Here is a 72,089-nt window from a genome sequence, read left to right as displayed (position 1 = left end):
TAGAAGCAACTACTCTCTATTTTTCCATTTTTGCCAGTTGGGAAAAGACTTGTGGGTTTGGCCCCAAATTGACATCCAGGCAAACCAGTGCCACTTAAATCTGAAAAGCTGAAATCAAGGGGGAGAGTAATCCAAGGGGAGAACACGCTACTTCCTCCTATGGGTTCTTGTGGTTCTCCACTCTTTTTGCTAAATTTTTCCTGTTTTTAAATTTTTAAAATCCTTGTCATCCAAACACTCTAATTGGAAGCCCTCTGAAGGACCACTCAGATCTTATACATAAGTAACAGCCACAAAAATGTGGTTTAAGAACTTCAGGATCTGGATTATCAGAGCAACAGCTATTAATACCTCATTCAAGGCCTGGAAATTTCCATTTAGACAATGAATCTGCCTTAAGAGAGATTTCCTCATGACAGGGAAAAAAGGTCACGATAAGAAAAGATCTAGAACACACAGGGTAAGCTTGAACCAGTGTAACTTAACTGGGTGCCAAAGCCTTCTTGCAGACGAACGAACTCCAGATTTCCCTGTTTATGTCCTTCCTATCCAGGAGACTTGGCAGCAGTGACAGACAGAAGAAGGCTTATCCAGGAAGGGACTTTCTTTCACCTTTTGTTTTCCTTTCTATACCTTTAGTCACTTACTTGGACAACATGTCCTGGAGCTAAACAGGAGCAAACTCTAAACTTCAAAAGCCTCAACAAAAAATTACTTGCCTAAGGGAACTGTATGTACCACATAAAGTAGATCATCTTTCTATCCCCTCCTCCACTTGTTTCTTCCAAACCAGACATCTGAAAAGCCAGGAAGCCAACAAAAGAACAAATAAACAAACATAAATCACCAGTAAAACCAGCAGTCTTAATAAAAAATCTCTCTCAGTCTCTAGCTCCTTGTATTTGATAAACACCTTAAAATATGTTTGGCTATGACTTTTAATTATTCTGCCTTTGATGTCATTTATTTTAGATCATAAATCTGAAGTCTAGGGCCCCACGTTTGCTCAGGGGCAGTCTGAGTGATGTTGTAGCATGGACTTTGGAGTCAGGCAGAAATAGGCTAGAATTAGGCTCCATGTTCACCAGCTGTCTAAACTGGACAAGTGACTTAGACTTTGTAATCTTCATCTGTAAAATTGGGATAATAAAAATTGTCTTAGATTTGCTGTATATAAATGAGGACATAATCTAGAATAATGCCAATCCTGTCCCTATCTACACCCTTCTCTCTAGATAACCAATAACCAATTTTGTTTCTTATCCCTCCAGAGTTTCTTAATGCAAATATAAGCAACTTAAATCTCTCTCTCTCTCTCTCTGTATATATCTTCTTTGGCCTCCTTGCTTACATAAAAGGAACATACAACTGCTCTGTGCCTTATTTCTTTTACTTAATCTATTTTGGAAATCTTTCCATAGCAGTGCAAGGAGAGCTTCCTCATTCTTTTTTTTTTTTTTTTTTAACAGCAGCATGAGATTCCATTGTGTGGCTGTAGCACAGTTTATTTAACTATCCTTTATTGGAAGACACTTGGATTATTTCCAGACTTTTCCTATAACAAATAAAGCTGCAGTGAATATTCTTATACACAGTGTCATTTTACATGTGCGTGAGTGTATCTAAAGGGTTTATGCATTTGAAATGTTTAAGAACAAATTTGTTGACACAAAACTCATTGCACTGCAATTTGATAGTTTTTGCCAAATTGCCCTCCACAGGAGTTGTACCATTTTGCACTCCCCAGCAATGTGGGAGGGTGTGCACTAAACTATTAGAAGTGGGTACTTACAGAAGGTAGGGTAGGAGGGCCCAGCAAGCATTTTGACTTTTTCTCTTTAAAACTATTATATGTTAAAAAATTTACATGTAGGTGTATATTTTTATGGTAAACATTTCAAGCAGTGGAAATATATGTAAGAATTTAGATTCTCCTTGGCCAACATTCTTTTCTTCCAAGCAATCCCAGCCCTCCCATGTTGTGAACTGTTTGGTGTGTCAATTAACCACTGTCAAATCCAACAGGCCATTTCTCAGTTCTCATCCTCCTTGAGATCTCTCAAGATCTATTCTCAAGACTCTCTCTTCCTTGGGCGTCTGTGACACAAATATTCTTCCTGTTCTCTCGTGTTTCTCTGACCCTTTATCATTTTCTCTGGCTTCTTTGTCTTTTCTTGCCTTGAAAAACAGACCTAATAAAAGGCAGTATTCATTGAATGGTGATGATACACAAGAACAACAGAACACCAAACCACTTAAGCAAGGTCTTAGGGACATGGCAGATGGTTTGCAAAGGTGGCTGCAACAATTCTTCCCATCTCTGTAAGTGTATTAGTTTGCTAAGGCTGCCATGATCAAACACCACAAACTGGGTGACTTAAACAACAGAGACTTGTTTTCTCATAATTCTGGAAATGAAAAGTCTGAGATCAAGGTGTTGGCAGGGTAGGTTTCTTCTTAAGCCTCTTTCCTTGGCTTATAGATGGCCATCCTCTCCCTATGTTTTCACATGGTCTTCCCTCTGTACATGTCAGCATCCTAATCTCCTCTTCTTAATATAAGGATACCAGTCATATTGGATTAGCAGCCACCCTAATGAGATCATTTTAACCTAATTACTTCTTTAAAGATTCTATCTTCAAATACAGTCACATCCTGAGGTCCTGAAGGTTAGGACTTTAACCTATGAATGGGGAGCGGGGGATGCACAATTCAACCCACAACAGTGAGCATGCCCTTTACAGTGTGACTTTTCTGTCCTTCTCATCAAGGGGTGTAATCTCTGTCAATACTTTCTAAAGCAAGGCTGGCCTTGTGATCTGACCGATAGAATGTGGCTGGAGGGACGGTGTACAACTTCCAAGACCAGGCTGTAAGAAGCTTTGTAGTTTCTACGTCTACTGTCTTATAATGTGGCCACGAGCCCCTCACATAAGGATGTTAGGTTAGCCTCCTAGGATAAGTGGGCGTGTGGAGGAGAACCGACGCAACCCAGCCATCAGTCAGCACTAACTACCAGTCACGTGAGTGAGTTCCCCTTGGGTGATCCAGCTGTTCCTGCCGTCATCTGACTGCAATTGTTTGCGTGAGCCCAGGTAAGACCAACTGAAGAAGTGCCCATCCAGCCCACAGAATGATGAGAAATAATACATGGTGGTTGTTTTAAGCCATTAGAACCTGGTTATTGTTATAAGCCACTATTTTTACACAGCAACAGTTCACTGATACTGGAGGAGATAAGTTAAATAAACAATTAGAAATGTAGTAAGTTTCATAAAAGGAAAAAGACAGGTTGAGGCAAGTAGTGGGAACCAAATTAGTGTGGGAAGAAGAGATTCAAGAAGGCCTCCTGGGAGAGGGATGTTTACGTCAAGATGTTTATGATGAATAGAAGGAGTGAGGCAGAGCTGGGAAAGTGGAGGGTGGAAGGGGAATGTGTAGATCAGATTCTATTCCGATACTTATTCTCTCCCCTTGCCCTGCCCTCTAGGGGAAGGGTGATGTTTTCCTGCCTAGTTGATGTTGGGCTTGGCCATGTGGTTTGCTTTAACCAATGGCAGATGGGTAGAAGTAGCCGTGTGCAGGGCCAACCCTAGGCCTTAAGAGGCAGTATGTGGTTCTGCTGGCTCCTCTGGGAGCTTCCAACTTCTGTCACAAGAAGAACATTCCCCAGGTAGCCCGCTGGTCCCAGAAGAATGGAAGGTACATGGAAGAGAGCTGAACCAAATCCACAGTGTGAAGCTGGGCCTGGATTAGCCGAACCCCACCTGACCCATAGACACATGAGCAAGAATACTTATTGTTGTATGCCACTGAGATTTGTGGTTGTTTGTTATGCAGCAATAGCTGACTAATAGGATCACTGGCATTTTAGACAGAGGGAACAACTAGTGCAAAAGTGCCGAGGCAAGAGACAATGGTATGTTTGAGTGATAAAAACTGACCAGCATGGCAGGAACCTAATGAGAAGTGGAGAGACTGGCTCATGCAGAGACTAGAAAGGGTCAGCAGAGGCACCTCATTAGGGTATAGTGGGCCTTGTTAAAAGCAATGGGCTTTATTCTGTATGAAATAGTGCAGCTGCTATGGAAAACAGTATGGAAGTTCCTCAAAAAATTAAAAAGTAGCACTACCACATGATCCAGCAATGCCACTTCTGTATATATATTCAGAAGAATTCAAATCAGGATCTCAAAGAGATATTTGCATACCCATGTTCATCACAATACCATCATTCACAATAGTCAAGAGGTAGAAACAACCCAACTATCCACTGACAGATGAATAGATAAAGAAAACATGATACATACATACAGTGGGATATTATGCAGCCTTAAAAAAGAGATCCTGTTGCCTGGGTGCAGTGGCTTATGCCTGTAATCCCAGCACCTTGGGAGGCTGATGTGGGAGGATGGCTTTAGACCAAGAGTTCTAGACAAGCCTGGGCAACACAGCAAGATCCCGTCTCTACAAAAAATAAAAAATGAGTCGGGCATGGTGGGACATGCCTATAGGCCTAGCTACTCGGGAGGCTAAGGCAGGAGGATTGCTTGAACTCAGGAGTTTGAGGTTACAGTAAGTTATGATTGCACCACTACGCTCCAGACTGGGTAAGAGAGCAAGACCCTATCTCTTAAAGAAAAAAATAGAGCTCCTATCACATGCTACAACATGGATAAACCTTGGGGACATTGTGCTAAGTAAAATAAACCATTCACAAAAGGACAAATACTATGATTCCACTTATATGGGATACCTAAAGTAGTCAAAATCATAGGAAATAAAAAGGTGATTGCTAAGGGCTAGGAGGAGGGAGGGGAAATTAGTGTTTAATGGGCATAGAGTTTCAGCTTCGCAAAATGAAAAAACTCTACAGATCAGTGGCACAATAATGTGAATATACTTAACACTCCTGAACTGTACACTTAAAAATGGTTAAGATGCTAAACTTAATGTTATGTGTTTGTAACCACAATTAAAAAAAAAAAGAACGTCAGACTTTATTCTAAAAGCACTGAGAAACCATTTCAGGGTTTTAAACAGGGCAGTGACCTGCTCAATATACCCTTGCCTTCAAGAACTCACCCACCCTTCGAGTTCAGCTGTCACCTCTACTCTTGAATTTGGATTTTTGGCCTTGACTTCTCTCCAGTGTTCCAGGCTATATTGCTAACTCCCTTTGAATTGTTTCTTCCTAGATGGTCAGAACAATGCATGTCCTTCCTGTATCACATTAAATGAAAATGACCCTGGGCCAGGCACTGTGGATTCAATGCAATAATCCCAACCATCCAGGGGGTCTCCCAACAAACACAACAAGCAGCCGGAATACAGTGGAACAAATGCCCTCTCTCCTTCAGTCCTCCTATGTCCAGAACCAGGCCAGGAGTCACCTAACTGCTCTAAGATGCTCTCCTTGGTTCTCCCACAGTTATGAGGGAGTCCACAACTCACACCTGAGTCTGTTATTGCTATTGGATTGTCTGTAAGGATATTTTCATGTATTCCACTAATTTATAAGTATTGAAATGGGACATTTGGATGATAATTCATTTCTTTTTGTAAACTAGGGATAATCATTATTGCCTCTTATCTAACTAGAATCAGATAATTGGACAGTTGGCTACTTTAACTTTCCCAAGAAAGCTTTCCTGATGGAGCCTGTGTTCCAGAGGACCGTGTGGTGCTAAAGACGATGTGTGGGGTGGCTCACAGTGCAAAGGAAGTAGAAAGGGTGCTTTGGGCTGAATTGTGTCCCCCTAAAATTCAATATGTTGAAGTCTTAATCCCTAGTACCTCATGATGTGACTGTAAATGGAAACACAGTCTTCAAAGAGGTAATTGGGTTAAGAGTTGTTTGGGGTGCGCCCTAATGCAGCATGACTGGTGTCATCATAAGAAGAGGAGATTAGGGCACTGACAGGTACACAGGGAAGAACATGTGAAGACTCAGGGAGAAGACGGCTCTCAGAAAGATAAGGAGAAAGTCTTCAGGAGAAACCAATCTTGGCAATACCTTGATCTTGGACTTCCCAGCCTCTGGAACTGTGAGGAAAGAAGTTTCTGTCGTTTACGCCACCCAGTCTGTGGTGCCTTGTTATGGCAGCCCTAGCAAACCGATACAAGGAGTTATGCCACTTGCTTTACAGTAAGTCAAGGAAAGAACTATTAATAATTTTGGAAAAGAACTTATGTTCAGAAAACATGAATCAGAAAGGCCCTATCTCAGGGCCCTCCTGTTGGGAGTTTATGCTGCATCCTGAGGAGAGGAGTGTGACAGACACAGCAGAAGGGAGGGGCTCCCTGTGGTCGCACACACGCCTGCTCCTGCAGCCATCGTGCAGGCGCTGGCCTGGGGCCAAGCCCGCCCCGCCAGGATTTCGGTAGATACCTAAGTGACAGATTTGAGTATTTAATGTAAAAAAGAAAAAAAACATCCTTTCTTCCACTAACAGATATGCTTGCAATATCATGACATTCCTAAAGTAGCCATGAACATATTTTTGACTCAATCATTTCTGTGACTTTGACAGAGAACATTTTAAAAAGTCTGAAGAATTCCGCAGCCATTCTTGCTCCAACACGTAGAAATAGCTGGTTCTCCATTAGTGGTCTTATTAAAAGGATTCACAGGGCTCCCTATTATTAGTGTATATTATTTTTCTCAATGCTTCAGATACTTTGGCTTTTATTTTACTGTTGCCATAGGAACCTAGGTCTGTACTAAGCAGCTCTTTTAGTTCTGACAATTAGGCTTATAGAAAAGAATATTTTAATGAGGTAACGAATTTGGAGAGCCCAGCCAGAGGTCTGGTGGAAGAAGAACCCTGTTCTCCAAACAGTTAAAAAATTAGCTTAGGTTGTCCTTTGTTACAATTGCCAAGCATTCATTAGTCAGACCTCCTTAAGGATCTGTGGTTTTCCATAAAGATTGGAGATTTGCCTATGTCTTAGAAAATGAAATTCTGCCCCCGCCCTGTCTTCCTGCTCTCTAGTTAGAGGGACATGAAACTTCTCCTTTTTGCGGTTAATCAGAGAAAAATGAGGTTTACCTTTATGCTTCACCGGCAATAAAGGCCCTTTCTTTTAATCAGTCAAGGAAGATAATTATGCCTTTCTATATTATGAAATATTTGGAAACCATAAATCTTGTCTTATATTCACTGTCCATAAAAATATTTTAGAGGAATATTTATAATATTAATATAATTAATTTTAATGATAGATAACCTATGCACATAGCACAAAAATCAAGAGGCATCCAGTGAAGTATCAGTCTCCCTTCTATCCCTGTCCCCAGGTGGCAACCAATTGTTAACAGTGTCTTTGTGCAAAGATATTATCTGCAATCAAATGCACAGACGTGTACACATACACACAAAAAATGGTAGCATATCATGCATACTAATTTGAAACAAAACTTCGTCCCTACTCTCATAGAACCAAAAATTGGTGCCCTGGATGAATTATTTGCAATATTTTAAAAATGCATATTTTAATCTAAAAGTAAAATATGTTTATTGTAAAACAATATCAAACTATGTAAAAGTGTGTAACATAGTAAGCAAGAAAAAAAAATCCCCTCACCTCTTATGTGCATAAAGTTTCTGTATTTATTTCGTTAGAATAGAAGGACTAAATTTCTGACCCCTTGGGAAGTGTTTTGGGGGAATATGAGTCAGTTTCCCAGAGCTTGACCACCCCTATCTTAAGATAGCTAGTCTAATCAAGTTTCTGATCCAGACAAGTTGAGGACCAGGCCCTGAACCTTTGGTGCCTCACCTTGAATATGCCACATTTGGACAACATCCCACTGAGAAGCCAACCAACTGGCCATATCTTAGCTACAACAGGAAAGCTTCCAGGTGACCGAGGACAATGAACAATGCTATTAATGTTGAGATGACAAAATCACTTTTGGCATATTTGCCCAGACTCTTTTTTCCTGATTCCCCCAAGACGGTCCAAAGATTAGACTAAGAGTCCAGGATTCTTACACAGACTTCTGCTTCTATTTGGCTGTCCACGGCTGGACTCTTAAACCTCCGAAGCATGCTAAAGAGGAAACAATGTGGGGAAGTTGGATATAATTACACACTTGGGGAGGTTTGGTTTGAGTCATTCACCATTCATTCAACAGATATTCCCAGATCATCTGCAGATTGAAAATTTCTGTGTGGAGAGCCTTGGTGGCCTCAGATTTAACACAGAGCTGGAACAGTTGGAACATTTTAAGTCTCATGGAGTGTTCTCTGGAGCAGACCATTTTACAGCCATTGTGTTCGCCCTAGGTTAGACACACACAGAGGATCAGGTTAACTTGCCCTTATTTAGTTGGAAAGAAGTTTGAAGACAATGAAAAGAGGATTTAGTAACTCCTACAGTTGTTAAATTATGTTCAGTGAGATGTTGTGTCTGACTCTATTTATGAGTGGTTTTATATTTCCAGTATATGTGGTTCCTGATCTATTTATAAAATGTTCCTGATCTTGTTCCTCATTTTTTTGACATTTCCTGATAAAAATGTCTTTTGATCTCAGTCTAGAACTTTGTTTCTCCATAAAGAATGTATGTTACTTTCTTTCTTCTCTATTATTCATTTTCTATTTAGGCCAAGGCAACTCACAACATGTTGAACATGTGCTGTGAGTCCTCAAGAGCAGAAACAAAGTTTCACCTATCTTTCTTTTTCTCCCCTGCACAATAACTGGCCCATACAAGTCTTATTCATTCATTTATTATTTACAAGACAGGGTCCTGCTCTGTCACCTAGGCTGGAGTACAGTGGTGCAATCACAGCTCACTGTAACCTCGAATTCCTGGCCTCAACTGATCCTCCTGCCTTGGCCTCCCAAAGTGCTGGGATGACAGGTTTGAGCCACTGTGCCTGGCACAGGAGTCCAATTTAAAACACTTGACTTTTATAGAGCACCTACTGTGAAGACTTAAGCCTTGCATCAAACTTACTTATTAATATCATCTGGTAGTGAAAGAGGGCCAAGAACACAAACAACTAAATCTATGAAGTGCCACCCGGGATCACAGGCATTTGCTTTAGAGTTCTGGGAATGCTCCTAATTGGTTTGGGGGCTCAGTAAATGACATTTGAATTGGATCTGGAATGATTGTTAGGATTTCAACAGTTATTTAACATTATTGAGCACCCATTATGCCAGGTGCCAGGATACAAAGTTTCTGCATCTAGTGGAGGACTTAGAGGATACAACATGTGTATTCATCCAGACCCTTTTGGGGGCAAGTAAGTAAAACCAGCTCATGCTGGCTTAAGCAAAAGAGACACTTGATTGGCTCATATAATTGATAAATCCAGGAGGGGAGATGGCATCAGGCATAAGTGGATCCGGGAACTCAAATAATGTGATCTCTGCTTGGGTCTCCTCTTTTTCCCCCCATGACAATTGGGCTTCCTCTATGTGGTAGTGGTTAGAAGGCACGGTGTGGAAATTGGCCACAGACAGCTTCTGGCTTACATCATCTCAGCTGTTAGACCCAAAGAAAGAGAGATCTTTTCACTGTCCATGAGAACAGGTGCTGACTGGCCTGGCTTGGGTCATGTGCCCACAGTTATAGTCAGAGGGTCCTGGAGCCATATTTGGGAGCCACACCAGGTCCACAATGAGAGAAGGGGGGGCAATTCTCTAGCTACAGGGTGGACCTGTTACCAAAGGAAGGGAGGGGCTGTGGAGGAAGAAATATTGAGTAGGTGAGCACAACAGATACTCTCCAAATGTAAACAAAAAATTATAATAAAATATGAAAAGGCCTTTAATAGAGATATATATTATGTGCTATTAGAATACTGATAAAGGAGTGATTTATGTCATGGAGAGGGCATTCCAGCAGAGCAAAATAAGCAATGACATAGAGGTGAGAAGGCAATGGAGATATTTGTGGTCCAATTTGGCTCAGTACTGGGTAGATATACTGAGAGGAGCAGAAGGAGATGGAAAAGGACTTAGAGATATGTCTAAAGTGCTATTTTACGGCCCACTGGGGAAGGCTTTTAAAGCCAGCTCAGTCTAAGCTTAGGGACCTACTGAAGAAGGTTTCTTAATGCAAGCTCAGTGTATACTTAAATTGGTGGATTCAAAAGGAGGGACATGATTGGAATCATGGTTCCCTTGACAAGTGTGTATACATACAGCAGTGCTCTGTAATTCCTAGCTCCTGACCCAGTCTGCCTGGAATAGCTGTTCAGCAACCACTCCCCAGGACCTCTGCCTGTTCAAGCTTAAATTCTCCTGCACCTCTGGTTTTGTACCATTCAGAAGAACCCTAACCCTAGGCAAGCCTCTTTCTATGCTTTCCATATATCTGACTCCAGTAGCTAAGCAGTGCTGCAGAAAGTCATGTTTCAGGGCAAACTGGTGCATGATAAAATCAAGATGGTCCACCTTCAAAGAGCCCTCAGCACAGCCAACAACTCATCTTTGCTTCTCTGTTCACTTTTCCACATGATGATTTTAAGCCTTTTCCACTCTCTTGAACCTCTATCCTCCCCTCCCACTCCCCTGCAAGCCCCCAAGTGGTGGCTCTCCCCTCCTGCTTCACAGAGAGAACTGAACCCCCTCCACTCCCCAGAGCCCTCATCTCTCCTCTTCCTCTGGCTTTAGGGGCGATTCCTCCTGCTGCCCCAGGCCAGTCCTGCACCCTGCTCTGGCCCTCTGCAGCCAGCCTCAGCTGGGGACCCTTAGCCATCCCTCCAGTCTTCTGTAACCACTCTTTTTTAACTGCATCATTCTCATCAATATTAACATAGGCCACCATCTCATCTTACAAAAGGAACAGCTTTTAGGCCTCTGGGCTCCTCAGGGTAGGTCTGATGATATGAGCCTTCCATTTTTAATTGTGCCTTTATTTTAAGCACTTGAGTAAGACCACTAGGAATACATTAACCCTGTAGCAGAGATGGAATTCAGACTCAAACCCTCCTTTTACCTTTGGTGCCCTTTATGTCTTTTTCTCCCCTTTCTTCTCTAAATGCCTTTAGTCAGCCAATCCCTATTGGTGTCAAAGATATAATTTCCCTACTCTGACAGGACAGCTGGCTTCATATTTCAACCTGTTAAGAGGTGCCAAAACGGTTGTCTCTAACACTCCACTGGGTTTTCGGGAGTAACTGTGAAAGCTTCCCCGGGATACAATGTAGTTCCAGGAACTGGGGAGACAAGAAGCTCCTTTTCAAGATATTTATAATTCAAATAATGACATCTGTTGACCTGCATCCAGAATGAACCTTCCTTTCTAACCCATGAAAGTTGATTTTCCTATTGTTTTAGTTGTCACTCCTTTCTTTGTAAGACTTATCTTTCAAAGAATCTCATCTATCAGTTTTTATTTTCAGACTCCAGGCCTCAGTTCTAAGAACTCTTGTTCAGCCTCATGCAGTTTACTCAGGTTGAACAGTCACAACTTTACCCACATGCTATTTCTGTAAGTTTACCAAGGCAAGCTAGTGACTTCAGACTAAGGATGTATGCTCTAAAGGCACAATGCCGTATATTTTAAATACGCATTAACATTTTGTAACAGTAAGACTGAAAGACTCGTTGGAGTCCATAAAATCCAACATAGAGGCAAAACCAAAAAGCGTGTACTGAGTTTTCCTTTGAAACATACAACTCATTCTTCCCTACCACCTCATGTAAATATTTGCATTCTAACCAAATGATTTCAGGCTTTCAAAGGCTGACAGAGACCTAGGCAGCCTCCATTTTTTTGAGGCTCCTCGTACATTAACTTTTAACAAAAATGCTAAAATAAGGCTTAAAAAACTAATGTTTTGAACATTTACATTTTAACAAATGAATGCCTTTAATATAAAAAAATTTACAACACAAAATAGTTGTGCCAGTCAGAAGACAGTTAAAAGATTTAATTTTTTATGGTACTTTTTTGTTTGTTTTTTTAAATCATGTATTGTTATTTTTTGGATTTTTTTCCCCAAATATTTTCTATCTGTGGTTGGTTGAATCTCTGGATGAGGAACCCACAGATGCAGATGGCTGATGAAATGTATATGATTTTATAACGTGCTTTTTAAAAAAACTGAGCACCATTTATGTTTTCCATAGTCATTTACAAATGTCCCCTGGATACGTGGGCGTGGCAGGTCCTCAAGATTTAATTTTTAAAATTCATAACATAATATTGGGGCTCTGAAAATAATATCCCGAAATAAAGTCCTCAGAAGCTGCCTCAAAAGCAAAAGTTTTTCTCTGACATTCTCCTGCCCTCCTGTTTCTCAGTCCCTTTCTCCCCTAGGCTAGCCACAGAAACTATTATAGAATCCCCCTTCCCCAAGGCAGATCATAAAACCAGAACCCCTTTTCCCAAAAGCCAGTCATAAAACTTAAAAATATTACTCTAATTTCTCCTTATCTTTCTGTGTAAAAATTGGCCATAAAAAAAATATCTGACCTACAACCCCCATTCCAGAGAGTGTCCTTTTCCATACCCAAAAGGAAGGAATATATGTTCAGAGAGACCACGAAGAATCTAGGTAGACAGGCCTTGCTAGGTTTCCCAACTCAGTTCATTAGTATTAGATCATACTCTCTCTTTCTCTCTCTCTCTCTTTTTTTTTTTTTGAGACAGGGTCTCACTCTGTTGCTGGGACTGGAGTGCAGTGGTGTCATCATAGCTCACTGCAACCTCAAACTTCTGGGCTGAAGTGATCCTTCTGCCTCAGCCTCTCAAGTAGCTGGGATTACAGACACGTGCCACTATGCCTGGCTAATTTTTCTACTTTTTTGTAGAGATGGGTTCTTGTTCTTGCTCAGGCTGATTTCAGACTCATGACCTCAAGCAATTTTCCCGCCTCGGCCTCCCAAAGTGCTAGGATTACAGGTGTGAGCCACCACGCCTCGCCAGATCATACCCTTTTTGTCCAATTGTGTTTCTACACAGCTATTTATACCTTGTTGAATGTAAACATAAAAATAGACAGTTTCCCCTGTATTTTTGGGTCTTCATTCTGAAGGCTCCTGTGTTTACACATTAAATAAAACTCCAGATAATCTACACCTACATCAGTGATTTTTCAGTGAACCTTCAGAGGGCCAAGGGAAACCCCCTCCTTTGCGCCTGCAATACTGAAGGTGATGCAGCTTAGTCATTCATGGATCTCAATTTTAAATTTGGCTGGAGGGTGTCTTCTTTCAATCCCATCAGAGTATCTCTGTGTAACCTCCTTTGGAGGCAATGTCAAAAGCCCAAGTTTACAGCCCTTTATAAATGTGGGGACTGGACCAGATGGCCTCCTGGCTCTGCACTCTTTTATCCTCCTCCTCTCCCTCACCATAAGCCGAGAATATTTAGTTAATATTTGGAAAGTACTTTATTATTTAATAATATATAATGAATTAAAGATGATGATCATCAAGTCTTATCCATTTCAACTGTGTAAAGAAAAACTTTGAATAATCCCAGCTCGGGTAAGTGCAACAAAGGACAGATTCTAAGACCAGTTTCTTCCCTAAAGTTTCTTCCCTAGGTTTTTCTTAGCTAATTTTTATATATGTCAGTTTAATATATCTTATGTAGATCACAAGCTCCTTACAAAGGAATTCTAGTTATCCTGAGCTAGTACTAAAAACAATAATTAATATTATTGGTTAATAACTATTTAACCAAACATTTCAACTGTTTTAAGATTTAAACTGGAAAATAATTTTCCATTTGTATGGGCTACACTAGCATTTATAGATGTGGAAATATCCTAAACTTTATGCTGTGATCATAGACACTACCACTGTTAGCCAACACACGTATAGACACATTCATACATAAGCAAATATCTCTTACCCACATGATGGCCTTTGATTTGGAAACACTCTGTCTCAATTTTAGTAGCACAGAAGAGATACTCAACCATCTACGTATAATTTGTAGCTGAAACTACCCTTTTGCATAGATGAATTGACTGTTCCATGGTGGTGATAGAAACCAGATATAGTTGGATTTAGATCATCAGCTATCTTGCTCTGGGAACTTACTGGGTCAGTGGGTTACAGGAGAGAAAGGGTGGGTGGTGCTGAAGAGATACTCGAAGCAGCAACAGAGAAAGGTTTAGGGGTCAAGGTCTTCCTAAGAGGCTGAGAAATCTTGCCATAACCTCACCTGCCCTCCAGGCCAGCCCCAACAGAAAGTAAATTAATGAAGGCTAAGCAGTCTAGGTAGGAAGTTGAGCTTCTCCTTTTTGTAAAGGAGAAAGAGCCAAGTGGAGATGTAATTTCAGCAGACATTGCAAAAGAGGGCAGAGAAAGGAGTGTTTAGAGAATAAAGGGAATTGACCAATATATTTCCCCATTAAGTTCACAGAACACCCATTTTAAATGTCAATTTCCTCCTTAATATATTTAAAAGTTTATTACATAAGTAATAATTATTGTTTCTTTTAAAAGTTACACATTTTTAAAAGTGTTTTTTCCTTAACAAAATACAGAATACCCCACCCCCACCCCCAAATACACTGCACCAAATTAATATGGTTGCAAATTCTCCAGCACATGAGTTGGAAAGGCCAAGTGGCCCTATGTGAGGGGTGCTGCTTTTCTGAAAAAGAAAACTTAGTTGTACCTTTAAGAAACACAATTGATAAACTGAAAACATATAAAGAAAAATATATCCAACTGAAAGAAATTAGATCCTAAAAAGTGAACTTTATCTTTTACTCGAATGACTTAAATGCTACTAGTTAATTTAGCTGGGTGTTACCACATGGTACTAAAGTAATTTTAAATAATGTAAACAGAATTCATAATCATTTGGAACAGTAATTGTTTTTACTAAGATAGTTGCACAGTTGTTTTTTTATTGTTTGTTTTATTAACTAGAGACCTAGATTACAATTTTCAAGGGCTCTACAGACATAAGCTTTTATGCAAAGTGAGGGGCTTTAATTAGAATAAACTTCAAGATCCTTTCTAGTTCTAAAATTAGGAATCTATTGCTCATAAAGGTTAGAAAATGTTGTAGCAATATTTGTGTGGTTTTTCCTTTCATTTCTATTTAATAATGACTTGTTGCAGAGAACTGGCCACCATTCAGTTGTAATTGCCAACCTTGAAATTAAAATGAGAAGTAGTTGCTTTCAGAGTTTTTCAGAAAAATCTCACTAGTGTTAAACTTCAGCAGTTTCAAATGAGGGGTCTCTAGCTGTGTTGGTTGGGCTCTCCGTGAAGCAGATGCCGAGACAGGGTAGGGTGGGAAACGTTTTGTGAGTAAAAGCTGTCAAGACCAAGGGGAGGGAAGCAGGCTTGGACGGGGGGAGCCATCTGACACATGCAGACTTGACAAAGGCTCTGGCAAAACCAGGGGAGCTTCCAGCACAAATAGCACATGAAAGGAATCTTCTGTCTGGCAGAAATGTCTATGCCCTTGCCTACCACCTGTCTCCGTCATTGCTAGGGGCTGCCCTGAAGGACCAGGATCTTAGCTCCAAAGGTGAAGCTGGTCCTGAGGGAGCTCTAAGCTGGAGGCTGTCCCAGCCATGCTGTTTCCAGCTGGGCTACGAAGTGTCAGGGGAGCATCAGAGGACCACAAGGGCCTTCAGTGACATGTGCTTGCCATACTTTTACTACATTTCTGGAGGAGACTCCCCTTTCATTCTCAAAACTCTTCATATCTTACCCATTTTCCTGCCCCTCACTTTCTCCTTTTTCCAAAGAAAAGTCTAAGTTCTTTCCACTTTGTTATATAGAGCACTGCAGCACAATAAAAATAATTCTTCTTTTCCAGTGGGGGGAGTCATCTTCAAAGAGACCCACCAAAGCATTTTTCCTGGCTATGAATATGCCACTCCCTTAATATGAGAAAATGGCCGTGGGAAATTTTTGCTTTAAGTAGCACTTTCCTCTTTTTATTACAGACAGAAACCAACTAGGGATGGTGAGAACAGAGAGTGAAATTTGGGAGCAGAGATGAGACTTTTACTGCCCTAGATGTAGGGGATGGCCTCCTGATGCACACACTTTTGACCTCTCACCTTCTAAGCTCACCTTTGGAACTTAAAGTTTTACATAGATAGGTTTAGGATGGAAGTGGTATAGAAGCTGAAGAGTAATCTTAAATAGTCATACCCTAACTCCTAAAACAGAATTTTAGAGATTCAAACACCATCTCTTGCATCTTGTTGACATTCGATAAATGTTGATTGGGATGTTATAATTAATTCTGTAGAGAGCTAGAATTTTATTCTAAACACTCAGAAGTATAAGAAATACATTTTTGATTTATTTAAAGCCAAATGGATACTCTTATGTCTTTCCTATATTGAAATTCTGGAGCCTTATTGATATGTGTTATTATGAGGGCTGTCTTTTTTGTAGGATAGGTTCCTACATGTGGAATTTTCAGTTCAAAGGGTAAGTGTATTTTGAATTTGAATATATAGTTCCACATACTGTCTCATCCCCCAAAGTATGAATATCTGATTATCTGTACATCACTAGCCTGAAAGTCGTCAATCTTTTCAACTGCAGATGGGCAAAAATTCAATTTTGTTTCTATTTTAATTTGCATTTCCCTGGCTACTGAGCATCTTTTCATATGTTTATATGGCATCTGCACTTCCTTTGATCCACTGGGTCATCTGTCTTCTTACTGGTTTATAAAAACCTTATGTAAGTAAGTAACGGCTCTTAACCCTTTTTAGTGTGTTCATGTAGCACATATTCTCTTTTAATTTACCACTTGTCTTTTGACTGTGATAAAGGCTTGCCAAGACTCAGTTCCCTGCCCCTCAGCTCATATTCCAGTGGGGGGCATCAGATGAAAGACAGATAATGATGCTACCACCTGATAAAGTTACATACAGATGATACATCTCAATAAATGCCACAGGGGGTACTTCTAATATACGTAGCAGGCTAAATTTGTTTTCTCATTAAAAATACTTTTTAATGGGTAATGAAAACAATGTAACTCCATTGAAGGCCACTAGCATACTTTTATTATGAAGTCAGGCAAAATGTTACTACTTTCAGTTTTGCTAGAGATTGACCACTCTTAACCTCATTCAATTTCTATCCCTTCTCCCATGTCCCCTATCAGCCTATCACTCCCAAATTCCATTCTTCTTCAGAGTGTTTCTAGCCTCCCTTTTGTTTTCAAAGGAATGGTATTTGTTAGTTTGTGATAGAGATTTTGGATAGATCTCCATTGAGTCTTTAGACTCAATATATACATGTGAATGACATCTGAGAAGTCTTACTTTCTTCAAATAGTTGATTACAGCAAAAAAGAAGTTTCAGACTGTAGTATCTTAAAACAGGAGCACCTATTTCTCTGTTTAGTATTTACTCATTTAACAAATATTAATTGCATACCTCCTATATACTAGGCACTGTTTTAAGTGCTGTGGAACTTGTTCATGGAACTTATATCCTAGTCAGGGGCGGGGGAGAAAATAAACTAGTAAAAACAATGATATGTCAAATGGTGATACATACTACAAGGAAAAATAAGGCAGTATAAGAGGGGGGTTATGGGCTGAATTGTATTCCTCCCAAAGATGTTGAAGTCCTGATCCCTAGCACCTGTGAATGTGATCTTATTTGGAAATAAGGTCTTTGCAGATGATCAAGTCAAGATGAGATCATTTGGGTTGATTTAATTCAACATGACTAGTGTCCTTATTCATAAAATGGGGCAATCTGGACACAGGCAAACACACAGGGATAATGCCATGTAAAGATGAAGGCAGAGATTGAGGTGATGCTTCTACAAGTCAAGGAACACCAAAGATTGCCAGCAAACCACCGAAACCTAGGCAAGAGACATGTAACTGACTCTCCTTCACAGCCTTCTGAATAAAACAACTCTGCAGACACCCGGATTGCAGATTTCTAGCCACCACAACTTCGAGACAACAAATTTTTGTTATTTAAGACACCCAGTTTGTGGTAGTTTATTATGGCAGTTCTAGGAAACTAATACAGAGAAGGAAAGTAAGATTTTAGATGGGGGGGGGGGCCGGCAGGGGGCGGTGAGGGAAGCTGACACATGAAGAGATAACGGAATTAAGTTAAGCAGATAACTGTGAGAAGCACTGGGCTGAGGGGACTTCTAAAAGGCCCTCTGGTAGGAGCACGGTTGGTAAGTGTAAGAACACCAAGTCAGGGTTCCTGACGCATGGTGTGCAAAGAGGGAGAAAGAAGGAGCAGATAAAGCCAGACCATGACAGGACCTCTGAGCCAAATGTGAACTGCTGGCTGTTTCTCTGGGTAAGACAAGAAGGCACTGGAGGGCTCTAGGCAGAGAAATGACATCACCATTGTCACAAGTAGAGTCTCCAGTTTTCTGTTAAGCAGGAAACAAGTTCTAAGTTCCCAATTTACAGTTTTCTTACGCATCTGTATTAGCCAGGACTCTTGGAGTTGTAAGTGACAAAGACCCAACTCAAACTTTCCTAAGCAACAGAGGGAATTTTTTAGCTAAAACCAAAAAGCTCAGGAGTAGTGTAGGCAGAGCTGGAAATTGGGGAAATTGTCATCAAAAATCTGTCTTCTTTTCTCCTTCTTTCAGCTCTGCTTTCCTCTGTGCTGACTTCATTTGCAGGCAGGCTTTTATCGTATTGTAGCAAAAGAACACCTAGCAGCTCTAGACTTTTGTGTTTCCTAGTGTTGGAAATCTCAGGAGGCATTCTCTCTCTTCCACCAGTTACATAATCCCCCCAAAAGTGCTGGCTGGCTGCTTTACGTCACGTGCCTAGTCCTGCAACAATCAATGATGATTTACACAGATAGTATTCCAATTCACTGCCATGGATCACATGTCTACCTTGTGGAAAGGGAGCAGACCCACAGGTAGGACTGTCTAGGTGCATGAAAAGCATTTACCAAAAGAAAAGTTCTGTCAGAGCCATCATGTTGCACAGCTCCAGACTCTAATCCATGTTATAGTCTATGTGAATGGGATCTACTGGAGTTGTGCAGTGTACAACCTGAGAGGACATACAGGGTGGTCCTTGGTTCTGTAACCTAAGGAAGGGAGAAAGAAAGCTGAGCAAGCAAAAATAGCAGTCATTCCCCCACTGTATGGCAAGTGTAAAGAACACCAAGTCAGAGTTCCTGATACATGGTGAGCAAAATGGGAGAACAAAGGAGCAGATAAGGTCAGACCATGTCAGGACCTATGAGCCATGTGTGAACGATTGGCACAAAGCAAAACATTTTTAACTTTAAGGACAGACTTATTATTTTAAGGCTATTTATGACAAGGTCTTAGCTGGGCTTGTGGCTTCCTGGAACAAAATATGATTCATAAAATTGAAATCTATAGTAGAAATATAAATACATTTATATTAATTTATCCAGGGAACAATGTCCCATAGCCCCAATTGAGGCATACTCTTAAGCTTATGGCAAGCAAATAATTCACCTTTGACAGCAATAGTATAAATGAAGTTATAATTCATAAAGCCAGTGGTTCTTACTTTCTACGAACTTTGAGCATTCATTTATTTGATGACTATTGATTGAGCCCCTAACATGGATAGGCACTGTGTTAGAAATTTCAAATATAGGTTTTCAAGCAAACCTCGTTCTTCTCCTCAAAGGTGAGATGGACATTGAGCAATGAACACACAAGTAAAAACAAACTTTTATATTGTGATAAGTACCAAGAAGGAAAAGAACTGGGTTCCAACAGAAAAATTAACAGAAGGTGGGAGGAGAGTGTGTTAATTTAGATTGGGGTCAGGGACTTATCTGAGGTTGCAAGATTTAAGCAGAATGCTAAGGGATAAATAGGAATTAGCCAGATCAAGAGTGGGAGAGGGAGGGAGAATATTCCAGGCAGAGGAAATGGCAAGTGCAAAGGCCTTAAAGAGCTTAGGATATCACCAGTTGTTCCAGTGATAGCCCCACTAACATTATCCCAGATGCTTATCATTTCAAATTGACTAAATCATACACATTTCCTTTTCATCATTACCTAATAGATTGAATATTTAGATTTTCCCCCTCTGATTATGCCATACATACATTTATGTGTTAATATATGAAGATCACAAAGTAACCAAAGTGTTCAGAAGGTGGAATTTATTAAAGGATGATTGCAATTATTTCATGCTGAAAATGTTTTCAAGTGTTCTGCAGTCATTTAACATTTCACTTTCTATAACTTCATGGTAGGAAAAAAGAGGAAGAAATGAGTTCCAAAGAGCTAAAGATGCCAGGTATAGACAGGAGTTTAATATTTAAAGTTAATTCTCTGACATTTTCTTCTGGCACTGAAAAGTGAAGGATGGAGACCTGGGTGCTAACCACTGGTGAGGTGTTAAAACTTGGATGTCACGGTCCAGGCCAGGGGTAGCGAAGGTCCAGTCCTTTTCATGTTGGAAGGCAGCATTAATTTAGCTGTAATCAAATAAGGCCACATTCAAGAAATTTCATTTAGATATACTTTAAAGTGTACATTAGTTTGTAAAAATCTAACTACTATGTACTTAATAATTTCAAAAAATGAAAACTATTTGTTAATTTTAAAGTTAACTAACCTTTTAATGACTTTGTTGTGTCTGCTTTTTGTTGGAAATCATTTGAATATTTGGTTGCAGTATGGAGGTCCACAGTTTCAGCGGATCCTCTAGATGGGTATTTGTGACCTTAATGGCATCTTGCTTTGGGTGAGGTAGGAGAATGCAGGTTTGCAGCAATAAGCGGTTGAAAAGCAAGAAAGCATTTTTCCATATTTCAATCAGATCTTTCTTAGCATCAAACAATGACTTTAAAAATGTCATCTACTGAGAGCTCAATCAATTCCATCTGTAGTTCTTTAGGTGCCTTGATGACATCAATTAGGTGAGGCTGAAATGGTAATTTGAGTGTGATGTCATGATTCTCAGGGTCAGTGAAACTTTCATTGCATTATCCAATTAATAGGTCTATACCAGCTGTGTATTCTTCAAATGATTTGCATATATTGTCCTGCTCATCAATGACCTTTGCTAACTGGGGAAAACGTTCACATGAAATTTCCTTTTGAAGGAGAAGTGTTTTGAAAAAAGATAGCTTTTTCTGAAATGCTTAGATTTTTGGCCACATATATATAGATGGACTTAGTTTTACCTTGCAAAGATATATTCGTTTTGATTTAAAATTATATCACACAGAAATGTTGTGTTCCTATAGAAATATTCTTTGAATAACCCACATTACTGATTGTTCTTCATAAAATTTAACTATCTGTTCTTGCAGAGATAAAATTTTGGCTAACACCTGTCCCTGCAACAGCCAATGCACTTTAGAATGACACAGCAAATCCACACCGAATACCTCATTATCAACTTTAGCATGTTATGAAACTGACCATGCCAAGTTGCATTTGTATGAATATGTTAATAGTTAACAATACTTGCAACTTGTTGCAAAGTGTCACTTAAAATAGTAGCTTTAGCACAGAGATTTTGCTGATGCAGGATACAATGAAAAGAGAGCATCTGGATCTGTTAATACTTTTTTTATCTGTGCAATAAACCCTTCATGTTTTCCTGTCATGGAAGGTGCACCATCACTAAATTTACCAAATTTAGTCCAACTTCACAACATTAATCTTGAAAGTTGTTGAAGGTATCTACTCCCTGAGTTCTGTTTGCAAGAGTGCCCAAAGTGAGTAACTCTTCATAGCAAAGAAAATCTTCTGTTAGGACCCGAATGAAGTATAAAACTTGCACTGAGTCAGTAGCATCAGTTGATTCATACAAAGCGATTAAATAATATATTGTTTCCTTTTTTAGTATTTCATGAAGTGGTTCTGTTAAGTCAAAGGCTAATTCATGCTACCAATCAGTTATGGTTCTCCTCGAAAAAAGCAAGTGTTTGTACTTTGAAATGTTATAGGGTCTAAGCATCCTGCAACTTTGACAATGCATTCTTTCACAATTTCTATGTCACTGAATGGCTTCCCTGTTTCTCCCCAAGTATATAAGCTGCTTTATAAGTTGCTTCAGTGGTATTATTTCCAGGTCTTATTGCTGCTTGAAAGAATTGTCTTTGCTTTTGCTTTTCACCTTTTAATATCTGCAATATAACCTGTTGTACCTCTCACTCTAATTTAAAATATTTGCCGTCCTTATGTGTGTTATAATGCCAATGAGCATTGAATTTCTTCAATGTTGATATTGCAGTATCACAAAGCAAGCAAATCATCTTATCTTTAGCAGAAACATGATAATATTGCAATTTCTGATCCTCATTTTAAAAATGTTTTCTTCCTTCAGCGTTCTCTTGGTCTTCTTTGACATGATGGGCTGTTAAGCAGACAGAATTAAAAGATACTGTCGAGCTGTGCAACTATTCACAAGTTTCACCCCAAACAGAAACACAGTGCACCATTGCTAAAAGCTGATAACAGACATGCATATTCAACCTTCATAAACTCTCTCCAACCAGCCTCATGCAGTAGTGGCGCCAGTAAGCCAGGGGAAGTTAGAACTAAATCATGAGTGTAGCAGCCGTCAATTTAGCCCTTACGGCTTACTAATGTTCTAATTGTGCCGGTCAATCTAAGAGGATTATTTTGTTGAAACTTATTTCATTCTCTGATATTTTAAATACATTCATTTAAAAAATAAAATATAAATATATAAAGATGAACAAAAATGTATTAATAAAAAATAAAAGGATTTGTTCTGTTAAATTTGGATTCAGTCAAAAGGCTACACTTAAGGACCTAGAAGGCCACATGTGACCTTAAGGTCACAGGTTCCCCACCCCTGGTCCAAGCCCTTGATCAATAAGAGTCCCAACAGGAAAAAGATGGCACACTCAGAAGAGAATAATCTGGGAGTGCTTTATATACAAAGGGACCATCTTCAAAGGTGTATGTATGCAGGCATCTGATGCTTGTTTCTTAATGAGCTCTAGGCCCAAAAGGATGAGGAGACTGGGGTGGGGGTGCATACAGACTTGCCGCTCTATATGACAGAGGAGCAGTGACCTTTAGTCAAGGGACGTGGTCAGCTGGAGACAACCTTGAAGGAACATAAAGGGATTAAGTAAGCTGACCTCCCTCCCTCCTTCCTTCCCTTTGATTCCAGATGAACCCAACTTGAAGCCAGAAGTCACACATATCCACCCATGTGGTCCACAGAGGTAAGCCTTCCAGAGAGAAAGTAGGATGGAGAGGAGGAAGAGAAGATCTGACCTGAAAAGGTAAGTAAGAGATATTTTGCCACAAGTCTCTATAGCCCCCAGGGATTTAGCTAGCAAATAGCCTACTGCTTGCCTAGTTCTATCCAGTCCTTCTTGATCGTATTTCATAGTTCAGATGCTGAACGTGTATGAGAAAATACCAAGAGTATGTATCTGCTGATTCCTAGGATACCCTACAAACTGGACAGGTAGTGCCAACTCCTGCTTTTCTCCTTTCTTTTCTTCTTTTTTTTAAATCTAGCCAGTCAACTCCTAAAAATATACAATCCAATAGACTTCTGCAATCATGTGCACTTTGGACAATTCCCTAATTAAATGGTGACATCCCTGAAGAAGGGCATTTTGTCATCCTGCAGTCATTTCCACTACTCATCTTGTGTTTTTAATATTACAGAAATTTCCAAACATGAAAAATAATATGGAGAATAAGATAATGTATATTCATATATCTACCACCTTGATTGTGAATGTTAATATTTTGACTTGTTGGGTTCGGAATTTTTAAATACATAAAATATCATGGATAGAGTGAAGGTTTCTTTTTACCTCCCATTACCTCCTATTCATTCATGCCTTCATTCATTGACTTTCTTTTTTTTTTTTTTTTTTTTTTTGAGACAGAGTCTCACTCTGTTTCCCAGGCTAGAATGCTGTGGCATTAGCCTAGCTCACAGCAACCTCAAACTCCTGGGCTCAAGCGATCCTCCTGCCTCAGCCTCCCGGGTAGCTGGGACTACAGGCACATGCCACTATGCCTGGCTAATTTTTTCTATATATATTTTTTTAGTTGTTCAGATAATTTCTTTCTATTTTTTTTAGTAGAGACAGAGTCTCGCTCTCGCTCAGGTTGGTTTCGAACTCCTGAGCTCAAATGATCTGGCCGTCTCGGCCTCCCAGAGTGCTAGGATTACAGGCGTGAGCCACCGCTCCCGGCCTATTCATTGACTTTCATGTAAGAAAGATGTATTGAGCAACTACTCACTATATTATAAAGTCAGGGGCCAAATACAAATAAGCCTGAGACTTGCTCCCTTCCCTCAACTCCTAATATGTAGAAAACATCTGGAAAGAAGGCAAGTGGGGGTGGGAAAGAGGGGATGTGCATCCCAGACATCAGAATAAAAACACAAGTATAAAGATGCTCAGTAAATACAAACTGTATTGAACTGATCGTGGTACACTTGTGGATAGCAACCCAATGTAGGTGCCAAAAGAAGAATGAGGAAGAAAAGGAACAGGATGACATGAAGAAATAAGACAAGAAGAAAGAGAGGAAGAAATGACATTATAAGTCTTTAGGATCCTAACCACTTCCTCCTACAACACACACAGTGGGTGATGGGGTAATGTTCACAGATATGCCATATGCCCTGGGCACTTGACTCAGGGGCTATGGCATAGACAGTAGTTGCAGTTTCTGGTGTATAGCTGTAACTACACCTTTTTCTCTCCCACTTTGGAATGACATTACTATAGGAATAACCTGGAATCATCTCATACATATAAAAAACTATTTTTAAGCTTTGGTTCTTTAATTCTGATTAGAAACAACTTGTGCAAAGACAACCCACCCATAACCCTGTGACAACTATGATAGATCTCATCTGTGTCTTGTGTAGGGGCCACCATCAATATTCTTCACACATATGATTCTGTACATTAAATCTATGGAACATTTCATGGTGATGTCCCCAGAATGGCTCATGGTCTATCTGTGGTAGGTGGGTGGGAACAGATAGAGAAAAAATTACAGCTTTGGTATTAAAAAACTGGCAATATAAGACCACAGCAGAAACCAAAGAGCAAAATGGCTAAAACTACAATTGCACTAACATAGTGACCACTTTGCCTCTTCTTGTTTCTGACAGAATAGTAAGGTAGGTATCCAAAGCAAATGAAAAACCTGCCACTGGATAGGTATTTGACATTGGCCAATTTTATTACTGTTTCTAGTGCCTGGTCCATACTAAGTGTATAACCATTCTAAATGCTTGAAAAATGTTTGTTGAATCAATAGACAACTTTCTTTCAGGTCTAAAATTGTATAATTCTATGTTTTTAAAAAGTGGTAATTGAGGATAAGTAAACTACAAAAAGCATGATACATTCAAGATTTCATGCTCATAACTGATAAATTCCCTAAAATCTGATAACTCTAAGGCTTGACTATTAAATAAGTAGTGGAAACTTTTCACAAGGGGAAATAGTCCTTTTAACTTTGTATTTTCTTCATATTCTGCCATTCTTAAAGTTGCTAAGCCTGATTTACTCTTTCAGTTGGTAAGACTGCAAGCTTATAAGGCATCTTGGTGTAAGTTAGGAGGTACCCCCTCTGGGCTCATGTAACCCTACAAACATGTGCCTCTGTGTGAAGAGAAAGGTTCCCCTTCCTCTGAGCAGAGACGACCCCACACCAGCCCCTCTTGCTTCCTTGGCTGGGCACGCTTGTGCAGTGCACGAACTGCACAACTACATGCCTTGTTTCCAAGTGCCAAAAAAGCTGGCTTTCAGAACAATATACTGAATACCTCTCAATGCCAGGCACTTGGCCAGCCACGGAAGATAAAAAGAAAAACAAGACAGTGTCTACCTTTGGCAGTCTGGGAAGGGGGCCATGTAAACAGTTTACCACAATAAGAGCTGGTGAAGTGATCAAAGAGAAACACACAAATTTCTATAGGATCACAAATAAAGGAGCAACTCATTTTTCTTGGATGGGGCTGTGGTCAAGGAAAATTCAGAAAGGGAGGAGTGTTTGAACAGGGGTTCATAGGATGAGTAGAAGTTCATGAAGTGGGAAAAGGGCATTAGAATTTTTTGATGACAAGGGCAAATTTGAGGTTTTCTTTCAGTACTCCCAAATCTCAGGAAAGCCTTGGGTTGCAGCTTAGTCACTTTTGATTTAGGTCTTCAATCACACCATCTTTGCGGATTTGTCTTTCTGTGTCTTTTTGCCTTTGAAGTGATCCTGACAAGCTCAGCAGTGGTTTGTAAGAACAGTGTAATAAACAGTGTTCATGTGCCAGGACTGTTCCTCTAGGCAGCTCTCTTGGGAGTCTGTAGAGGCCATAGGTGGCTGGTCAAAGGCCGGGGATTTGGGAATGTTGCCAAATGGCCTACTTGAAGATACAGCATACAAGGACATTCCAGGAAAAGGGAACAGCATAATCCCACAGTATTTTGTTTGCCAAATGGAAATATCCTTAGTGACAAACATATTTAATTTAGCTGCAGGTGTGACCTTTAGTTATGCAATGGAATTGTGGATCAGCTAGAACGTAATTTTTGAAAAAGCTAGACTGCTTATCTCTATAGAAGGATCAGTTAGTTTTGCCCAGAAAAACTGTTCCAAGACCACAGACTACATTTCTAACTCTAGAGAGCCTTTCCCCTTCTTACCACATGCTGCTGGTTGCCAGAAGGATCAGGAGGGAGTGTGTGTGTAGAATAGCTCCACACAAGCCACTGGCGCTCTCAGAAAAAACAACTCGGTATGTGTCCATTTGGCAGGAAGTCAGAGACATGTTCTCTGGGTCATTAAGAGAAAGCAGTCATATGTAGGTATCAAACTGATTGCACTGGGGGGGAGATGACCTTTATTTCTTCCCCTGTAGTAGGCACCCTGATGTTGCTTTGATGTTTTGAAATAATGGTGTCCTCTGAACCTGTTTGTGGAGTTCAAGGAGGACTAGAAGCTTCACTGGGCACTGTTCTGCACAGTCACATCAATAACAACAAAATTCACTGACGGTGTTTTTACTGATTCGTTCCAAACTGGCTATTCCAGGGCATACACTCATTAGCCTGGTTCTTCTCTGATGACCCCTATGTTGAAACAAATGTTGGTGTTGAGAGGCAGCACCTGCCCTCAAGAACCATCCGAGGGCCCTCATTGCAACAATCTGATAAAGCAGAAAGCACTCAGGAGTACCTCCCCTGTTTATGACCTTCCAGTGCCCAGGACACTCCTTCTGAAGCACCCCACTGACTAGGTAATGAAAAACCCAGCCTGCATTAGTACCCAGGAAGGAGTCATCAAAGAAACACGAGACAAATTCAAGAACATTTTGTAAGCACAAAAATAATATTCCTCCAAAGTAGGCGAGCACATTAGAACACGGTAGGTCAAAAAATGTAGACCAAGAGCAGCAGCAGAGAGTTGAGGGATGTGTCAGCCTGTACTCAAGGATCCTGCTAAAGAGGATCACATTTCAACAAATATCATCAAGAAAGCATCATGCACCAAAATATCCTCATTCACCCCTTAAAGACTTCCCATTCCTCAGCTCAGGAAAAGACACCCCCTTATCCCAGTTGCTTATGTCAAAAATGTAGGAACCATTTGTTTCTCTTGAAAAGAGTAAAGAAAATTTACTACCTCCTCCCCATCAATCAATTGGCAAGTCAACTTCCAAATTATATACTGATCTATCCAGCTCTTTTCATCTTCACTGTCACTGTTCCAAGCCACAAGAATCTCTTTCCTGGACAACCCCAATAGCCTACCTACTGGTTTCTCCATATTCACGCTGACTCCACTTCACCCCTCATTTCTGTATGAAGAAGGTCTTTCTAAACATAAACAAATGGTAGTCTTTAACAAATAAAAAGTTCTGTAGATCTGACAAGATAAAAAACTGAAAACTGTGAAAGTCAAACAACATCACCACATATATTTCTTATCAGTAGGAGTGAGTGGACTAAGGAAGAGAGAACTTATTATTCAGTGACTATGTACATCTCTTAAAATAAAAAAATTAAACATAATAAAACATGTTATAAACAAAAGTAAATAACAAATTGATTATTTGATACAAATATGACATTTAATAGGCTTAACAGTCTTAATAAAAGCTCATATAGGCCAAAAACAAAAATATTAAAACCATCAAAACAAAAATGGGTAAGGAAGAAAATTTACACTTTGAAATATATCACTAGATTTTTTTTTTTTTTTTGAGACAGAGTCTCACTGTGTTGCCCGGGCTAGAGTGAGTGCCGTGGCATCAGCCTAGCTCATAGCAACCTCAAACTCCTGGGCTTAAGCGATCCTACTGCCTCAGCCTCCCCAGTAGCTGGGACTACAGGCATGCGCCACCATGCCTGGCTAATTTTTTTTTTCTATATATATATTTTAGTTGGCCAGATAATTTCTTTCTAGTTTTAGTAGAGACGGGGTCTCGCTTTTGCTGAGGCTGGTCTCAAACTCCTGACCTTGAGCAATCCACCCGCCTCGGCCTCCCAGAGTGCTAGGATTACAGGCGTGAGCCACCGCGCCCAGCCTATATCACTAGATTTTTAACAAAAAAAATGGGTAAAGATATTGATAGAATACTGAAAATTAAATACGTAGTCAACAAATAAAAAATGTTTTATCTCACCAATAATCAAGTAAAAATTAAGTGAGATATCACTTTTTTCCTATTAGAGTAGCAAGACTATTTTTAAAAATATAATAAATTTAATATTTTCATTCATAGTTTGTGGGAGTATATAACTTATTTGGTAAGAAATTTGGCAATGTCAGATATCTCAAAGATTCACAGCTTTGGCTGGGCACAGTGGCTCATGTCTGTAATCCTAGCACTCTCAGAGGCCGAGGTGGGTGGATTGTTTGAGCTCAGGAGTTCGAGACCAGCCTGAGCAAGAGCGAGACCCCGTCTCTACTAAAAAAAAAAAAAAAAAAAGAAAGCAATTAGCTGAACATCTAAAAATACATATAGAAAAAATTAGCCAGGCATGGTGGCATGTGCCTGTAGTCCCAGCTACTTGGGAGGCTGAGGCAGGAGGATCGCTTGAGCCCAGGAGTTTGAGGTTGCTGTGAGCTAGGCTGACACCACAGCACTCTAGCCCGGGCAAAAGAGTAAGACTCTGTCTCAAAAAAAAAAAAAAAAGATTCACAGCTTTGACTAGTGATTCTATTTCTAGGAATATATCATAAGATAACACTCACAGATATGAACAAAGATTCAACTATAATTGTGACATAAGAAATATATATTTGGTCTATGCCCCTGATTTCTGACACGGAGCTCCTAAAACCCTCATAATTTTCTGAGTGATAGGTGTGACAGGAACATCTTTTGTCTCATATTTGTTATGATATTTGGTCTTTGACCCTGGTGCCTTTTACAGAGCTCCTAAATCCCTTGCAATTCCCTGGGTGATAGAAGCATCTTCTGTTCTAATGAAGTGACTCTTGGTGACTCCTAGATATCTTCAGGATGGGGGCTGGTCACCAGACACCTTGATTAGAAGCTTGGAACTTTCAGCCCCAACCCCTGCCCTCCGGGGAGGGGAGAGGAGCTGAAGATTGAGTTAACAATCCATCATGCCTATGTGATGAACCTCCATAAAAATCCCTGAACGAGAGTTTAGAGAGTTCCCAGGTTGGTGAACACATTGAGTTGTTGGGAGAGTGGCTCACCTGGAGATGGCATGGAAGCTCTGCACCCCTTCCCACAAACCTTACCCTATGTACCTCTTCATCTAGCTGTTTGCCTGTATCTTTTATTATGTCCCCTATAATAAACTGGTAAGTGTATGTTTTTCCCTGCGTTCTGTGAGCATTATAGCAAATTATCAAACCTGAGGAGGAGGGTCCTGAGAATCCTTGATTTATAGCCAAGTCAGACAAAAGTATGGGTAACCTACGGACTCACTACTTGTTATTGGCATCCAAAGTGGGGGGCAGTTTTGTGGGACTGAGCCCCTAAGCTGTGGAGTCTGTACTAACTCTGGGTACTTAGTGTTAGAATTGCTCGGTGTGTAAGATCCAAATGTTTGGTGTCGGAAGTACTGCACCAGTACAGAAAAACATTTTTGTTTCCTTTTTAATAATAGTTCATCTAAGAAGTACTTAATTGGAAAAAATATAAGGATTGAATAAGAGTATAATTAAATTAATGTGTTAAATTTATCAATAAGATGAACTATAATGCTGTCATCAAAAATATTTATGAAGGCTCAATATAATAAAAAAACCAATTTTCTATAAATTAGGTATAAATTTCACATAATTCTAATATATAGACAAAAAACAAACAAGAATGGCCAGGAAAACTCTGGGAGAAGAAAAGAGTAATGAGGAAGGACTATCCCTACCAGACACATATGAAAACATACTATAAAATCTCAACATTTAAAAGGTGTGGGGCCACGTGAGCACACAGCAAGAATGCACCAGAACCATGCTGGCAGCCTCATTTCAAGACTTCCAGCCTCCAGAACTGTGAGAAATAAATTTGTTGTTTAAGCCACCTAGACTATATTATTTCGTATTACAGCAGCTAAGAGAGTGTTCTTTAAAAAAAGGAGACAGGTGTGGCTCAGAGATCTTAAGTTACTGGCCCAGGGTGGAGGCACAGACAATGAGAGAGGCAGAATTTTAACCCAGATCTTTTTAACTCTTAAAGGCTCCAGTAAATTATAAAGGCTCAAAGAGTTTAAGTGACTTGGCCAAAATCAAATACTTGGTTAGTAGAAGTAGAATGAGTAAAACTAAATAAGGTCTTAAAAGGTGTTTTAACTAGACCTATGACAGCATATAAACTAACCATTTTTTTTTAAACTCAGAGGCACTCAAAAAGTTAATCCTTAATTATTAACCCTGTAAAACCATTGCTTATTTTCCACTGAGCCTTGGAGAAATAAAACTCTGGAAACAAAATGTTAAAACCTGGAGAGATACTATGTTGTTAATGGAGTAAATTGAGGATTTCAGGAGTCAGTCCCACTTCTAACACCACTTCCACTAAATAATTATGTGATGTAAGTAAAGTCATAAGATTTAAGTCAAGTCTTAAGCATTAGTTTCCTTTTCTGCAAAATGGGGATAATATTTATCATATAGATTTTTGGGATTATTAAGTGAGATTAAATGTGAAATCACCTACATCATAAGTACTCAATAAATGGCAACTAATTGAAGATGATTATATATATTTTAAAAAGATGTGGTACTAGAATAGTAATAGACAAATGGAACAGCATAGACAAAAAATATATACATAAGTTTATTCTGTGAAAAATGAGGCATCTCAAATCAAAGGGGGGAAGAGTAGACTACTGAATCAATGATAAGACAACTAGTAGATATAAAGAAAAAAGTTGGATCCATACCCTCATAACATTTACCTCTCCAAAACAATAGAAATGTAAAAGAGTAAAATTATACAAGTACTACAGGAGAAACCAGAAGTACTAGAAAAAAACAACTAGAACGTAGAGATGAAGCAGGTAGATTCAAGAGAAGACTTCCTAGGTGCAAATCCTGCTTCTGCCAATTACTAGCTGCGTAATTTTGGGCAAATTACCTAACCTTTCCATACCTTGTTTTTGTTTTCTATAAAATGTTGATGATAGGCTGGACATGGTGGCTCACGCCTATAATCCTACCACTCTGGGAGGTCAAGGCAGGAGGATCATTTGAGGTCAGGAGGTCAAGACCAGCCTCAGCAAGAGTGAGACCCCATCTCTGCTAAAAAATAGAAAACAATGAGCTGGGCAACTAAAAATAGAAAAAATTAGTGGGGTGTGGTGGCATGCATCTGTAGTCCCAGCTACTCAGGAGGCTGAGGCAGGAGGATCGCTTGAGCCCAGGAGTTTGAGGTTGCTGTGAGCTAGGTTGATGCCACGGCACTCCAGCCCAGGCAACAGAGTAAGTATCTCAAAAAAAAAAAAAATGTTGATGATAACAATAGGATCAGTAGGGTGACAACCATCCAGTTTACTTAGGACTGAGGGACTTTCTGTGATGTAGGACTTTTCACGATCTTAGGATTGCTTACACTCAAACTACTATTTGAGAGAGAAATAAATGTCTACCTTGTTTTTTTGTGTGTCTCTGTTTGAACAGCTGAACATATATCCTTATTAATATACTAGCAGGCCAGGTGCAGTGTCTCATGCCTGTAATCCCAGCAGTCTGTGAGGCTCAGGTGAGAGGACTGCTTGAGGCCAGGAGTTCAAGACTAGCCTGGGCAACATAGCGAGAACCTGTCTCTAGAAAAAGAAAAGAAAAATTAGCTGGGTGTGGTGGCGCATGGCTGTAGTTCTAGCTACTCCAGAGGCTAAGGCAGGAAGATCATTTGAGCCCAGGAATTCGAGGTTACAGTGAGCTATGACTGCGCCACTGCACTCCAGCCTGGGTGACAGAGTGAAACCCTGCTTCTAAAAACAAAACAAAACAATAGCAGCTATCACATTTTGTAATTATACATTTATTTGTAATGATTTTTGTTTGTTTAATGTCTTTACCACTAAAGAATAAGATCTTTGAGGACATGGAGTATGTCTATTTGTTCATCCTGGCATCCTAGCCCAGTATAGGCACACAGTAGACTCTTAATAAATATTTTTAAATGAATGAAATAATAACGTAAGAAAATGTTTATAATAATGTTAGGCTAATCAAATAATATTGTACAAGCAATGATAAAAACAAGCAAAAAAGCCTACACACAGAAAAAAATGGAAGAAAATACCAAAATGCGAATAGTCACTGTTTGAATTATAGGTTTCAGCATGACTTTTTTCTACATTTGCCTATATTTTCCAGGTTTCCTTTGCTGAACTTTTAACATGTATATATAAAATATATAAATAAAACATATATATAAGTAAAATGGAAAACATATAATAAAACAAAATAGCCTAAGGAGAAGTCAGTTGATCCTTGAAGGCTTTGGAGAGGGAAGAGGTATGTAGAGGTTCTTGTCCAGTGAGGTCTAAAAAGCTGTGGTCTGGTGTACACTCTCCCGGATTCTTTAGATACACAAGGTGTCATGTAAAAGCTGACAGGCCAGTCTGACTCAAAATATAAGGAATGGAGCCCATTTCTTAACAAAGGCCATGGAAAAAACAAGAGGTGGAGTAATATTCTAGAACAATAAGACATCATTCTTTAAAATGTAGCAATCAACCAAACGGCAGTTTTTATTGAGCTAAAGCTTGAAAAGAAATGTTGTTCTGTTTCACCTGTAACTATATAGATCGATCAGTTATAATCACCTTGGAGAAAGTCATATACTTTCCAAGATGGAGAAAGTGGACACAGTCAAAGAGGACACAGTGAGCAAATGTCACAGCTAAAGGCCAAGTTAACAAACCATACTTCTGTGGTCATTTATGTTGTTAATGTTAATTTTTTGCTCAAGCACTCAGTTTCTACCTTGATTATAACTCTGAATAAAGGATATGCATGTTTCAAAAATATTGTTTTTGATACCAAGGAATTAGACTAAGGAAATATTTTCATGTACTCACAATTCGTTAAAAAAAGGCTGCGGTAGTATGCATAAAAATTAATTTTAAGATTAGAAATAATAGATGTTCAATTAATGTTAGTTGGAGACAATATGTTATCTATAGCATAATTTTCAAAGTTCTTAATTTTTTCTTGATTGACATTAACTGGAATTCTTTCAGGTTTACACAGGTTCATAGTATCTTTAGTATATATCTGTGATAACTAGAAATGGCTATATTTTTCATTATAGACTCATTGGCCTGGAGACTAATCAGGAAACAAATGCAACAGGTTCCTTAGAAAGATGTGAAACTGGGTAACGGAAGTAAAATGGAAGCAAAGTTAATAATAGCTAATGGTAGAGACAGGGTCTCACTATGCTTCCCAGGCTGGTCTCGAACTCCTGGCCTCAAGTGATCCTCCTGCTCTAGCTCCCAAAGTGCTAGGATTATAGGAATGAGCCACCACGCCTGGCCAGAAAATAATTTTTTTCAAAAATGATATAATCATAACTTTCATACAGAGATAAAATGAACACACCAAAATGTTCATGTAATTCATTAATTAATGAGGGACTCAGTAAGATGTTATAATTAGTTCAAAGGAGTATTCAAAGTACCAGACATAATATATAGGCAGTCAAGAATACATAAATAAATCTGTTTAATAGATGTAAAACCGGCAAAACTGGTCAATATCCACAGAACAGTAATCAACTGAATCTCCATTGGACACAATTTGCATATTTATGGACAGGAATAATTTGCATTGCTGTCAATATTTCACAATTTACAGAGTTGTAAAACAGTTCAAAGACAATGAAAGATGCAAAGACCTCACAGAAGCAAATAATCTGGACAATGTCTAGCTTTCCATTGGAGACACCCAGCAATATTTTTGGCCCATTTGAAGTCTTTTATAATGTTTTCCCTACATAGCTGACTTGTGTCCAGTGCTTATTATGAGCCAGGCACTGTTGTAGGTGTCTTAGATATATTAACTCATTTAATTCTCATAGCAACGTTATGAGGTAGGATAAAATGGAGATAACCTTATTATCTATGTTTTATAAGGTGAGAAAACTGAGGCACAAGAAGAGGTAGATAACTCATCCAATATGACAAAGTAGTCGGAGGTAAGGCCAAGATCTGAATCCAGGTAGTTTTGGACTACCTATGCTGCCACGGATACACACAAAAAAAGAATTAATAGCATTTGACCAATTAGATTACATTAGGAGGCAAGACGTAAAGATGACTTCAAAGTGTTTCCATTGGTTGATTTTGAGAAGGCGGACACTGTCCAAATAAATAAAGAGACTAAAAAGAGGAGTTGGTGTAATTTGGTTTTTAGACATAGGGACTTTGAAGTAATGGTAAGATGTCCAGATGGAAAAATCCAGTGGGGCAGGAGATAAGAATTAGAAATGTGGATATATATATTTTTTAATGGAGCAGGTTTAAATTGGGTATTGAAAACACTAGCATGTGTCTGTTGTGCAGGAGGGACTGTGGTTCTGCTACCACATAGGATGAAGAGAGGCAGTCTCAAGGAGTAAAACCAAAGTTGGGTGAATTGGTTAGTTTCTACGTCCAGACAAGCTGCTCTCCCATGAGTTTAAGCAGAAACTGGAAGTTGGAGTCACAATGGCAAATAACCAGAGTTGAGGCAGAAAGGTAAATAAAGGCCACATAACGGAGGAACTACATACAAGCACAGTTAAAGGGTGTTCAAGCAGGGAAGGGCCATGATCAGATGTACATTTTAGAAAGAACCAAACTACCTGCAGCATGAACAGTCTGGGCAAATCTGGATGCAGGAAGTGTCAGTGGGATCCAGGGATAGGTAGCTGCTGGCTTGGACCAAGCCATGGTGGCAACTAGATACAACTCTAACAATTGAGGGCTTGAGGGTAAGAGTATCAAAGGAGGCCAACATACCATGTGAACAAATATTTAAAAGTTAGAAATCAAGCTAGTAAACTGTCAAAAACTCTATCCTTCTGCCTTGATAAATACATCTTTATAAGGACCTGGAAGGTAAGGTTTAAACTGGGAAGTTTGACTCCTTGGAGTTCCATGCTATACCTTGGAGGCCCAGAAAAGCAGACTCTGGCCTATGGCCTGCCCCACGTCTCCTCCCTCCGCAGAGAGCCTGTATTCAAAATACAGCTATTTTGAATATTTGAATCTTACCTGACTCCTTACTATTTGTGTGAATCCAGGCACTTCATCTTCTACAATTTTTACTGACTGGCATTAGGGATAGAGCAGGAAACACAATAACGACCCTGCCCTCATGAAACTTAGCCTGTAGTGGGAGAAACAATCAACAAGCAGGTGAGCTAAAGGCAGTGGTTGATAATGGCTTAAAGTGTTCATTCTCTCAGGGATCTTTGTGTTTTTCTACTGGAAGTGTGAGGTAACTGGCCAGTGGTTCCCCACCAGAGCAACACTGCCAGAGACCTTTGGGAACGCGTGTGTGGGATTTTGTTGGTGTTGGAGCTCAGAAAATAATACCTCAAATTGAAGGCCTCAGATTTAGCCTCAAAAGCAAAAGTTTTTCTCTCATCTTCTCCCGCCCTCCAGTTTCTCAGTCCCATTCTACCCCACCCCCACCCCCGCCCAGCTAGCCATAGAAACTAGAATCCCCCTTCCCCAAGGCAGATCATAAAACCCCTTTTCCCCAAAGCCAGCCATAAAACCTAAAAATATTACCCTAATTTTCCCTCATCTTTCTGTATAAAAACTGGACCTAAAAAAATTATCTGACCTACCTTGTTTAACTATAGGTCTTAAGACCCCCATTCCAGAGAGGGTCCTGCTCCATACCCAAAAGGAGGGAATATATACTCAGAGAGGCCAAGAAGAATCTATGAATAGACAGGCCTTGCTAGGTTTCCCCACTCAGTTCATTAGTATTACATCATACCCTTTTCATCCAGTCATATTTATACACAGCTGTCCATACTCTGTTGAACCTAAACGTAAAGATGGCAATCTCCTATATCTTTGGGTCTTCACTCTAAGGGCTCCCATGTATACACATTAAATTTGTATGCCTTTTCTCCAGTTAATCTGCCTCTTGCCAGCTGATTTTTCAGCGATCCTTTCTTCAGAGGGCAAAAAGGAATCTTCCTCTTCGCCCCTAGAGTGTTCACCATGCCGGGGCACCTAGGTACGGCAAGTTCCAGCAACGCGCGGGAGCCGGGACAGTGCTGTTGAACCCAAAGTGCCAAGGGTTGAGACACAGTGTCCCTGTTGAGGAACAGAACGAGATGTTCCGGTCTCATGGGGATATCAGGCGTCGGGGTAGCAGGACGTAACTTCGGCAGTTACTTCTTTCAGAAGGGGGCGCTCAACACTTCTTGCAGGCGTTCTGGGGACGCCTCTGGATAGAAGTAGGGGGTTGAAAACCCAGGGAGGGATCGACTGGACGTAGGCGCGGCTTTCCTTGAACCAAGGTCGAAGAGCGGCGCGGCAGCCCAGATGCAGAGAACCACAGCGACACCTGGCTTTTCTCCCAGCGGAGTCCCCAGACCGACTTCCCGCGCGTGAAAGGCCGGCGGCGGGACCTGCGGGGGCGTGGCTGCGTGCCGCTGGCGCGGGGTCGAAGGGCACGTGGCGCGGGTGTCATGGCGGCTTCCATGCTGGGTTCGGCCGCGGACCCGCTGGGGCACGGTGTTTCCAGCCTGTTCCGCCGCCGGCCGCCCTGGGGTCTGTGCGCGCACGTGCGGCGGATGCCTAGGCCCATGGTGTCCGGGCGGAGTGTGGCCGCGGCCAGCGGACCGGGCCCCTCGGGCACTGACCACTACTGCCTGGAGCTGCTGCGGTGAGCGAGCCCGGCCTGCGCAGGCGGGAGGCAGAGGAGCTGGGTGTCCGGGTGGGCGGCGCTGGGGTTTGTATCCGGCCCGCGCCAGCGGGCTGGCGCCTTCCTCGCGACCCTTTGGGTGTGTGATCGCGGAGAGAGTAAAGCAGCACAAACATTCACATGGGCCACCAAATTGCGGCAAAATTCCCTTGTCCGCCTACGCTTGTCACCTTGCCTGAACTTTAATTTTAACCTAACTCAACGTTTTTGCATGCATAACCTTTTTTATTCACAAAACGTCTGGTAATTTTAATAACAGCAGTAGCCAACTTTGAATTCTATGTGTCTGGCAGTATGCAAAGTAGTTTACGAGTAATTTATATAAACCTTATTGCCAGTTGTGACAGACAAATGTAGACCTACCATTTAGGGTTGTGAATATTAACAAGCCCTGGCACATAGTAAGGACACAGTGAATACAATATACGTCATTATTATCTCATTTAATAGACAAGTAAACGGGGTTTTATAGTGACTAGGGAATTTGCATGAGGTTCACTAGAATAGCCTCATGAAGTCAAGAATTTGAAGTGGTTTGTTCGCGCTGGGAAAACCTGGCACTTGGGAGTTGATTCTTAATCATTCGTGGAGGTGGTTTGGATCAATCAGGTTACCTGGCTCTTCCAGACAGGGGCCTCACTTGGAATCCTGGTCTGACTGCTGAGTACCCATGGCTTAGCCCGGCTGCCCTTCTGCTGCCTTTCATTTGAAAGAGTATCATAAGGTCTCAAAGTAACTGGTCTCAAGGACTCCTCAAAAGTACTAGAACACATACCTGAACTACCTTGGGTTTAATAGAGCAAGTAAATCCAGTTTTTTTGAATTGCATTTTAGGAAAAAGTAGCTTAACACAAAACACACGTATTTCAGTGTTTTGTTTGTAATCACTTTTTAAAAATTGTATTTCTCCCCCCACCTTATATATTGATTACTTATAGGAGAAACAAGGTAGCAATAGTGGAAATCAGGGTATTAAAACCTGTAAAAGCCCAAACTGTCAAGTTGTATTATTTTTATGTATTTTGAAGTCATTATCTTTTGATGATAGAAAGTTCAGGTTACCAGAGCATACCACCCATAGCCACTGGTGTCATAACTTTCCCCTTCAGATGTAATCAGTCTTACACATTTCTTATGTATTCTTACAATGATAGTCTATGGATTGACAAATATTTAAGTATATAATTCTTTATTTTTACTTCACTTATGTGCTAGCTTTTCTTAAATATATGTACTATATTTACAAATGGCCAGGTACTTAACCTGTCCGTGCTATTTGTGTGGAATAGAGGCTCTTGATTCTAGTGATTTATTAAAAAACCTAGATTTTGCAGACAGACCTGATCTGAGTTACTCATCCCAGCTCCATCACTTGGGAAATTTACTTAAAGATTCAGTGTTTTGCTCATTTGCAAATATCTACTCTTACCTTATATCCTGGTTGTGAGGATTAATTGTGATGATGTATATAAAAATGCTTAGCAGAGTCCTGATACATAACAAATACTTAATAAAGTAGTTTTAAAAATAAAACCAAAATGAAACTTGAAAGGAAGATTAGAACTTCTGGCTTCTAACTGTCAACAATCTCTGCAAGATTTGGCCTATGAAATTGTTTGTACAGGGTTGTTTGGGACATGCATCTTGTGCAGGGTCTCCACATGTCAAGGAAAATACCAGTCCGTAAATTCAGGTTAGTCATCCTCTCCTAGGAATCCAGGTTCCTGGGAAAATCTCAAACCTAATTTACATAGGCTTCCTGGAGTTTGGTTTTGTGGAGAGTAAACAAGGAGCTTCAGGCTGTAGGTGTGGGAGTGCACTCATGATCTTCATCCTCCTGCAACCTCATTAGGGAACCACTTCTTCCCTGTGCCTCGATGGCACAGGTCATGGTAGTAGCACAGTAGTACTAACACCCTATGTGCTTGTTTCTCATATGTGTGCCTCTCCGTACTAGGTTGAAGTCGGTACCTGTCTTCAGTATGTAGCACAGTGCCTGGCACATGGTAGGCACTGAATAAATGTGAGAATGAGAGGTTATTGGCCCTATTACTATATAAAGCCATCTGTTTTATATGTGTGTGTGTGTATGTGTGTGTATATATATCCATAATATGGCTGTCTCACTATTTGGGACAGCTCTCAGGTAACTGGACCTTGATTAGACACTTAGGACATTCTTATATATCTATAGTCCAATAATTGATATTTATAACAATGATCCTGAGTGATGAAGAAATGCTTAGTCCGTTCCTGTTTAATGTGGTGAAAGGGATAATGTTAATATTGTTTAGAAAAATTTCCATCCAAAGTTTTTTTAAAAAATTGTTAACAGGGCAAATCCTTAGCTGTGTAGAGTATCTTATTTCCTAAATATTGCTTATTTCCAAAATATTCTATTATGTCTTCATTTCATTTTTCATTTCCCTGTAAGAAGCTTGTAGTACTTCACATATTGGTTATTTTTAGGCGATGTGGAATACATAGGTTATCAAGCTTTATTTTGCAAATTGGGAAGTAGACATGAGTGGTAAGGTGTCATTTCTATCAGTAACTAGTTGAATGATAGAAGTTAAGATTGTAGTTTTGATTCCCATTCAGTGTTTTCCTCACTGTTTCGAGATTTTTTTATAGTAAATAAAATTTAAAAATGTAAACTATAGACCTGCTTTGCTCTCACAGTCCTTAGAAATTTGGGGGGAATCATTTTGTAGGTGAAACTGCTTAAGGTGAGATCTTTTTAGTAGCACTATCTTGAGATCCAGGGTTACTATTCATGATCTCCTCCTTTTGTTTATGTGGAAATTATAGGAAATTGTCAAGGGAATGGCTAGAAGGGGCTTAAGTTCTCTTTTAGGAACATGACAAAATGTGAACCAATTGAAAAGTGGGAGTGATCTGAATTTGAGTGCCTAAACTCCATGGAATGAGGTCCAGATTGGGCTCATCTTCTATTAAATACTGTTTTATAGGAAATAATGTTACAGTAAGGTTCCAGTGTGTTAAAATAAAACTAGACTTGTTGATAGGCAGTCTGGTAAGTACTTTTTTGTAGTTAAGTCATCCTTCCTGGAATGATTATAGTAGGGTCTATATTTCTTTTTAACTTTTTATTTCAAAATGACTTCAAATTTACATAAAATTCCAGAACTATTATAATACTATAGTAATAGTACACAGAGCTCCAGTATAGTGTTCACCAGATTCCCTCATTGTTAACACTTTGAACCATTTGAGAACATGATGCTCCATTACCCTCCTTAATACTTTGGTGTGTGTTTCCTAAGTATAAGAGTACTTTCCCGTATAACCACAGTACAACCATCAAAATTAGGAAATTAAAATTGATCCAGTATTACCATCTAATGCACAGACTCTATTCAAATGTTGCTGATTATTCCATTATGTCTTTGATATATCTAAAATCGTGTGCTACATTTAGTTATGTCTTTAATCTTCTCCAGTCTGGAAAAATTCCTCAGTCTTTCCTTATCTTTCATAAGCTTGACAATTTTTGAAGAGACCAGGCCAGTTACTTTTTAGAATCTCTCTCAGTTGGGTTTTTAGTATTTTCCTGATGACTTATACATTTTAAGCAGAATATCACAGAAGTAATGTCTTGCTTTTTTCCCTGTGTATCACATCAGAAAGCACATGACATTGATTTGTCCTATTATTGTGATGTTAACTTTTTATTACTTGGTTGAGAAGGCAGGTATCTTCCAGTTTTCTCTTTGTGAATTTAATTAACAATAGTGTTAATTAGTAAGAAATACATGCTTTGTGGGGAGATACTTTAATACTATGTAAATATTCTGTTTCCATCAAACTTTCACCTATTTAATGTTTTCAGGCATTTATTTGGTGATTTTTGCCTTAATCAATTATTACTATGACAGTTATCAAATGATGATTTTTAAAAATTGCATTATGTTTTCTAGATTTATTAGTAGGCATTATGCTGATTGTCAGGCTTTTCCTTCTCTTCCCATTTATTTATTTGTTCATTAATTTGTATCAGTATGTGTTCATAGAGTCCTATTATTACTATCATTATTTTTTTCTCATGCTGAAATTGATACAGAGTTGGCCAATGAGAACTGTGTCAGGCCAGTTTCTGTGTTCTTTTGACAAGTCCCCTCCATTCTTTAAACATTTTTTTGTTTTCTCTTCTAGAAGATGTTTCAGGCTTATCTCATATTTTTCCTGCCAGAGCCCTGGGATCAGTCATTCCTCCAAGGAGCCTTAGTTTGTTTCAGTGGAAAATGATTATAGAAACCAAGATCTAGGTGGTAGATGTGTTCATTGATACCAGGGGATATAATTCCTTCTAGATTCTTTCATCAGATCCTGCTAGGAAACGTGTGCACACACACATCCTTCTGTTGGTTTCTGTGTCTTCGTGTCTTTTTATGTATCTATCTGTGTATTAAAAACTATGAGTTCATACCAGTAGTTGCTTGAACTATTTTCTTAACTTGATTTCTACTTTTGTAGCTCATTTGAATTCTTACTAAACCCAATGTGATTCTGAAACTCTTAAGATTGTAAGTACTATATAATTCAAATTAAATTAATAGAGACTGAATATTTCTTTTTTTTTAGGTAGTCTGGGATTGGGAGCAGATGCATTTTTTGTAATTGTAGAGGAATAGGTATAAAAGATAAGAAATGTCAGGCCTATTCTGAAGTCTCTTTCAGTTAATTTTGATATTTTTGTGTGCAGTTTGGAAAGTGAAAAGTAACTATCTTTCTGTTTTTTGTGTTTTTTTTTTTGTCTATTTGTTATAGGAAACGAGATTATGAAGGTTATTTATGCTCCCTGCTGCTCCCTGCAGAATCCCGAAGCTCTGCTTTTGCAGTGAGGGCCTTTAATGTGGAACTGGCTCAGGCTGGTATTAAGATACCTAAAATATTATTTGAAAAATAGTGATATAATGTGTTTAATGCTATACAAGAAAGAAATATAGTTGTAATTTGTATGTTAGATGTGTATAATGTCTGCTGATGATTTCCTTCTTCTGCTAACTATTTAGGCTTAACAATTCAGTACCAAAAATAAAACTAGCTAATGAACTTGATGTTTCTGGAAATGCCATCCTGGAATTTTTTATTTCTTTTTTTGAGGATATTATAAAACTATACAATTAACATGGCATATTTATCTGTTATCATAATTAATTGAATAAATTAATTTGAGTATTACTGCTTATTCTAACAATTGCGTAATTTACATGCATATAGCAGTTCTTCAAAGTACTTTTTAAATTGAGGTTTTAGCTTTAATGTGAGTGGAGAATGGAAACAATTATAGCAAACTCATACTTCAGATCATACTAACTCATTTGGGTCTGAGAATTATAAAGGAAGGTGAGATCTTTTTTTTTTTTTTTTTTAGAGTAGAACTTAGGCATATACAAATTAAATTGAAATAGAGGATGGAAATGAGGGAGTTTAAGTAGAATGGCCTTTGTCTTCTCAGTAAATTAAATGGGGAGGTCAGATGTTAGGAGTGAGGGAGCAGGGGAGGGCTTGGAGTCTTGAAGAGAGTGGCAAGTTTTGGCACAGCTTCTCTGGAACATATGATAGAGGTGAATAAGGAATGAACAAAAGGATGTGGGTAGATATAGCACTGAGGCACAGCTGAGATTCACAACTATAAATCTGCAGAGAATCTAATAGACTGGCTATTTTTTCATCTGGTATATCCCTAGAAGTCATGGGTCATCCTTTTTCAGGTATAAACTATACATCATTGTGTCAAGTCATTCACAATTTAGCCATGAGCAGTTCCCAATATGGTCTTCCATTATAATTTTTAAATGATTTAAGTTTCATTTTTTAAGAAAACCCCTGAGTTCCCCTTGAATTCTCTTCTACTTCGTAGGAGCATCTTGCTACTTTGCACAGACAGTCTTGTTTATTTACGCATTCAGTATATTCACTGAGTGTCTAAAATATGCTAGCCACTGTTTTAGGTCCTGGGGATATAGCAATGAATAAAATATACAAAGCCCCTGCACTCAGTGAACAAATAAATAACTATGTAATGTGTCAGATGACAGCAAGTGCTGTGGAGGAAAATAAAGCAGGATACGGTGGATAAGGAAGGCTGGGTACAGCAGAGGTTCCTATTTTATGTAGGGTGGTCTGGAAAAACCTCACTGAGAAGGTGGCATTGGAGCAAATATTTGCAGAAGGTGAGAGAGTGAGCTGTACAGATATGTGAACAGAGTATTTTAGGCAGAAGGAACAGCAATTGCAAAGGCTCTGAGGTGCAGGTGCGCCTGATGTGTTCAGAGAACAGGAGAAGGCCATTCTGGTGCAGCAGGGAGCATGGGATGAGATCAGGTTTAGGGGCACTTGAGTCAGAAAGGTAAGGTCTTGGCGACCATTGCAGCCGCCTCGGCTGAGTGAGATGGTCAACCACTTGAGGGCTCTGAGCATAGAGAGACAGAAGGACATCACCTCTTGGTCATGTTTTGAAAGAATTACTCTTGCTGCTGTGGTGTATGCCACTGGTATCTGAACACTGAACATTGCTAAGAAACCCACCCAGCACCAGAATCATTTTTTTAAAAGAAACTTTTTATTTAGAAATAATTTTACATACAGAAAAGTAAGAATAGTACAAAGAAAACCCATAGACCCTTTGTTAATATTTTGCCCCATTTGCTCTATCATTCTGTCACATATATATACACACACATTTTTCTTTTTATGAATCATTTTGGAGTAACTTGACTACACCATGGTCCTTATTCCTATAAACTTGAATGTGTATTTCGTAAGAATAAGGATATTCTCTTACATTACCACAGTACGGTTATGAAGGAGTAAATTTAACATTGACACAGTACTTTCATTTTGTCTACCATCTGGTTTCCAGTTTTGTCAAATGACCCAATAATGTCCTTTATGGTGTTTTTTTTTCCCTTCTGTGTAGGATCCAATCTAGGATCATGTGTTGTGTTTAGTTTTCATGTCTTTTTAGCCTCCTTTAATATGGAACATTTCCATAGCTTTTCTTTGTCTTTTATTACATTGATATTTTTTCAAAACAATACTGTTCCTTTTTAAAAACAGAATGGTTCTCATTTAGGGTTTATTTTATTTTTCATCATGATTATGTTAAAGTTATGCATTCCTAGCCTAATATTACCTAAATGCTGCATGTCCTCTTCAGAGAATCACAAGGAGGCATGAAATGTCCATCTGCCCCTCTGTGGTAATGTTAATTTTGGTTACCCAGTCAAGATGTCAGTATCTTTTCCCTTGCTGCTAATAACCAGTCTGTAAGGAGACATTTTAAAACCATGGTCCTCATCAAAATTTTCCTCCTTGGTTTAGAGGTTGCATTGATGATTCTTGTCTGAACCTAAGAAGGCCATTCTTAATCAGTAGTGATTAAGGGAAACAGTGTAATAACCTCCTTTTTAAAAATTAATGAATGAGTTTATTTAAATGTACATACAGTAAAATTCACTCTTTGTTGGGTACAGTTCTATAGGTTCTGAAAAATGTAGAGTCTCATGTATTCACCACTGTAATAGTCATGGTATAGGACAGTTCCATTAACTCAAAAAATTTCCTCAAAAATACTGATTTTTGAGACTGTAAGCCGTGTATCTGTTAAAATTTTTAAACCTTATTTACAGGTTAAGGACTCAGTCTCTGAGAAGACAATTGGATTGATGCGAATGCAGTTTTGGAAAAAAACTGTGGAAGATATATACTGTAACAATCCACCACATCAGCCTGTGGCCATTGAACTATGGAAGGTAAAAAAAAAAAAATGCTACCTTTAATTTGCAAGAATATTATTTGAGCCTACTTTTTGATGGATACAATTTGGATAGTGGTGATTGTAGTGGAATCTATCCTGAAAATATTGGTAGGCTCATGTAATGTTCACATCTATGTTAGTTTTGGCAGAGGAATTTAAAATTATCCACTGATAATTTGCACAGGTCTTTGGTGTATTTCTGTATTAAAGGAAAAAAGAAGAATCTGGTCTCTTTATATTATAAATTACTTAAATATTTTCCACATATTCTGCTGCAGAATTTAAATCCTGCAAATTTTCATGCAGTGGCAGGTAAAATTTTCTGTTCTGTCTGCCCAGCAACTCCTTACACCAGTTTTTTAATTCATACTCTGGGCTGAAGAATAACAAGTGTTAATCTTTTGTGAAGGGACACTTACTGTCACCATTGTCCAGACACAAATCTAAGACTGCCTTGTCTAATTTGATAGAATTGCCTCTTCATTGATGAAGTTTAGGTGTTAGAGAATGGAAACTTATGGGCTAGAGTATTATTTGTATAGCTAGATGTATATAGTAAATGGTTTTATATTAAAGCAGCTATATGGATCCCTCATTCATAAACAGCCATGTGTGGTTTAGCAATAAGCTAACCTATGAATGGAGGAAGGGAATTAGGTGCCTTTTGTCAGTGATGTGTGTCCCCGTTGCAATACAGTGATTGCCAAAAAAGGTTTCTGTAACAGCAGCCACCCACAGACCTGACAGTGGTACACCTTTTCTCAGGTCTGTGCACCAGCAGAGGCAGGCCCAGTTTCTGGGCCCCAGATTGACTTCACAGAGCCCCAGTAAAGATGGGAAGCCAGATCCCCCGACACTGGGGACTGAGAAGAAAAAGTGGATGGGAAGCTGTGAGTATTAGATTAGTTCTTTACCTCTATTCATCCCACTTCAAGAAGCTCAACCTAGGTGTCTCAGTAAAGAGAAAAGTTTCTCTAAAATTCAAAACCCCTTTCTATTTATTATTTTATACAAAAACCTGACTCTAGTGGAGGTTGATGTTAAGACTTGGATTGAAGGTTCTGGCTTTTGTCTGGAAATATAGTAGAATACTGGAGGTTCCTTCAGTGCAAATTTATCTTTCCTTGGCTTCTCTTACAAAACTAGAAGATATATCTTAATTACAGAATGTTTACATATGTGCTGATTTAGGATTGCCAATTTGTACGATTTTAATTGCTTAAATTTTGATGATTACTATTAGCTAGTTTTCTGATATGACCAGTGTTAAGGTTAATATGAGTATTTGAAAGAGCAGATAGTGTTCAGAGCAGTTGTTCTCTTTGTATTAATATGTTCTCTGTGCTTCCCCATTCTGTTGGAGTGTATTCTTACTGTGACTCCAGTGAAGCTTTCCACTGGTTCTTTGAAGAGTACTGAGTTAGTTCTTTGTAAGATTAAATAGGGGGAACAATGGCAGTGTGTTGCCTAGAGAACACTTTTCGGCTGTACTGTTTCATTGGTATTTTTAGGGTACAAAATAGTTGAATATTTATAATTTCTCACATGGGGTTCTCCATTTCTCTGTGTATAAATTTTAGATGCCGTTTGAATTTATGTTTATAGCCAAGGTTTTTATTCTATTTGGCTTCATTTTCCAGAGTCAATACTTTATTTAACAGATTTCCAAATTCTTTTAAATATTTATTTTTTAACTTGATCTCTGATTTTCTTTGGAATCAAACAGAACTATATTTTATAGTCAAGGAACTGCAGCCATAATAGCTTCAGTCTTCAGTAAATAGAGCTTTGGTTTTTCATTGATTAAATATTTATTGAGTACTTTTATGTGCCAGCAATGGTACTTGCTGGTCTGGTTACAAAGATCAAACATGCCCATCCCATTCAGACACGTATAAAATAAAACAGGAGCAGGAGTCTGTAATGACTCATTGGCTGATTCCTGGGATTTGGGAGAGAGGCCTATTGGGAGAGTCCTGCTATGTAATAGCAGTAATGCTGAGAGCACTTTGGAACTAACTCCGTGCAGCCCTTTTAGCTTCTATTAGGTTCCTGCCAGCCAATGTGGGCTCTGTTTTCCATACTCACACCCTTTGTCATATAAATGTGTATTGATGAGCATGCTAGCCTTTACATTTTAGTATCAGTGACATCTGAGAATCTTAGTTGAAATATAGGGTATCCCTAAGACTTTGTTTCACTGCCATATTTATTTATTGTGAAACTATATTATACTTAGTGTTAACATGGCAAAAAACCCAACATTTTTAAAACTTATTTGGAAATAATTTAGAACTTAAAGAAAGGTTACAGAATTAAAAATAGTACAAAGAACACCTCTATACCCTTTACCCAGATTCACTATTAATATTTTATTTATTTAATTATCACATGTGTGGTCTTTCTCCCTTTCCCTCTCTTCCCCTCTCCCCCCTCCCTCTCCGTCTCCCCCTACCCTTTCTCTCCCTGTACATGTATGTATATTCACATTTATAATTTTTTTCTGATTCATCTGATTGTAAGTTAAATACATTATGGCCCTATCCTAAAAATTTCAGTGAATATTTTCACTGAATAGGGATATTTTCTTATGTAACCAGAAAAATTATTGATTATAGTAAATTTAACTTTGATACAACACTTTTATCTGATTTTCCATTTATTTTCCAATTTTGTCAGATGACCTAATGATGCCCACTATAGCATTTTTTTCCCCTCCAGTATGGGATCCTGTCTTGGGTCAGGTCAGTTTGTCATAGCTCTTTAGTTTGTTTTAATCTGGAACATTTCCATAGCTTTCCTTTGTCTTTTATGACATTGATAATTTTGAAGAGTGTAGGCCCCCACCCTTTATTTTTTATAGAACACTCATTTTGGATTTTTCTGATGTTTTCTCATGATTCAGGTTATGGATTCTTGGCTGGACTACTTCATAGGTGATGTGTTCTTCTAGGGTATCACATCTAGAGGCACACTTTGTCTATCTTTCCTTTACTGGCATTGTTAATTTTGATTACCCAGTCAAGATTTTGCCTGGTTTTCCCACTGTATAATTATAATTTGCCTTGCAATTAATCAGCCATCTTTGGGGAGATACTTTATGACTATGCAAATATCCTGCTCATCAAAATTTCTCCCTAAACTTAGCAGCCCTTGATGGTTCTTGTCTGATTCAGTCTTTACAATTAAGGTTGCAAAATAATAACTTCTCTACTCCAGCACTCTGTCCACATTTGCCAGTTGGCACTTAACATTCTACTTTAAGAACAAGCTCTCCCTCCTCTATATTTATTTATTTGCTTCTTAATTATTAGTGTGGATTCAAGAATTCCTATTTTTTTCTAATAGTTTATTTTTTAATAGCAATGACTAGCACAGGGATTTATCTATCTATCTATTTATTTGTTTATTGAGAGATAGGCCCTCTGTCCCCCAGGCTGGAGTGCAGTGGCACTATCATAGCTCACTCTAACCTTGAACTTCTGGGCTCAAGGGATCCTCCTCCTATCCTGAGTAGCTAGGACTATAGGCATGAGCCACCATGTGCCCAGCTAATTTTTTAAAAAAATTTTTTTGTAGAGACAGGGTTCTCAGTATGTTGCCCAGGCTGGTCTCAAACTCTTGGCCTCAAGCGATCCTCCCGCCTCAGCCTCCCAAAGCACTGGGATTACAGGCATGAGCCACCATACCTGGCCTCTTAATAGTTTATAATTCATTCGTGTACTTAATTATTTTGGTGTTCTAATTGTCCCCAATTTGGGCAGTGGGAGCTGCTTCAGACTGGCTCCTATGTCCTTGTGACATGCCTTCATCACTTTTTGGAGCGCTTTCTTATTTTCTGGTCCAGTAAGATTCAAGGATTATCTTGAATTTCTTTCTTCCCCCTCCTCTAGAATCACCGATTTCTCTAGTGCCCTGATTCCTTTCTGGGGAATGATATTAGAGACCAGTGTTTGGGCACTACGTGTGCTCTTTCCTGTTGGAGTGTCTTTACTTTGCTAAGGCAACAGTTTATCCTGCAGATTATTTTTGTTGTAGCTTTAGTTACTCTTTTCATTTTCAGAGAAGTGGTTATTTTTGCTAAATAGAATCTTTATCCTATGGAAAAAATTTTTTGTGTAATAAGTGAGCATAGAAGTCAGGGTGTATCACATAGTAGAAAAGCTCAGTATTTAATTCTTTTTCTTGAAAGTGGAATCATTAAATTACTAACAGTATTGGCCGGGCGCAGTGGCTCATGCCTGTAATCCTAGCACTCTAGGAGGCTGAGGCGGGAGGATCACTTGAGGTCAGGAGTTTGAGACCAGCCTGAGCAAGAGCGAGACCCTGTCTCTATGAAAAATAGAAAAAATTAGCCAGGCAACTAAAAATAGAAACAAAAAAATTAGCACGTCTTGTATTATCCTGGATAGAGGTGGAGCCCATTCTACTAAGTGAAGTATCACAAGAGTAGAAAAACAAACATCACATATACTCACCATTAAATTGGTATTAACTGATCAATACCTAAGTGCACATATGGTAGTAACATTCATCGGGTGTTGGGCAGATGGGAGGAGGGAGGACGAGATGGGTATATTCATACCTAATGGGTGCGGTGCGTACTGTCTGGGGGATAGACAAGCTTGAAGCTCTGAGTCGGGTGGGGCAAAGGCAACATATGAACCTAAACATTTGTAGCCCTGTAATATGCTGAAATAAGAACTTAAAAAATTAAAACAAAAGAAAGAAAGAAAAATTAGCCGGGTGTGGTGGCATGCACCTGTAATCCCAGCTACTTGGGAGGCTGAGGCAGGAAAATCGCTTGAGCCCAGGAGTTTGAGGTTACTGTGAGCTAGGCTGACACCACAGCACTCTAGCCCAGGTGACAGAGCAAGACTCATCTCAAAACAAAAAAAAATTAGTAACAGTATTGGGGAAAAAAAGACAGGTTAGTGAAAAAGTATTAGAAATATCTTTACTTGGAAATATTTTGAAATATTCTCTAGGGACATTTTCTTTTTCCCTGATAATTCTTTAACACAATGTCTATCTGGTGATGAATTATTATAAATGTTTCCTTACTTAGTTTTGCATTTGGTTTGTTTGTGTTACTCAAATCTACAGAAGTCATTTCTAGTACTTTCTAAAAACTTATAACAGTCTTGTTTTTCTAGGCTGTCAAAAGACATAATCTAACTAAAAGATGGCTTATGAAGATCATTGATGAAAGAGTAAGTTGAAATTGTTCAAGTCTTAAGTTTTTTTTTTTCCTACTTAAGCATCTTCAGGGAGGAAGTATTTTAACATTTTGGAGGAAAGAAGCTTTTAGAGAACCATGCCATTTTATCCATACTTTATCCCTGCGTGCCACCCACCTCAGCCCCTGCAACGCACACCTTAAGACAGACAGGCAGAGATAGGCACCAAGGCAGAGGTATGTGGGTGTTGCACAACCAAATCCAACTACTTTGGTTTTTTCAAATGGAAATTTTCATATTTATACAAAAGTAGAGAGAATACTGTAATATACTTTCATATATTTGTCATTCAGTTTAATGGTTATCGATACATGTCTAGTCTTATTTCATCTATATTTTATCAACTCCCCTCACTAATCCCTATTGGATTATTTTAAAGTAAATCCTAGGCATCTTATTTGATCTACAAATACATATGTATTTTTAAATGATAAAGACTTTTTAAAAACATAACCACAGTATGATTATCATACCTTAAAAAATTACTAATAATTCATTGATATCATCAAATACTCAACTAGTCATACACATACCTTTAGGTATACCTCGGTACTTGGATCTGTGTCCAGATAGTAGAGGGAAATAAAGAAAGTCTGATGGTTCTAATGAATGGAATCCTGTACTAAATTCTTAGAACTGAATTCTGGGTCGAACCCAGCCTATGAATTACTCTGTGACCTAGCCTAACTTGCATAATCTTTCTGACATATTGTTGTGTCAGTGTTCTCCTTGGCCTGATATTTATCACATACTGTTGTCGTGCAAATGTAAGTTTACTCAGTTTATTTAGATGTAATCTGTTAATAACTATAGGCTATAGTAATAATAATTATAAGCGGAAAAGAGTTCCATAGTGACTTCAGCATTGAAGACAAATTGTTCATTAGGCCTACAGGATGAATTAGCACTAAGAAAACCTATTTTTCTGGTATCTTCTTTTCTGTTTTTATCAGGTAAAGAAAATTAGAGAACTCAAGACAGAGATGCCTTTTTTGTTTAATGAAAAATAACACTTGGCATTTGAAAGGGGGTTATTTAAGAGTAAAGTACTGGGATCAAACATTGATCTATAGATTCAATGCAATTCTTATCAAAATTCCAGCTTCCTTTTTTGCAGAAATTAACAAACTGATCCTAAAATTCGTATAGAAATGCAAGGGACCCAAAATAGCCAAAACAATTTTGACAAAGAAGAACAAAGTTGGAGGACTCACATTTCCTGATTTTAAATGTGAGTACTACAAAGCTACAGTACTCAAACAGTGTAGTATGTGTATAGGATAGACATATAGATCAGTGGAATAGAAATGGGAGTCCAGAAATAATATAAACCCACATATTTATAGTCAGTTGAGTGACAAGGGCGTCAGGACAGTTCAGTGGGGGAAGAACAGTCTTTTCAATAAATGATGCTGGAACAACTGGATACCCCATGCAAAAGAATGAATTTGGACCCTTACCTCACATCATATACAAAAATTAACTCAAACTGGATCAAAGACCTATATGTAAGAGCTAAAATTGTAAAACTCTTAGAAGAAAACATAGGCATAAGTCTTTATGACTTTAGGTCGGGCAACTGTTTCTTAGATATAATGCCAAAGGCACAATCAAGAAAAGAAAAAAATAGATAAATTGGACTTCATTACAGTTTAAAACTTCAATACAGTAAAAACCCACAGAATGGGTGAAAATATTTGCCAGTTATATATCTGATAAGGGAGTAGTCTCTCAAATATATAAGGAACTCTTAAAACTCAGCAATAAAAAGGCAATCTAATTTAAAAATGGGCAAAGGATTTGAATAGACATTTCTCCAAGGAAGACATTGAAATGACCAATAAGCATCTGAAAAGGTGTTCAATATCTTTTCATTTGGGAAATGCAAATCAAAACAATAAAATACCACTTCACACCCATTAGGGTGTCTGTAATAAAAAAGATGAACAAGAACAGGTGTTGGTGAAAATGTGAAGAAACTAAAACCCTTCATATGTTACTAGTGGGACTGTAAAATGGTGCAGCTGATTTGGAAAGACAGTTTGGCAGTTCTTCAAAAAGTTAAACATAAAGTTACAGTAGACCCAGCAATTACACTACTAGGTTTATACTAATCAAGAGAAATGAAAACATAGGTCCACACAAAACTTGTATGCAAATGTTCATAGCAACATTATTCATAATAGCCCCAAAGTGGAAAGAACTCATAACCTATTAATGAGTGGTTAAAATGTGGTATATCTATGCAATGCAGTATTATTCATAATTTGTTTAGTTAAAAAGAATGAAATACTGATAGATGTTCCAGCACAGGTGAACCTTGAAAACATTATGCTAAATGAAAGAAGCCAGACACAAAAAACTACATATTGTATGATTCCATTTTTGTGAAATGTCCAGAATAGACAAGTCCATGAAGATAGAAAGTAGATTAGTGGTTTGCCAGGGCTGAGAGGAGGGGAAAATGGAAAGTGACTGCTTCATGGATATGGGGTTTCCTTTGGGGATTATGAAAATATTCTGGAATTAAATAGTGGTGATAGTTGCATAACTTTGTGGATATACTAAAAACTACTGAGTTGTGTTCTTTAAAGGGGACAGATTTTATGGTATGTGTATTATGTCTCAATTAAAAATATGTAAAGGACTTATTTTTTTCCTAGGATCATTGCTGGTGTCAGTTTCTCCTGATTTATAAAAAGAGGGTAGAGCTGGGGATAAATAGAGTCTTTGTAAATGTATTATTATAAAAGTGGCTAAATGTTCTTGCTCTAAAATTTACATTTTTCTGTTTCTTAAATACAGTGTATTTAAGTAATCACCGCTCTTAATTTATTAAGCTTGGTTACTCTTCGGGGCCCTGGTTACTAGTCTCTTCTAGAAAATGAAGAGCATGAGCTCAAGAGTCAAAATATGCGGATTTGAATCCCATCCCCACCATTTATTAACTGTGACCTTGGATGTGTTACTTAATGTGTTCATGCTGCAATTTCTTCATCTGTAGAGTGGGAAAGTATTAATTCCTTATGTCTTGGGGTAGGTTAGGATTAAGAAGATAATGCCTCAGGTGCTTAAGTAAGAGCTCAGTAAAGTCAGTTTCTCTTGATACCTTGGGCTTTAGAAGAAATTAAGCCCACTTCATGCCCATGGTGATTTGTACATTGAGATTATTCTTGAGGTATTATTTTTATGGGTGATTTATAAGTATTGAATGTATAGAACTTTTAAGATTTTAATGTTATTTTAATCTTACTGTATATTATATACTAAATATTTTTATTCTTTATAATTCAGTTCTTTAGGGCAAAAAAAATAGCACTTTTTATAAAATACTGACAGTTCAACAAACTTTATTTGCATTTTCTTTGACTCTAGGAAAAAAATTTGGATGACAAACCATATCGTAATATCCAGGAACTAGAAAATTATGCTGAAAACACACAGAGCTCTCTTCTTTATTTAACACTAGAAATATTGGGTAAGTTATTTTTCTATTTTATACTTCTCGTTTCAAATAAAACACCTTTGAAATTTTACTCTTTCATAATTTGACAATCTAACCAGTTTAGCACTAAAGTTTTTCTTTGTATTATTACTAGCTATGAAGGAATGGCTTTTTTCCCAGCATTTTTGGTTTTGTTTTGTTTTGGGGCCAAAAGGGGAATATATGTGTATATATCTTTGGAGGGCAGACTAATCCAAAACTCAGGCTCTCATACAAGTACCTTAGCTACCTCATGGGAATGCTGTAATTAATAATCTGGGAATTACTGATCGCTTTACTTTTTTACTATAGCATCTCCTACAGGCCTGTAGCTTGACTCTTCCTTTTCTGTCAATAATACTTCTCCATGTTAAAAAAAAAAAAATTAAAAGAAATAAAACTGCATTTATAAAACTTTTCATGAGATTTTTCTTTCTCCTCTACTTTAAAAAACACTTAGATGATTCTATTCCTTTTCTGACTTTGCTCCAAGTTAGTGAGGTCTTACTGTTTTGGTTTTGTTTTGTTTTTTTTTTTGAGACAGAGTCTTGCTCTGTTGCCCAGGCTAGAGTGCTGTGGCATCAGCCTAGCTCACAGCAACCTCAAACGCCTGGGCTCAAGCAATCCTTCTGCCTCAGCCTCCCGAGTAGCTGGGACTACAGACACGCGCCACCATGCCCGCCTAATTTTTTTATATATATATATTTTTAGCTATCCAAATCATTTCTTTCTATTTTTAGTAGAGACGGGGTCTCACTCTTGCTCAGGCTGGTCTCGAATTCCTGATCTCAAGCGATCCTCCCCCCTCGGCTTCCCAGAGTGCTAGGATTATAGGCGTGAGCCACCGTGCCCAGGCAGTGAGGTCTTATAGTAATGGGGAAATTATTTGGGTTAAGGACAGTACCATCTCATTTGAAGAACCATCTCATTTGAAGATGGTAATATTAATATATCTTTATGCCACCCTAAAAGAATAATGTAAGTCACCACTGAATTTGCCAAGCCTGTTCCTGCCTGCAGCCCAGTGACATGTTTGCCATCACAACGAAAGGAAGGAGCAAAGACAGAACATTTATTAAGCATATACTTAAAATGAGGTCATATGGAAATTGGACAGAGGAGAACAAATGGAAGATTTGTGATGTTTTCCATGATAGCCAATTAAAATTCTAAATGTGTTCTTGATGTGCTATAGTCTGAGGAAAACTCTTTTATTTAGAAGTTGACATTTATATACGTGCTAGAGGTAAATGGTCAACTTGTCTTTGTGCCTATTTCTTCCTTTATAAATCATGTTTTTCAGACATAGAACAGGATAAACTCCTACTTTTTTTTACGTGTTTAGGTGATTTCTCTATGCTATTTCTATCGATTTGTTATACACGTAAAGAGAATAGAGCAGCCCTATTTAATTTCTGAAATCATAGGTATAAAGGATCTTCATGCAGATCATGCTGCAAGTCACATTGGAAAAGCACAAGGCATTGTCACTTGCTTAAGAGCAGCGCCGTATCATGGCAGCAGAAGAAAGGTGTTCCTTCCCATGGATATTTGTATGCTGGTAAGGCTGTAATTTGCCCCTTCTAATAATTTACCTCAGGAATGCAGGAAGAGAAGTTATCTTTTGGTTCTTTGATTAGTCTAGTTGAGTAACTGCTTTGAAAGGAATGCTTATTACTTATTGCCCATGGTCTTCTTCTTTTTGCCTCAGAGTTATCAAGTCAGAGTTTATCTGTCAGGCGTTTTAGGTCTCTGGAGGAGCTATGAGTAAGAAGGTCCAGAGAACCTCATTTGGTATAGCTTCATGTTGATGTCTTACTCTCTTCCAAGCCATTGCAGTAATTATTCCTAGTGTTCACCTTAGGCTGTTCTTTATTTTATTTTATTGGAGGAAGTAATCTATTTAAAAAATCTTGTTTTTGAGAACTTTGGTTTTCTGTATGAGATTCGTTATCATCTATTCTTTTAAATTTTTTGTATCTTGATTTTCTTATGTATTTTTGTTCTACCTATAGCAGTCATAAATTAACATCTTGTTGAATGTTCCGGGGGGGTGGTGTGTGTGTGTGTGTTTCTCTATGTATGTACATATATACACATATATGTACACATACATGTATTTTTAAAGAAAAATAGGCATTATACTGTACATAGTATTCTATCACCTATTTTCTTGAGCTGAGTTAGTTTTAATTGTACTTTTAGATTCCTAACATAATGTATATTTTCCCACACAGCATGGTGTTTCACAAGAGGATGTTCTACGAAGGAACCAAGATAAAAATGTAAGAAATGTAATATATGACATTGCCAGCCAGGCACACTTGCACCTAGAGCATGTAAGTAGACCCTTTTTGCCAAATCATTTAGGAAATTATAATTTCTAGATGTGGCTATTCCCAGAGCATGAATGGTATTCCCAATTTGGCAGTCTTTATTCCCTTTTTCATTGAATTGCCAGTAGATTCATCTCAGGGACTTTTGTAAACTTTTCTCACTTTTAAAAAATCCCCCCTCTGTCCCTCTCAGCACATGAATGCACCTTTACTGGGTGAATCAAGGGTGAGCTTTCTCAGGCAGGCTGCTCTGTGCTCTGTCCACTTGCTGTTTCCCTCTCTCTCAGAGGACAGGGCGTCTTTTTGCCTTGCCGAGGCTGACGCCTCTCCTCCCTCTTCCAGGACCTCATATCCTCAGCAGTCCCCAGCTGGTGTTTTCAGTTTGCTTCTCTGGTAACTTGCCCCTTTTATCTTCTGGTTTGTCGTTACTGCCTTCTGAGTTAACAGGCAGCCTGTGGACACTTGGTGTATCTTTTTCTCTCCCAGTGGAACTTTCTGAATAAGTGGTCGCATTCATTGTTACCTCAGGGCCTCACCTCCGTGGCACTGCTCTTCGTGCTGTGATTTAGCTGCCATCCTCTCCACTCTAATAAACAATCGCTAGTAAATAGTCTCCTTATTGCCAAATTTAATGGTCATTTAAAATTCGTTCTCGATAACTCTTCTTCCTTTTTGACACCATAGACACCTTTTTCTCTTTGAAACTTTCTTTTCCTTCCTTTGAGTCTTTGACTTGGCTTCTGAACTTGTTCCTTATTTCTCCTGCATGTCACTTTAGTTGTTCCCCAAGAGTTAGTTCTTCATCTTTTCTCAAACTTTACCTGGTCTTCTGTTTGGGATTTGACACTGTTGCCTATCCACTTTCTTGAAATTGTCCTTTATCTCCATGATGTTATTCCCTTCTGATTTTCCTTGAACGATTCCTTGATGTCAGTGGCTCCTGAAGACTTGGTGGAAACTTTTTGTTTTCTTGATTCCCATAGTGCTAATTTTTTGTGGTTCTTCTTATGAACTTTTTTTTTTTTTAACCTTCAGTGTATTCTGAAGAGTTGGTCATTTATCTACACACCTCAGGGCCTTTGTATTTGCTATTTTTCTACTTCCTGTCCTCTCCCCACCAATAGTCTGTGCTCAAATATCATCAAAAAGATCTTTCTTGGCCACCTTATCTAAAATAACAGTCTCCCTTTCCATCACCCTCAGTCCCCTTACCAGGCTTAACACTTTTCACTGTCTGACATTTTAAAAGTTTGTTTATTGCCTCTCCACTCCATGGAATATAAGTGATTTTGGTTCTATGCTGTATTCTTCAGGATCTCCAGTTCCTGGTCCATCATAGGCACTCGATAAATATTTGCGAAATAATAAATAAATAAGTAATCATATTGTAAGCTCTTTGAGGACAAAGACTCTATCTTAAGCTTCTTTTGAATTTCCTAAAGAATCTAACACAGTTCTCTGCCTTGACAGAGGTATAGATAAAATACATGGAACTTTAGGTGAGAAATTACTCAGGACTAGCAGAGTTTGGGGTAAGGTCTGAGCACACGACAGAATCAAAGAGGCAGGAAAACCTTGGATCTGTGTGGGAACCTGAGTAGTCCCACTTGATGGATGTGTAACGCACCTGAGAAATACAAATTCCCAGGCCTCACTCCATGGAGATTGGTACAGTAAACCTAGGAAGGGGCCAGGAATCAAGATTTCCAAATGACTTTGAACAGCCAGCTTTGAAAACTACTGGCTTATAGGTTATGTGCAATACAATGCTGGAAAATAGGTTTGGAAGGATGGTCTGAAGATTATGAAGTTTTAGGGGCTTTTGACAGGCATTAGAGCATGGTGGATGAGAGTGCAAACTCTCAAACCAGAAGCCTGACTTTAAATTGTGGCTCTGCCATTTACTGACCATGTGATCTTAACCTCTCTGTGCTTCAATTTCCTTATCTGTAAAAGAGGATCACGTTAGCACCTAGCTTAAGGGCTATTTGGATAAATGAGTTAACATATATAAAGAGTTTATAACAGTGCCTGGCATATTGTAAGTGAAATATAAGTTAGCTTTCAACATCATCATCATCAACAACATTAAGTAAAGCAGTGATATTCATGTTTCAGAGTAGAAAACTCTGAGTTTGAGACGAGAGTTTGGGGGTTGGGAGATCAGTGAGGAGACAATTAGGAGAGGTAGAAAGAGTGTCTAGCTTAGAGACTGTAGATGCTCATGTATGTGCTTGTATTTATGTATATGTATACACATGCACATATATAACTGAAGTAGAACCAACTAGGCTTGGTAACTAATTTGATTGTGGCAAGATCAGGAAGAGGGAAAGTTGAAGCCTACACAAAGAATTCAAGTACAGATGATAATGATGCCACTCGGAGACTACAAGTAAAACAAAGAAACAAAAGAAGAAAAAAGAAACTACAATTAAAAAAAAACAAAAACAGTGGCATGTTTGGTGCTGATCATTAGACTTTAAATTAGCTGCTGGACATAATTGAATTTGAGGGGATTAGAGGACATTTAGGGAGATGGGCTATTGAAGAATGCAGGATTGTGACTTTCAAAGGAGGTCTGGACTGGAGAATTTGGGAGTCATCCACATAAAAGGCTTATATGATTAAAGCTCTAAGTTTGGATAGTGTTGCTCAAGGACAATGTACATCTCCACAAGAGGACCAGGGCCAGAAAGTTCAGGCCCATTTATAAGGTAGAAGGAGAAGGAAAGAATGTTCAAAGAAATAGGAGAACTGAGAGCCAGTGTTTCTTGAAAAATCAAGGGGGGAGAAAATTGCAAGAAAGGGGAATATTAAAGTTCTACATGCTACAGAGAGATTGAAAAGAAAAGATGGTTATGGTGATTAGTAAATCATGGATGATCTTAGAGCAATTTAGAAATGGCTGGGGGTAAAACCAGAGTGCGATTTTTGGTTAAGAAGTGAGTCAGGAAATAGAGGGTGCGTATCTGCTCTTCCTGGCATAAGAGACAATATAAATGAAGGCATGGAGATGAGCGAACACAGGGTGGTGGGCATCAGAGTGGACCAGGTATTCACAGCCCACAGTGCTAGGGAGTTGGGTTGGATAGATGAGCCTAGAGTCAAGATATGACAGCCTTACAATTCCAAGATAAACAGTTGAGACTTGACCTACCAGGGAGTTAAGTTAAAGAAAGTAAAGATGAAATCGTGATGCAGGACATTAGTTTGGCTGGCTGTCAGGGAACAGAGAGGCAGGAAGATCACTTAAGAGAATCTTACATTCATTTAAACGGGAGATAATGTCATTCTAAGCATGGGAGGTGCTGGCACTTATTAACACAAGTATTTCTTCATTTACCCCTTACCACAGCTAGAGAGTCAAACTTATTACAAGATAATGTAAAATAGTTGGAAAATGCCAAAGCCAATCTGTAAGAAAGAACAGAATTTTTAATATAGTGGTTACTTCTTCCTGAATTCTTTAGGTTTAGGAAAACTAATTTTAATCTGCAGAAGATGAGATGTTTTCTTGCTTTTGAGAGAGGCCCTAGTTGTGTCGTTAAACTGCTGGTGTTGCTTTGTGTTCACTTTCAGAGGGAGAGTGTTTATTTGCAGAAAAATTTCAAACCAGTTTCCTTATCTCTTCCTTTTTAGGCTAGGTCCTTCCACAAAAGTGTTCCTGTGAAAGCACTTCCTGCCTTTCTTCAGACGGTAAGTAGATTAACAGAGAAGGCTGTATAATTAGTGAAGCAGATGTGTATGATCTCTTTTTACATTTTGTAAAGTTCCCAGTGCAGTTCTTTAGTTTGGAGCCTTTGTTTTTGTTTCCCTCCCTTATGATGGGCTTCATTAGGTACATGATGCTTCTGGTGATGATCATTTCTATATTTCCCAGAGGCAGTTGAGCTGAGTTGTTAGCACTGAGTCTGCAGCCAGACTGCATTGGTTTGAATCTGTTTTGTCCCTTACTAGCCATGGGACCTTAAGTTCCTTAACTACCATATTTCTCCGTTTACTCATAGGTAAAATAGGAATAATAGAAGAAACTACCTCATAGGATTGTTAGGCTGATTGTAGCTATATAAGTATTACTTACTGTTTATTTTTTCTCCATACTGACCTGACCGTATGGTACCACTGGTTCTTGAACACTGATTCACAGACCAGTGCTCAGCTGGCTGCATCAGAATAACCTGGAAAGCTTTTTTAAAAAATATAGATTCCTGGAGTCTTCTTATTAAATAAGACTCTTGGGATTGAGGAGGAGGCCACTTCCTAGGAGAATCTTTGATTTTAAAAAGTTCCCCAGGTGATTCTGATGTGTAGCCAGGTTTGGGAACTGTTCTAAAATATATAGAGAAATGATAATCACTACTAATTACTTAGTACCCATTATGGAACAGGCCCTGAACTAGGTCATTCCATACCTTTTTTTAGTCCTCCTAGGAATAAATCTAGGCATGGCTACTTCATTTTATTGGTAGAAACCAAGGTTCAAAGATTTGTATATCTTTGAAAATTGTAAACTCATGTGTTTTCTATAATACCAAATCTATAATATTGTCTACCTTTTCCCCCTAAAATATATTTAAAAATTTATTTTGATCCCTTCACCTCTTCTATCCTAATTTTCAGGTCTGCGTGTTTGAAATCATTTTGTTTTTTTATTGGGTTTGCTTATTATCAAAGTAATACATAAATATTTTAAATGTTCACATAATGTAAGAGAAAGCAAAAGAGGAAATTAGAACCCTCACAATTCCATCCTACCCAGAAATAATGTCCGTTCATCTTTTTGGACCTTTTAGGTACATGTGTTTATGTGTTTTTGCATATGTCAACACATACTGTTCTGTATCACCCTTTTTAATGGTTATTTATTTGGTGGATGTACTATCACCTGTTTAACATACTAAGTAAGCTCCATAAAGGTTAAGGATTTTGTTTTTTTCAGTTTTGTGATAAAGGTTGTTCTCAACCTTGTCTGCCCATTAGAGTCACTTTGGGGGCTTTAAAAAAAACCAAAACAATGCTTGGGCCCCTTTCCAGACCAACTAATTAATAATACCTGGCTAGAGCCAGGCGTTGACACTTTTTAAAAGCTTCCCCCGTAATTGTAAAGTGCAGCTAGGGTCCAACCAGTGGTTCTCAATGTGTGGTCCCTGGACCAGCAACATTCACCTCACCTGGGAACTTGTCAGAAATGCACATCTTGGGCTCCATTGTAGACCTACTGGTTCAGAAACTCTGAGGCTGGGGCCAGCTCTCAGTTTCTGTCCTGTGCCAAGAAAAACTAGAAGGATAACATGGCAATTCCTGAGGGAGGGATTGCTTCTATCATATACCCTCATTTTTTTTTTTTTTTTTTGAGATGAAATCTCTGTCTTGTTGCCCTGGACTACAGTGTAGTGGCATCATTGTAGCTCACTGCAACCTCCAATTCCTGGGCTCCTGCCTCAGTCTCCTGAGTAGCTGGGATTACAAGTGGGAGCCACTGCACATGGCTGATTTTTCTGTTTTTAGTAGAGACGAGGTCTCGCTCTTGCTCAGGCTGGTCTCAAAGAAATATTTTCAAAGTTTTTTATTCTCTTTTAAAATTGTTGACATTTGCTATATACAAATGAATATATGTATATATGTGACTATATTACAAAGTATAGCATAATAAACACCCATGAACTCACCACTCAATCCAGGAACTAGAATGTCACCATTAAATTGTATTCGTATTTGTGTGTTTTCCCCATTTTATCCCCTGCCTCTGCCTGCCTCTTTTAGGTAGGAATCCTAAATTTTGTGTGTATTGTTCCCTTGTTTTTCTTTTTCTTCTTTTTTTCCTCCTACCCCCCTTTTCCCTTGCTTTTATTCCAAGAAGTTTTCTTCATTTTATATATGCCTAAACAATATGTTCCTTGGTTTTGTTTTTGAGCTTTTTAAAAAGGGATCATTTTCTGTTTGTCTTCTAGAACATATAACACAATCTTAATGTTGTCTAAGATTTGTGCAAAGGTTGCATCTAGCTGTAGTAGGTTCACTTCACTGCAGTATAATATTTCATTGTATGAACAATTTATCTTTTTGTGTCAAAGAATTTCTGGGTTGTTTCCAAGTCAAGTATTTTGCTAATATAAAATAAGGCAGCTGTGCACATTCATGCATATATCTCCTGTTATTTGTAAGTTTAGTGTTTTAAAACATAGATAATGAATTTGTTTGGATATACATGGCTATATTAAAAATGTATAGGAAGAGGGACTGGAAGAAAATATAATAGTTTTTGTTTTCTTTCTTCCCATCTGTGTATTCTAAAAAACCTGTACACATAATCCCTGTGTTGGGTCACTCAGGTTCTGTGCTGCAGAACTCCAGGGGGCACCGTGCACATGGACTGGGAAGGAAGTGCTGCCTCTTAGAATTGTGGAGTACAAAACTAAAAAGTTATTAAAATAAAATAAAAATTTATAAATGAATAAAGATAACTTAAAACCAAAAAATAAAGAGTACTGTACATCTTTGGTGCTTTCTGTCCTGCCACTATCCTGGTGAAAACTTTGTCAACCTTTATGTGGAAGGACAAGGATGGAGTGACATTTAGAGAGACCTGTGATTATTCTCCCTGGTTGAAAATTGTGCGTCCTAGCAAGAACATAGAGACCCATTCAACTTTTTCACAAAATAAAGTAATTTTTTGAAAAGACAACTTGAGCCTTGAGCTCCCTCTTATGGCACACTGCATTTGGGGGCAGAAGTGGGGAGGATGTTTGATTTTTCCCTGATTGAAACCTCCTTTTTGTATTCCACAGAATCTAGTAATAACACCAGGCAAACATAATCTCTCTAATCCTTTACATCTTGACCAGAGCATTATATTTTAGGAGCAGAAAAGGCTTGATATTCCTAGTACTAGCTCTTGATACTGTTTTATTGGCCTAATAGAAACTTCTTAGGTGATGTCTTTATTTTCTATCTCACTTTTAAAGTTCTCATTTAAATTGTTAATATGTAGAAGACCATTTCAGGGAAACTAAAATAGCCTTAATACTTACAGTTTTTGTTTAGTTTCTTTGAAAGATTTGATCATTTTATGATCTAATGACCACTACTTTCTTTTTCCAGGTTTCTCTAGAGGACTATTTAAAGAAAATTCAACGAGTGGATTTTGATATATTCCACCCATCTTTACAGCAGAAGAATACATTACTTCCACTATCTTTGTATATTCAGTCCTGGAGAAAAAGATATTAAAATAATTTCATGGCACTGATATTCATTTACTTTTATTCCAATAGTTTTACAAAAGTATGACTGTTTCTGTTTAGAAACAACAGGAACTGATTCTGTTTACTTAAGGGGACGATGAATTTATTAGATGGGTGTTGAGTAGCTCACAGAATTAAGAAGTTGCTGTGGGACTAGGGTTCCAAGACACTGCTGAGATTCTGCCACAGGCCCCACAGTTGGCACCACCAGCCCAGACGATGTCAGCCGAGCCATCCCTGGGAAGCTGGAGCCTAGGAGGGAAACTTAGTTTCGCTGTGCTTAGTCAGTAAGCCATGCTTCAGCCAGAGGGAGGGAGAGAGAACATTGTTGTCCTCCCTTCACCTTGGGAGGGAAAGGGAAAAGGACTCAAGTTAGCACAGGGGTTTGCATGCTGAGCAGCTGAAACTCAGGTGTTCAGCACAGCTGGAAAATGCATTTATTTAAGTGTCACAGAGAGTGAAGTTAGTATTTGAGGAGTATCAGTCACTGTATTGAGGGCTTTATATCCCTAACACTTAATCTTTACAATCTAATGTGAAAATTTATCCATGATGATCATTTCTTTAAGGTAAGGCGGTGGCTGATAATACCTTTAATTTGACTTTAGCGCTGGCTAATCTAGAAGCTTTTACTTTTTCTGTTAATACCACTGCTTCAGTCTGTCATTCAGGATTACTATGATCATGAACAAAATTGTATTGACAAAATTTGTATTAGTATAAATTACATTAACAATATTGTATTGAACATCTATTAAGAGGATGCTACATTTTTTTTAAATTAATATACATTGTGCTTCTCATCAATAAGCACTGTGCTGTATATTTTCATTGATATTCTCATTTGAATTTCCTAAAAACTATGAAATAAGGCATGATTTTGTTCATTAAACTTTTAAATTATAAAGGACGTACCAATTACAAAAACCAAAATTCTTAACATTGCTGGTAGTTGGTCAATCTGGAATCTAAATGAGTTTCTGACTCCCAAAACTAAGATTATGTCACAGTTTTCTTTTTCCTGCATTTTTGGGGGTCCTGTCGACTGGCCCATTGTCCTCTATCCCATGTCTCTTAAGTCTTTGGTTTCAACTATGAATTAGTGACTACTTAAATTGTGAGTGGCTTAAAATATTACATTTTTGCAAATAAAATTCAAATGGAGATCTTTTTGAGGGTAAGAGTACATTCATCTTGGCATCCCCTAGTTCTTAGAATGGCTTCTGATTTAGAGCAAGTAGATAATAATAAATGTATAACTGAATGAATGTACAATGTGGTTGTGTATGTTAGTATACTTTTAGTTGATACTGATGCTGAAAGAATATCCCCGTTTAATTCTAAAGCTTGAGAGAGCCATTTAGCTTGTCTTCAAAGGCAAGTACAAGGAAATGGGACATGTTTCCTCTTGGGATTCTGAATGTTCCAGGGGTGAAAAGTTCATTAGAGAGTCTTTGTTAGTGAGTATTGTCTGCAGGTCTTCCCAGATTAAATTTGGCAGCAATCATCTGCTAAGCATCTTGGTTCCTGTCTAAGGGACTTAAAAAGAAGGGTTTAAACACTAAACTGGATTATGGATTCTTTACTGGAGTAGAAGCCAATTTACTGTTAAGTAAATAATTTCAAAATACTTTCTAAGCCATTTTAAATTTGATGCTTAGAGATTTGGATGAACTAAAATTACCAATCTCCTAAAGATTAAAGTAGAGTCTTATTCATTGAAATTTACTGTACTATTAATTTCTTGGCATAAAAGATACTCCATTAAAGGGTACCAACATTCTTTTTTATTTTTCAAATCTCTGAGTTTTTATTAGAATATTTTAGGCTGGGCGTGGTGGCTCACGCCTATAATCCTAGTACTCTGGGAGGCCGAGGTAGGAGGATTGCTTGAGCTCAGGAGTTCGAGAACAGCCTCAGCAAAAGGGAGACCCCATCTCTACTAAAAATAGAAAAATTAGTCATGGTACATGCCTATAGTCCCAGCTACTCGGGAAGCTGAGGCAAGAGAATCGCTTGAGCCCAGGAGTTTGAGGTTGCAGGGAGCTAAGATGACACCACTGCACTCTATCCAGGGCAACAGGGTGAGACTCTGTCTCAAATAAATAAATAAACAGAGTGTTTTAAAGGAGTCAAATACATTTTCAAACCATTTTAGATGTACTTTGATACAGAATAGGTGGACAGCAACAGATAGCCAATATTAAACATAAATTATGGAGTAATCTCAGTGTAGGTAAAGTTGCATATCATTATGAAATAAGTTTTGGGTAGTTCTCAGTTAATTGGCAATATTTTTTTCTTTCCTTTTGGTTAAAGCTCTCCTTTTGATAAAATTGTTCTTGAGAAATGTAACAGTAGCTAACACTTACTGACCACAAAGGTAAACACGTGGTATACTTTGCACTTCTATGCTTTAATAGTCACATTGAAGTAAGTCTTTATTTTCCAAAGGATACAACTGTCTTAGGGATGTTAGGTTTAAAGTCACACAGCCATTAGTACTAGAGCTGGATGCCAGACCCACATGAGTTCAGTACCAGAGCCCATTATTTTTGCCATTATTGAGATTGTAAAACTGCCAAGTTTAAAAGCTGAAGGACACAATTTTTTCAGAAATAAGTATTACTGTATAAATTTCAGGTACAAATTAGTTTTTTTAAAAAAGTAATTACTACGTAAATTCCAACTACAAATTAGGTGAGAGAGAAATAGGCAATTGAAATAGATATTAAGTGCTGGTCACTGGGCACATACAGGAGGGGGAAGTGAACCACCTTGGAGGTCAAAGAAGGTTTCCCAGAGGAGGTGGCATGTGAATGGTGTCAGGAAGGTTGGGTGGGAGCCAGTGCTTGGGGAGAGGGTGTTGATATTGCGGGGAGGTCCCTGGCCTAAGGAGCAGTGTGTACAAAGGCCAGGAAGCGGAGCGGTTGGTGTAAACTCTAAATCAAGACTCCTCATTTTTTTTGCCTTTAACTTATTTAAGTAAAAAGAACAGAATGTCCAGAACTCTTAGGAAAGTTTGAATCAAAAGTGACCACATCCCCTGGTCCAATGAAACACTCTGAATTAAGATCAAAGACTTGGGAATGTATATTTTGCCCATTTCAGCAAATCTCTAGGTGCCCTTGGATTTGTTTTCGCTCATATAAATTGGACTTCTCTAAAGACACTGGCCTAATCGATTGCCTTGTCCAGAAAGATCCACAGAGTTGTAAACATTCTGCAGACAGCTATTGAAAATAAAAGCAAAACATTATCCTACTGTTTGTTCCAGTAAGGAGGACTGGGCAAGAAACCACACACACCCAGAATTGAGAATGGTATCGGAAATGGGTCAGAAGGAGGGGAGAGGAGGTGGGGGGGAATACATTAAAATAATTTGGACACTTCACTTTACCTACTTTTTCTTATAATGAGCATATATTTCTTGGGTAACTATTAAGTTATTTCTTAAAAATTAAGGCCCTTCAAGTGAGAGAGCTGGTGGTAGACAGGGAAAGTGATTGAATTTATGGAACAATGGATAGGTGGATGTGAATTTTTCTATCAAATCTGTATATACCAGTTAAAAGAGTTTGTTCAACAACAGAAAGGAATATTTGGCACAATAAATACGTTACTCATTCTGTAGCATAAGCTGAAAAGAAAGATATTGAAAGAGTTTACTGTAGAGTACTGTGTAGTGTTGTGAAGCACTTCTTTTAAGTGTGTGGACTCTGGAGGAGCCTGACTGTCCCTTGGGCTCATTCCCAGCTCTGCCAGCCTCACAGCTGTGTAACCTTAACAAGTTAGCCCAAGCCTCAGTTGCTCCATTTGTAAAACAGGCAAAATCGTATCAACCTCAATGTTTGTCAGGAATAAATGAGTTTCTACATGTAAAGTGCTTAGAGCAGTAGTAAACAACAAGTGTGAACATTATTATGCAGAAGTCCCAAACTGAACCTGAACCAAATTAGGCCTGCAGGCATATTTTGTTTTGCAGGCATGGCATTTGAAAAAGAATGAGAACTTGAATGCCTTTAGACAGGATGTGTACTCTCCAACTGGCCACAGGTCCCAGCACGAGCTAATACCACAAACTCAGCCTGACTCATAGATTAGTGTTACTTACTCTATAAGTGCTTGAGTTTATGACCAGTAATTTAGGAGAGTTGGTGGATGGTGGATTAATAACAAGGGATTAATAACAATTTGGGGCCAGCTTCATAAAGCACAGCCATGCTTTCTCCCAAAATGCTGTCTAACAACTATTGTTTGCACATTTCTCCCTCACTGAGCCACGTTATTTGAGTATAAGAAAATGTTTTATTCATCTTTGTATGTCCAGAATATGCCGTAGATCCTGATGGCTGCTCCAAAAATCTTTGTGGTCCAAGTGAACATGCTGTAGTATAATGTGGGGTAGGAGGCTCCCAGGAAATGTGAATTAGAGTTTGGGCTGATATGTGAAGGATGAAACCAGAAGTGTTTGTCAAAGATGTGGCATCTGGGCAGTCCATATGACGTTTGAGAGTATGATTGGAAAATAAAGTGTGAGGAAGGAAGAATGAGGCCGGAAAGATAAATAAATCATTGGCCACCTTAAGATGTTTGGATTTTTAAGAATGGCATGTGATTTGAAAACAAGTACTTCTCCACAATGGTTCATAACACATACGTTTTGTGTCTATATACTCATGGATATTATTTACATTGTTTCTAATGTAATCATATTGTTGGATAAGCAGTGCCTTTTAAATCAGATATGAGACAGAATGTCTTTATTGTTGTTTGATAAATCTATGGGTTGACTTTTTATTCCCCTGCACAAATAATGTTTACTTTGAGTCACCCTTTTCTCATTAAACAGTCCTGCCTTGGTGTACTGTGTATTTTCCCTTTTATTTTTAATCACGATTAATCTTCCCAGCTGCTTAGTTATATAATAATATCCAGTGTGTTTTAGACACAGGCCTACATAATGATTTTCTCAGAGAGCAAGTTCAAGAGCTTTTTAAAACCACAAGATCTCTTTTGTGGATGCTCCAGGGATTCTTTAGGGATGCAACATTAATGATTTGAGAAGCTATTTCACGATGTCCTATATTTGTTTCTTCCTGCAGTTGTTTTATACAATGTTAATTTTCTAAATTGACTAATAAGTTGAGAAATTTCTCAAATTAATCAACATAAAGACACCGCTTCCACCCCTTTCTTGTGGCTTTCCCACGTGGTTGTTAAAAATAGATCTGTTTAAATCTTGCTTTGGGAGAATATATAATACACTCTTTCCTAAGAGGTCATTTTAAAAAAATGAATGTGTTTGTTTTCTATTTACACAACTAACTCGCATGTGTTCGTTGCAGAAATCTTGGGAAAATAAACACAAAAGTATAAAGGAAAAATATTTTTTATATCACCCATAATTTCATAAGGTACGTGGTAACCACTGTGATGTTATTTTATATATAACAATATATATATTTGTAATGTTGATTTTTGTCCATGGTTCCTGGCTCATAACTCCCATAGCTCTTGTTATAGTCTTTTGGTATAATGTTGAGGCACCGTAGGCCTCAGAAGCAGGCCTCAGTAAACAGAATCTGTCTCTCTGACCTGCCTTCCTCTCACTTGCTCCTTTTTCTTCCCAAGGCAGGGCTCTAATTCTCCCCCACCCTGATTGTGGGTCGTAAGACCCCTGTGTCAGAAGGGGTCCTGTCCATACTCTGGGTGAAGGAATGCTACAGAGAAGCCATGACGAAGCTAAACAGACAAGCCTTGCTGGGTTTCCCAACTTAGTTTGTTGGTATTAAATGATACTCTTTTTGTCCAGTCACATTTCTACATAGTTGTCAATCATGCCTCTCCAATGAAGTCTCCATGAAAAGCCCAAGAGAACAGGAGTTGGAACACGTTTAGGTTCCTGGAAGGTGGCATCCAGGGAGAACATGGAAGCTCCTCACCCCTTCCCCCATGCCTTGCCCTATGCTTCTCTTCATGTGTATCCTTTATATTATAATAAACCAATAAATGGAAGTAGTGTTTCCCTGAGTTCCATGAGCTGTTCTAGCAAATTAATCAAACCCCAAGAGAGGCTCATGGGAATCCTGACTTATAGCCGCCAGTCAGAAGCACAGGTTAAACAACCTGGGCCTTGTGATTGGCATTGGAAGTGGAAGGGGCCAGTCTTGGGGACTGAGCCCTCAACCTGTGGCATCTGACACTATCTCCAAGTAGATAGTGTTGGAATGAAATTGGAGGACATGTCCACTGCAAAACTGATTGCTTCTTTGCTTTTGAGGAGAAATCCTCATGTATTTTGGGGTCACGGAAGTCTTCTATGTTGATTTTTGAGTGAAAGCATAGAAATAACATAGTTCATATTTTTTCCACTGACAACCACCATTAACATTTTGGTCTATGTCCTTGCATTTTTGTCCCTTGGCATACATATAATATACAAAAATAGCACATTCTGCTTATTGTTATTTTAGTCTGCATTTTAGCTTAGTAATACAGTGTGAAAAAATGAGATTAGAAAAATATTCTTAGACCGGGTATGGTGTCTCACGCCTGTAATCCCAGCACTTCGGGAGGCCAAGGCAGGAGGATGGCTTGAGGCCAGGAGTTTAAGACTAGCCTGGGCAACATAGCAAGACCCCATCTCTACGAAAAATAAATAAATTAGCCAGGCATGGTAGCCCACACATGTAGTCATAGCTGCTTGGCATGCTGAGGTAGGTGGATCACTTGAGCCCAGAAGTTCAAGTTTACAGTGAGCTATGATCATGTCACTGCACTCCAGCCTGGGTGACAGAGCAAGATCTTGTCTCTAAAAAGAAAGAAAATTATTCTTATTAATTTTTATTCTATAGAAGATTATTTTAATTTAGTGGCAATATGTTATTTATTTTGTACTTATAATTCAAATGTGCTTAAGGCCTCCAGCCTTCTGAGCTCAGCCTTTAAATCAAATAAAGTTGTTTAAGCCAACATCACATGTAATATTCTCTGAAAAGCCAGCATAACTTTTGCCAATATTAGGATTTCTGGGGTAAAATGAAACATGGGACTTATGTACTGTCACTTCTCAGTATAGTTTCATTTGCCTTTAATTTATTATGGATGAATTTGAGCATTTTTAATATATTTAAAAGCCATTTGTTTAGCCTTTATTTAATTCTTTATATTCTTTGCTCCTGTGAAGATCAGGAAAATTTTACTCCTGTGATTTCTTTTAGTACTTCTATGTTTTTATTTCTTGCATTTGGATCCACGTGGAATTAATCTGAAGCAAAGTGTGAGGTATAGACCCACAAGTGGTTGCCCAGTTAAGCCAATAGCATCAGATTAAAAAGCCATCTTGAGCATATATCTGTACTCAATTTCCATATGTATTTGAGGCTGAAGAGTATTTTAAATAAATTTGAGGAGGTCACTTTTTAAAGAAATGTTCCCCTAAATCCATTTTATTAAAAATAAAAACCCTTTGAGAAGTGGGCAGTCACTCTCTACTTGATTTTCATAAATTTGTCTTTTTAAAAAATTTGTCTAAAGTTGGGTAGTCTAGAGGTTAGAGAAATCAAATTTCAGTCAATGCCTTCGGCTTTCCTTTCACTGTCTTTTACTAAAACAAGAAAAAAAGGGTATTTTCTCTTTTTGATTTCCTCTTTTTTTTCTTTTTTCTCTTTTTTTCCTCCTTTGACCTCTTCAAACAGTGAAAAGGCAGCAGAAGAGAGGAAGAGGATAAACTAGAGGCCTTTGTAAAACCACACTGCAAGTTAGCATGCCTCTGAGCAAAAATGACACATTACACAGCTCTAAATCATCCTGACTATCTGTTTTGTTTTTATTCTCTTGGTTTGGGACAGGTCCAATATAAAAAAGGGAGATTTAGTTCATTGACCTGTCCAGTTTCCCCAGGGGTTAGGTCAGACGTGAACAATAATAACCCAAGAGAAGTGTTATGCTGGGCCCAGGGCTCAACCAAGGAATGTGAGGCAGACTATTAAGCTCCTTCTAAACTAATTTTCATTCAGATAAATTTTCAAGATTCATTTAATGTGGATGGAGCTGGTGCGGGTGAGGGTTGTTTTTCCCACTCGGGGCTCTGTCTTCCTAAACCTGTCTTAGTTAAACCGTCTGTTTTAGCTGGCTCTCATGCCAAGAGCAATCCAGCAGGGGACAGGGAGCGGGAGTCCAGCTTCACTGCTTGCCTCTGTCCACACCTGAGGGAGGGGCTCCTGGTTACTGCTATGCGGGTGGGGTTCTGGATACCCACTGGCCATGCGCCCATACTGCTGGGCTGGGAGCAGCGTTGTCCTTCCCCACATGGCCTCCACTGACACTGCTGGGGAGGTGGCCTCATTGTCACTGGGCAGTGGTGAAAGTGTTGCCTCTCCACTAAGCCTCTTCTGACACCATGCCAGCAGGGAGGAGGAGGGAGTGCCTTTGTAGCTGCTGCCGGTGGAGGTCCAGAAGCCCCATGTGGTCCCCTCTGACACCATGGGAGCAGGAGCCTTCTTACTGCCTGGTGGAGATGAAAGTGCCTTCCCTGTGGCCTTCTGTGATCCCACGCCAGTGCAGGTGTCCCCCCTTGTTACAGCCTGTGAGGGAGGAAGTCTGGACTTCCACTCCCCACTGGCTAGTGCAGGGAGGAGTGGGGGCTGCAGTGTTTTCTGTGCATTTTAGCTGGAGTAAGTAGTTACAGTCTAA

At 38.7% G+C, this 72,089-nt stretch overlaps 1 protein-coding gene across 3 annotated transcripts; it reads left to right on the top strand.

Annotated features, from left to right (window-relative positions):
* Window positions 1-37,035: 37,035 nt before the first annotated feature.
* Window positions 37,036-63,397, top strand: NDUFAF6 (NADH:ubiquinone oxidoreductase complex assembly factor 6). 3 transcript variants are annotated; one of them, XM_045560734.1, is made up of 9 exons: window positions 37,036-37,260; window positions 42,091-42,190; window positions 44,958-45,080; window positions 50,242-50,298; window positions 53,701-53,803; window positions 55,237-55,370; window positions 56,047-56,148; window positions 59,788-59,844; window positions 63,250-63,397. In XM_045560734.1, exons 1-9 carry the CDS (start codon window positions 37,064-37,066, stop codon window positions 63,376-63,378), a joined length of 1,002 nt encoding a protein of 333 aa, XP_045416690.1. In that variant the 5' UTR covers window positions 37,036-37,063; the 3' UTR covers window positions 63,379-63,397. The 3 variants fall into 3 exon arrangements, with proteins under 3 accessions (XP_045416690.1, XP_045416691.1, XP_045416692.1); XM_045560735.1 differs by lacking the exon at window positions 37,036-37,260 and having other exon boundaries at window positions 42,091-42,194; XM_045560736.1 differs by lacking the exons at window positions 37,036-37,260; window positions 42,091-42,190 and adding an exon at window positions 45,851-45,975 and having other exon boundaries at window positions 44,994-45,080.
* The last annotated feature ends 8,692 nt before the right edge of the window (window positions 63,398-72,089 follow it).

This window comes from Lemur catta, chromosome 9 (assembly GCF_020740605.2).
Source record: "Lemur catta isolate mLemCat1 chromosome 9, mLemCat1.pri, whole genome shotgun sequence".
NCBI lineage: Eukaryota > Metazoa > Chordata > Mammalia > Primates > Lemuridae > Lemur > Lemur catta.
The sequence above is the reverse complement of the archived record's forward strand: the minus strand, read 5'-3'. Positions and strand labels throughout refer to the sequence as shown.

Coding starts and splice junctions, on each gene's coding strand:
- NDUFAF6 (XM_045560734.1), top strand. CDS start 37,064: ATGGCGGCTTCCATGCTGGGTTCGGCCGCGGACCCGCTGGGGCACGGT. Junction 50,299..53,700: donor TGAAGATCATTGATGAAAGA/GTAAGTTGAAAT, acceptor CTTTGACTCTAG/GAAAAAAATTTGGATGACAA. Junction 53,804..55,236: donor TTTAACACTAGAAATATTGG/GTAAGTTATTTT, acceptor CTGAAATCATAG/GTATAAAGGATCTTCATGCA.